Source organism: Microtus pennsylvanicus, chromosome 9, assembly GCF_037038515.1.
Source record: "Microtus pennsylvanicus isolate mMicPen1 chromosome 9, mMicPen1.hap1, whole genome shotgun sequence".
NCBI lineage: Eukaryota > Metazoa > Chordata > Mammalia > Rodentia > Cricetidae > Microtus > Microtus pennsylvanicus.
In genome coordinates this window covers 40,855,049-40,924,666 of record NC_134587.1, presented here as the reverse complement: position 1 = coordinate 40,924,666, position 69,618 = coordinate 40,855,049, and the positions used below count along the sequence as shown (strand labels likewise).

Here is a 69,618-nt window from a genome sequence, read left to right as displayed (position 1 = left end):
GTCTCCTGGAAGGCGATTTCCATTGTGTTCATGAGCCTTAAAAAATCTGTTAGCTCACCTGAGCTCGCAAGATAAACAGTTAGGGATCCTCCGTGGAACTGAACCTGGGCCCTCAGCATATGTGACAGTTGTGTATCTTGGTCTCTTTTGAAGGCTTTAGCAGTGAGATCATGACCTGTCGCTGGCGCTTGGTTGCTTTTGGAGAACCTGTTCCTTATGCTGGGTTACCTTGCCCAGCATTGACGCAAGGGGAAAAACTCGACCCTACCTCAACTTGATGTGCCGTGCTATTCTCATGCCCATGGGAGGCCTGACCCTCTCTGCATGGAGACAGAGGAAGAGTGGAAGGAGAGGGATGGGGAGAAGGGGGGTACTGGAAGGAGAGGAGGGAGGGGAAAACAGTCTGTATGTAAAATAAAATGAAAACAGCTCTCTGTTAACATTTCTGCCCCTTTGTCCTTGTGAACTAGTGGCCAACTCACCGGGAAGAAAAAGATGCCACCACAGCCCATCTCCAGGGCATTTCCTTGCCAGTGCATTCTAATGTCATGAGTGCACTTCCCCAAATCACCATGAGGGTCGCACTGAGTAGTATGAAAAGCCAGCTGTGATGGGTTCTTATCCCAGGAGGAGGCAAGAATCAACTGCACTTCATTGGGTACCAGGGTAACTCCATCCAGACCTTGAACTTCCTGGACCCACCGATATTGGCAGGATTTGGTTCAGAATGTCAGGCGTCCTTGGGACACAAGAGGTATCCCATGCAGATTTCTTGGAGCCATGTAATCTCTTCTCTGAGGAGGGTCCCGAAGCCTCCATGTGCATTGGGTTCCTACTGTGCCACGTGTTCTTGTCATTCCTGTGGAAGCCTCCCGTGCCTGGCCTTGGCTGGTGCTGGCGTTTTGTAGCAATTATTCTTCATCTCTTTCTATCTTTCCATCAATGTGGTCTTCCAGCAGGTGTAATCAGAGAGAAGTCACCCAGATTGCAGGCACCTGCTCTGGGCATCCTGGGCCCAGCATGGTTTGTCTATTGGTATCATCTTTCCTCTGAGCAGCAGGGCCTGTGATTGTCTATCTGTCCATCACCTGTAGACAATGGACTGTCCTGGGCAGAACTGAAGTCTGGGTCCATTATGAGGAAGGACACTGAGATGATGGATCTATGAATGGCTTGATTTAGAGGCTGGGTTGTTCCTGGGTTTCATGCCAGGCCCTCCAGAAGAGGTGACTGGAACCAACATTGACCTGGAAGGTGATGATATACAAGACATCATAGGTTTTTTTTTTTTTATATTTTTTGGTTTTTCGAAAAAGGCTTCCTCTGGCTGTCCCAGAACTTACTCTGTAGATTAGTGTCTGCTTACTATAGTATTCACCTGGACTCAGAGAAGCATCAGTCATGGCTCTGAATCTACCTTTACCTTCCTCTCCTCCTGGGAGGAGGCAAACATAACATAGTGTAATCTGTGAATGTAGCCACTGTTTCAGGCATTAGGTAGAAGGTTAAGCTCACCCTGTGTCAGGTCCTGTGGGTGGGAACAAGAAAAGATGGGACAGATGTCTAGGAGACTATCTTCCTCTTGCCCTGTGTTCTAGGAAATCTACTGGATATGTTGAGTTCCAGATGACCCTGGATGAATTTAAAGAACATCAGGGTGTCTTCTATAACAGAAGTGCTCAGGTGAAGGGTTTTCCTTTTAATCGAGATTTCAGGGAGACAGGGGACAACTATACAGCTCAGTTTCTGTCATTGCCTGGAGGGCTGAATGCTTTGACATCATCAAGTTCCTGTTTTGGGAGGCGGTCTCTGTTGATTGCACCATGATCAGGACAGACAGAACCACCATCGGGATGTTACTGCTCATGGGTGTGTCCTGCTCAGTCTGAGTTGTGAGAGCTGGGCATGGCATTCTTGGGCAGTGGGTACAGAGTGAGTGACTATTTCCTGCTCCCCTTGCTCTAGCTCCCAGCCCATGCCTGAGGATCCTGGGCTCTTTGAGAGAGGGGTTTGTAAGCTCTTGGGAGTCCTCAACCATGGTGTCCTGAAAGCCCGAGACTCACAACCACGTCTGACCCACCCATCCCCAGCCCTTTCCTCTTTTCCTTTCATCCTCTGTCATGGTCCTGCTCTGAGTAGACACCTGGTTGGGTACATCTGTGCTGCTGCCATGGCAGTAGGGTGGGATCCTGGTTTCTGGAGTGTGGAGGCCTGAGCACTACGCAGCACGTTGTCAAGTATAAGATGTTCCCTTCTGACCAGACAGGTCTGAGACCCTCATTAACCATCCTATCAAGAGAAAATGGGAAGGTTGGGGAGATGGCTCGGTCAGAGTAGCTGGCTCATCCAGCATGAGAGCCTGTGTTCAGTAAATTCACTAGTACAGCTGTAATCTGATCACTGGGGAGTCAGAAGCAGGAGGAGCCTGGGGTGTGGTGCACTGGACAGCTAGACTAGCTGAACCGAACTCCAGGCTTAATGAGAGACTAACAAATTAGAGGAAATTAGGAACTCATGTAATCTCGACCTCTTGCTTCCATGTACACAAGCACACCCATACATGATCTTATCACATACAAATGCATATGTCCACACAGATGCACACATCTGGCATGCATACAGACACAAAGTAGTCTTAAAACAAAGTTTAAAAGAAAGAGAGCTTGTGAGATGACTCAGTCGATAAAGGTATTTGATGCCAAATCTGAACAGAGTTCCCTGAACCCACATGGTGGAAGGAGAGAACTGTCTGTTACAAGATGTCCTCTGACCCTCACAGATACACACACAAGCTAGCAAAAGCTTGTGCATATTTAGTTATATGCAGACTGTCAATCACATTTTGAAAACAAGGGATGTCTCAGTCCAGTGTCCCGGACTGTCTCCATTCTCACAGGGCGGGTCTGGACCTGCCTGTCTCACAGGGACCCAAGGACAGAGCTCCAAAGCCTCCAGATGCTAACATCACCAGTCCCTGAGAGCCGTGTGTCCATCCTGAGCCCTGCAGCTCTCACGACACTTTTCCCCTTTGTCAGCATTCTCCAGCAGCTCTGCTCCCAGGTCTGGAACACAGCACTACAGACCCGTCTTCTCTGTGTATCTACACTTGGGGCAGGAGTGTCAGATACATCTACAAGCTGCAGGCGAAGGACCACGACATCTTCTACAGCGAATGGACTTTATTTGAGAGGTAAATCTATGTGGAAAGGGCCATAAGTGAGGGTACCAGGGACCCCTCTTCCTGCATGGTCTCCAGTACCAGACACCAGCGGAATGTGCAGCAGCTTTGACCTGGGGACTAGGAAGTTTCTTCTGCTGATCTTCTGGAACTCGGCACAGAGTTCTGTGCAGCATGCAAGATCTGAGGCTGGGAGGGATCGGCTGGGCCTGGACTTAGGCGGTGAGGCCTGATGTGACTCTCAGAGCCTTGACATCTTAGGCTGGAAATTCCAGACCCCCCCCCCAAAAAAATCATAAAATGTTACTTCCTGGATTCTCAGGTTGCATGACACTGCAGTTTGAGGGATTGTGTCCTGCCAGATGCCCTTGGTGGGTAAGATCCCTTAGGGTCAGGATACAGACCAGTATATCCAGGGGACGGGATTTTCTAGTTTATGTTGTCACACTGCATGGCTGCTTAGACGCTGTCACATCCATGTGACCAGTCAACGGAAAGATGTCCATTCCTCCTTTTGTATCCGCTTCTATTTTCACTCTAAGGTCTTGCCTCCCGTCCTGCTGCTACTGCTGTAGGGTGAAGCCCTGGTGCTGGACACTGTTCTTGTCCTTGTGTCACTGGCTCCCTGCAGGGTTATGCAGTCACACCTCCACTGCTCCTCTGACCTCTGACCACAGGAAGTATCTTAAGGAAAACCTGGAGGTCCTTGGAAGAGTGTTAAAAATCCCCACAGTGCAAAGGATTTCTGCAAGAATCAACACTTTCTTTATCTTTTCTAAGTATTGTTTTTCAGTGTCTGTTTCATTGATTTCAACATTGATCTTAACTGTTTATTGTTGTCTACCCATTTGGACTTGGGATACTGGGATTGATCACATGACAGCTGAGGATGAGACAGGCCAATTATAAACCCCTCTCCTATCTACAAACCAGCAATGCTAGGAGATGCTCCCTAGATGGAAGCCAGAGGGACCTGGGCAGTGAGGCAGAGCAGATCCCTATCCATCAGAGATCCTAAGGAATTTACATCTAAGCTCAACAAACCCCAAAGCACCAGAGTATCCTCATAAGCTTCATCACCTTGCAGCCATATTCTTGTCCTCGATGTAGACAATGGCAGAATTCCTCACAGACAGGAAGTTGATGTATATGATGTGCCCCCACCCTTCATGCAACACAAACCATGCAGCCCTCAAGTGTCTTTCTGAGCTTACAGGTAGAGAAGGTGCCATGTTAGACATCTTCATTCATGGGCAGCTTGAACTAAATGCATCCAGTTGTTTCCTGGAAACAGGATCCTAGCATGGTTCTCCTTCAGATACTGACAGACTCTTCCCTGCTCCCACTCAGAGCGTGGAAACATATTAACTCAGCAGTTAATGAAGACCCTTCAACTCTGCAGGCACAGACATCTGAACACCCACGCGCAGATTACTCACGGAATACCCAGTGATGGTCCCTATTACAGGCACACAGGGACACTGGAGCATCTGAGACTAGTGAAGATCAGTCAGGACAAAGCACAAACATGGACCCAAACAATGTCCCATCCAGCACAAGTTGGTTTTTCTGAAGCCTTCTGAAGACTACTATCCTAGTTCCAAGCACAAAGACAGGACTTTCTGGCCAATCCTTATTTACAGCAACAAGCAACAGCTCTGAGACATGGTTCACAGGGAACCCCATATTCTCTCCCTGCATACTCCAGGTGACACCATCAAGAAGACACCGGGTAGAGCTGATAACCAGCTCACACTCCAAGTTCAGGCTAGCCTGGCCCATAGTCCACCTGGGCATGTCCACTAAGGAGGCCACACTCTGCGTGGGTCTCCAAATGCATCTCCAAAGACATATCCCAGATGACAGGATTCTAGGCCTGCTCAAGCCCACCCGGCCCCTCACCCCCACCCCTGCTAGCCTCCTCACTGTGTGTTCTCCTTCTTCCCTGTGATGTGGGAGTGTCATATATCAATCTGTTGATTTCATTGGTTAAGCAATAAAGAAACTGCTTTGGCCTCATAGGTTAAAACATAGGTGGGTGGAGTAAACAGAACAGAATGCTGAGAGAAAGAAGCTGAGTGAGGGAGTCGCCATGATTCTCCCACTCCAGGCAGACACGGGTTAAGATCATTCCTGGTAAGCCAGCTCAGGGGCTACACAGATTATTAGAAATGGGCTAGTCCAGGTGCGAGAGTTAGCCGAGAAAAGGCTGGAACTAATGGGCCAAGCGGTGTTTAAAAGAATACAGTTTCCGTGTAATTATTTCGGGGCATAAGCTAGAGCTAGCCATGTGGGCGGCCGGGTGCTGGGGACGCAGCCCCGCCGCTCTTAATTCAACATCCCTGTGATCCACTGGCCTCCAGGCCACAAGGAGAAAAGGAACAGAAGCCGCCGGTAGGGCTTTGTACGGCCTGTGAGCACAGTGGAAATAGCCTTTCGGGAGACAGTGTCAGTGGTACAGCCCAGCTCTCCTTCAGAGTCAGAGAGACACATAGGATTAGAACAGCAGTGGGGACATCACCTAAATTGTGTTTAGCAGCATGTTCCTATCATAAAGATCCTAGCACAATGTCTGATTGCTGTGTGTGGCAGTAGGGGAAGAGATTTGCAGGGAACTCTGTCAAGGGTCACGCGTAAGATAAGTCAGGCATCCAGGCTCAGGGACAGTCTCCAAATAAGGTCAAGGAGAGAGAAGGAAATCACATTGTGGGGGAGGTGGGGGGATCCTTAATCTTGTGTCCAGCTCAGAGAGAGCTGTCCATACATGGTGGACTGCAACCTTTAACCAACAGGGCCTCCCAACACCTCACTGGTCACCAAATGCAACAGAATTTTGAAGAGCTGAAGGCTCTTGCACAGAAATGAGCCCCGTGCCAGGAAGTCCATGCCAGTGAGCACCAACCCAGAGTGTGGCCAGTGAGCATCAACCTAGAATGTGACAGGCGGCCCTCCTGTGCGGAGCTCAGTGTCTCTGTGAGCATCATTTCATGACTGCCAAGATACAAGCACAAGTTAAGTTTGTGGATCTGCAGGAGGTAAGAGAGCCTGAGAAACATGAAATTAAAAACAGAAACAGAGAGCTCACCTGAGGTTCATCCTGAATTCTAGAACCCTAAATTTGTTTCTGCAAAACATGAAAGGCAGCAGCAGACTGGACTTCTTCTTTGCAGAAACAGGCATGTTTCCTGCCCAGCGAGTTACGAGCAAGTTTCCAGGAGCTAGAGGGGAAGTCATACCTGGGCATCAGAGATAGGAAGAGCCAGGGAAAGGGGTCCCAGCCTGGAGCTAAAGTAGGGCTGGAGACAGAAGGGTCTTAGGTAGGGTCTCAGTGAAAGCTGAAGGTATCTGAAACAATGGATCAGGAGTCCGCCTCATGGCCAGCTCCTTGATAGCAGCAGAGAAAGCCAGGCAAATGGGAATAGGGGCCTGCTGAGCGGGACTCTAATGAAGATGCTATGAAAAATCAGCATCCTAAGCCACCCAGAGGAGAAAAGTCACCTGACGGACTGGGTCAGCCTTTTCTCTTTATAAGGCTAAGAAAGGACAGAAACTGGGGCAAAGGAGACAAAACTCTCCGGAAATGACCAGTCATGGGCAGATTGCCAGGGGCGGGGGAGGGGGGGCAATTGACTTCATGAGCTCGGCCCACCAGAATGCTGATGGGTAAATCTCAGATAGACAAGGCTCCAAGGGCTTTGGCTCCAGAATGTCTCTTACTACTGCTGTGCCTTTACATGTTTGCAGTTGCCATTTTTCTCTGCTATCTGGCATGGTGTGAATGGATGTCAGGAGATACCTACTGCCTTTAATATAGTGTGATTATCTCATGGAATTATCCTTTTTTACTAGGCATTTTTACCTATGGATTATTATGAAGATAATTTCCTCTGAAGCTGTACTGTTTAATTGAAGTAATAATCTTATATAACGATAGTGTTAGTTTAAATAGAATTGTGACGATTAAGGTTTTCCAAGGGATTATGATATAGATTAGTTTAGGGGGGAATCAATACAGATAAAGGTAGGATATAGTGTTACCTCCACCCCTGGTAGGTCGGGGACTGCAGAGGGTAGAAAATAAAAACAAGGAAGTGTCAGGCAGCTAGGACTTATGAGTTTCCCTTGAAGAACCATATAGACTGTGGCTTAGGTTAATGATGAGGGAAAACAATCCCAGAAGCTAGCCTAGCTCAGGTTCTTTACATCTTAATGTTGTAGTCACAGGTTTCGGTGTGCAGCAAAGCCAAAACAAAGCTTTCAATAGTGGCATTAGGTTAGGTTAAAATGTTTTCGCTAACGGCTTTGAGGTAGAAAATCTTGGGGAATGATTTAAAGTTTAGAAAAACACACTTATAATTGTTGAGCAAGTGGAGCCGGGCGGTGGTGGCGCATGCTTTTAATCCCAGCACTCGGGAGGTTGAGGCAGGCAGATCTCTGTGAGTTCGAGGCCAGCCTGGTCTACAAGAGCTAGTTCCGGGACAGGCACCAAAGCTACAGAGAAACCCTGTCTCGAAAAAAAAAAAAAAATAGTTGAGCAAGTGGACTCATTGAGGTCAGGGGACAAAAACAGTGGCAGCCTGGCTATTGCTGGCTGACATACCTCTCTTGCTGGGATGGGTTTGGTGATCAAAGGTGATGATTAATTCCTTGTCCCCTTTTCTACCCTCAGCCTCTGATATAAAGAGCTTTGATGATTGGGTATGCTCCCTGAGGATTTAAAGTAGAGCTGAATGATTGCTTTTTATATGTAAAAGTTTAGATTTGTAACTCTTTCAAAGATTTTTTATAAGATTATCTTTTGAGATAAATAAAAATTAATTGATCCTTTCTTTGTAGCTGCAAAACGCAACCCGCCAGTAAAAGAACTGACTGGGAAACATACCTTGCTTGCTTACACTCTGTTAACCTATAATAAGTTGCTTGGAGATGAATGTATGTGGGTTCGTGGGGCTAATTTGTTTTTTGCCCATAAAACATAAAATGTAATCATGTAAGGGTCATGGGAAACAGGCTGCTTTTCACCTGTATTCATTGTAATCATTTACCTGAAAAATAGAATGTTGTAATTTTTATGTTGCTTGAAAGATTTTGCTGGGATATATAAGATATAAAGGAAAAATAACGACAAAGAAATGATAGAGAGATCCTGAGTGTGTGTGTGTGTGTGTGTGTGTGTGTGTGTGTGTGTGTGTGTGTTTCCCTTTTCCACTGGCCCTAGAGAGTTAAGTTTCGCCCCACTCACTGTCCACAGAGAGTTAAAGTTTTACTCCCTCAGAGAGAAAAGGCAACCAACTCTGTGGCTTCCCTTCAATTCCTGAGCTGCTGAAGGCTGGTCCTTAGAGCAGCAATGAAGCCTAAGACAACTGACATCTATCTTTTTGTAAGAACACAGGGAAGATACAGTTCACGAGTTTGGGGTAGAAAAGGTAGAGAGGGAAGGTGGGGGAGCCCCAGAACTAAGTAGTCAAGAACATGACGAGCAACTGGACATTTTTCTGACAGAGGCATGGAGGATTTGGGGTCACCTTGAGATGGCTGAAGCTTTGAGATAGATGGTTCCAAAAACTGGAATTGTCACTAGAGGGAGCCAGGGTACCAAGAACACTGGACTTGTCTCTGGACCTGTTGGACCAGGTCAGCTTAACTTCCAGGATGGGACATCACAGATCAGGAGAAGTTCAACCAGCCTCTACTCTCCATCATGGATGGGTGCATGGACGGCTGGTCCTCCAGAGCCGTATGTCTCATCATGAAACACACTGCAATAAAGTCAAGTTAAAATTCTAGAAAATCCAGATTTATGTCACCAGTCAAGCATGACCCTTTTATGGGAAATAAAAATCCTGACTATGGGCTGCAGCGATTGCTCGGTGGTTAAGAAGACTTGTTACTCTTGAAAAGCACCCAGGTTCGATCCATAACACCCATTTGGTAACTACAACCATCTGTACCTCCAGTTCCAGGGGATCCAATGCCCTCTTCTGATCTCCGTGGCTACCAGGCACACATGTAGTACTCATACATACATGCAGGAGGAACACTCATACACATAAAATAACATAAATCTTTTTTAATTTAAGAAAAAAATTCTGAATATTACTCCTTTTGATGAACAGATAGAAGCTTGTCTGAAATTCAGAAGAAGAGAGTGAATCCCTGGCCCCAGGAGTAGAAAGACCCAGGTATTGTAGGAGGCTGCTTGTTCATTTCCAGGCCGCCCTTTTTTTTTTTTAATTAAATCACTGCTTGGCCAATCACTATAGCATATTCCTAGCAAGTCATTGCATATTAAATTAAGCTTTTTCTATTATTTTATATTTTATCATGAGGCTCAGGCCTACCAGAAAGGTTCCAACTAACAGTTTACGTGCTCTCCTCTGGCGGCTCCATGGCGGCTCCCTGACTCTGCCTTCTTCTCCAGCATTTAGTTTAGTTGTAAAAGCTTTATCACATTGAATATGATATGAGACCTTTGCATGTCGTAGTTGTCTCCAATTACTTTAAAGAACACATGCTGGAGAGAAACCCCATGAATGTAATCAATGCAGTCATGGTCACCTTCAAAAACATAAAATAACACATACTGGAGAGAAGCTCTTTGAATGTAATCAATGTGATAAAGCTTTTTCACAATGCTCCAAACTCCAAATACACGAAAGAGCACATACTGGAGAAAAGCCCTATGAATGTATGGAATGTGGTAATTTCCTGGCATATCATGATCATCTTCCAGAACATTGTTTGTCATAGCCAGAACCTGGAAACAACCTAAATGCCCCTCGACCAAAGAGTGGATAAGGAAAATGTGGTACATTTACACAATGGAGTACTACACAGCAGGAAAAAAAAGACATCTTGAATTTTGCAGGAAAATGGATGAAGCTAGAAAACATTATTTTGAGTGAGGTAACCCAGACCCAGAAAGACAATTATCACATGTACTCACTCATAGGTGGTTTTTAAACATAAAGCAAAGAAAGCCAGTCTACAAACTACAATCCCAGAGAACTTAGACAACAATGTGGACCCTAAGAGAGACTTACATAGATCTAATCTATATGGGAAGTAGAAAGTACAAAAAGACAAGATCTCCTGAGTAAATTGGGAGCATGGGGACCTTGGGGGAGGATTAAAGGGGGAGGAGAGAGGCAGGGAGGGGAGCAGAGAAAAATGTAGAACTCAATAAAAATCAATAAAAAAAAAGGAAACAGTCTTGTGCCTGTGCATGGCAGAATAGAGATAGGTGGGGAAAACTAAAGTAAATGCTGGGAGAAAGAAGGCGGAGTCAGGGAGCCGCCATGGAGCTACCAGAGGAGAAGATGTAAGCTGCCAGTTTGTACCTTTCCTGAGTAAAATATCACTCTGTGGGGCTGGAGAGATGGCTCAGTGGTTAAGAGCATTGCCTGCTCTTCCAAAGGTCCTGAGTTCAATTCCCGACAACCACATGGTGGCTCACAACCATCTGTAATGAAGTCTGGTGCCCTCTTCTGGCCTGCAGACATACACACAGACAGAATATTGTGTGCATAATAAATAAATAAAATATTAAAAAAACATCACTCTCTGTGTGTGTATCTTCATGTACATATGTATATGAGAGAGGGGGTGCACACGTGAGAGTGCATTTGGTGACCAGAGGTCATCAGGTGTTTTCCTCAGTTACTCACCACCTAATTTTTTTTCTTAAAATTTATTTATGATGCATACAATGTTCCTCCTACCTGCACACCTCCGTGCCACTGCCTGCACACCTCCGTGCCAGTAGAGGGCACCAGATCTCACTACCGATGATTGTGAGCCATCATGTGGTTGCTGGGAATTGAACTCAGGACCTCTGTAAGAGCAGTCAGTGCTCTTAACCTCTGAGCCATCTCTCTAAGCCCCCTCACCACCTTACTTTTTAAGACAAGGTTTTTCTAGCCGGGTGGTAATGGTGCACATCTTTAATCCCAGCAATCCCAGGCAAAGGCATTTGGATCTCTGTGAGTTCAAGGCCAACCTGGTCTACAGAGCAAGTTCCAGGACAAGCTCCAAAGCTACACAGAGAAATCCTGTCCCAAAAAACAAAAAAGCAAAGACAAACAAACAAACAACAACAAACACAGGGTTTCTCAATGACCCTAGAACTCACCAACTGGGCTAGACTGGCAGTCCAGCAAGTATCAGGGATCCACTTAGCTCCACCTCCCCCATACTGTGATGACAGGCCTGGGCCACTAAGTTCTAGTTTGCGTTTGGGGGAAGAGAGCAGAGGAGGAGGAGTGGAGGCAGCGGCAGTGGCGGTGGCAGCAGCACCAGCTGCGGCATTGGCCTTGGGGGTGGTGTGTGTATATATGAAAGCCAGATGTCCCCGTCAGGGATCTTCCTCAATCACTCCACTTCAGTTTTTGAGACAAGGCCTTCCAATGAACCTGGAGCTCACCTATGACACCTTTTAGTAGACTAGCCACTTAGTGAGCTCTTACCAGTCACCTCCACCCCCAAGTACTGGGGGAAGAGACATACACCGTCATGACCAGTTTTTTTTTATTAAATTTTTTTTAATTAAAAATTTCCACCTCCTCCCCGCCTCCCTTTTCCCTCCCCCTCCCCCCACTCCCCACACCTCACTCCCCTCCCCTTCCCTCTCCAGTCAAAGAGCAGTCAGGGTTCCCTGCCCTGTGGGCAGTCCAAGGTCCTCCCCTCTCCATCCAGGTCTAGGAAGGTGAGCATCCAAACTGGCTAGGCTCCCACAAAGCCAGTACATGCAGTAGGGTCAAAACTCAGTGCCATTGTCCTTGGCTTCTCAGCAGCCCTCATTGTCCACCATATTCAGTGAGTCCGGTTTTATTCCATGCATTTTCAGTCCCAGTCCAGCTGTATGCCCAGGTTTTTAAGTGGGTTTTGGGGACCTAAGTTCAGGTTCTCACGCTTGTCTGTCCATGGACCCATCAACTCTCCAACCCCAAAACAATGCTTCCAACGGCCAATGTGTCTATGACCCAAAGGTTAAGACAGCAGGTGTGAAAGATCCAGTGCGAAGTGGTTTTGGTTTTTGTTTTTCATCCTACATTAGGTCCTATCAGCCATCGGCAGGCCCCAGTAAAGTCTATGTTTTTACCAAAGCAGCCTTCAGTTACCTACAAACTAAACCTAGGAACTGTGCTCAGAACCCGCAAGGCAGAAGCACTATCTTACAGCCAGGCTGGTGGGAGACTAAGGGACACAGCCCGGCCAAGTGGCCTCCAGGATCAGTGATGTTGAAGTCTGCTAAAAGCACACGCTACCGCTCTGCTGAAAGACTGTGTGACAGACACGTGAGCTGACTCTGGGGTCTTAGTAAGGACATATTATGGGATGCAGCTTTTTTGCTCATTGATTCCCTCCTTTGTCTGTGTTTACTTTTTGATCTTGAGAGATTTTGGGCCCAATAGAAATTACAGGCCAGCCGTGGTGGTGCATGTCTGAAATCCCAGCATTCAGAATGAGGAGGCAAGAGGATCAGGATTCATTGTCAGCCTGGGCTACACAGAGATCACGTGTGTGGTCATTCCAAGCCCTGCTAGTTTTAGCCGGTCTAGTTAGAAGGGACTCCTGGTCTGTAAACAGTCTGGCCTATGGCCTGATCTTGTTTTTGTACTATAGCTGTTAAGGATTCAGGGCCACTACAAAGGGACAAAATTGAGGAAAGGGGAGGAGACAAGAGGAGAAAAACAAACCAACCCTAGAGGCGGTCAGGAGCAGGTGAGTGTACTCTGAGGCAAATAGCTGTGCTCTGAGAAAAGGCTTCAGAGAATGAAAGGTGTCTGCTCAGGACACCCAAGGCCAAGGTCTCAGCACAAGGAGATTTATTTGCCCCAGAGGGACAGAGGCATCGAATAAAAGACAAAGACAGGAGATAAAGGGTGCCAGAGAAGGGGAAGAAGGGATACTTGTCCAGGCGGGACAAAGGACTGCCACTGAATAGAGGGGAGACAGACGCCCACATTGGCAGATACCAGCTTATACAGATAAAATGGAAAACCCATGTTAGAATGAAATGTTTAATTTTAATTGGGCATGTTAATTAAGTAAACAAAAAGGGTCTATTGATTGCTGGACTTCAATACTTTGATAGGTGGACCTTGATGGTCAGTCTCAGGAGGAGGACGTGGCCAAATAAGGGAACAGACCTTGGTGGCTAGCTTTTGGAATGTAATTACCAGTTTTTAGCAAGGCAGAGGGAATGGGGGGAAAGGGCAAAAGCTGCCAGAGCCATGTTTGCCAGGCCCAGGCTGGCCAGAGTTCCTTTTATCAGTATATGGACCAACTGGACACCATTTATGGGACTTCTCTGTGGGAAAATGGGCTTTCTACCTCTTCCCCCTGAATCTGACTTCATAGTAGTTGGTCTTACGTTTTTTTCTTTGTTTGATTTTGGCTTATGTTTTTCTATTTCTTATACTTTTACAGTTCTGTGTATGTTTACATGTGTTTGTGTTTACTTATTGCTTTACATTTTGGTAATTCTAGTCTTTTGGTAACCTGTCCCCAGATGGCCACATCCTCCAAAGTTCACTCGTTCCTCGGCAAGCCCCGCCTTCATTGTGCACAGAGCCCACACCCACCCTCCTCCGTGGCCTCATATCTGGGCCGCCATTCCTCACCATGTGTCAGTCCAGTAGGGGCATCCCAAGAGCCCAAGCTTTGCAGTAACCCACACCAGCCACCTACACCTACCTCCCTGGGACACTGCTTACCCTTGGCTTCCCTCACCAGCCACCACACAGGCTCCAACCCCATCCTGATCTCCATCTTCCCAGGCTGAGCCCTGTGGCTTTGTGTGTTGTGGCATGCCACCTGTGTGAGGAGGACCAGAGAGCATGAAGGGAAGGCCTCCCTTCCTAGTCCATGGTCATGTTCACAGCCGGGTGTTTGTCTACACTTTTAAAAATGGAGTCAGGGAGGCTGAAGGAACGTCCCAGTAAAGGGCTCGCTCAGAAGCATGGGGAACTGGACTCCAGTCCCAGAATCCACATAAACCATCAGGCAAGGGAGCAGGCACACCTAGTCCAATGCTAGGGTGGCAGGGATGAAGGGTCCCTGAGGTATACTACCCAGAAAGCTTAGCCGAATTGGTGAGCTCCAGGCCAGTGAGAGACCCTATCTCAAAAATCAAAGTGGGGGCCGAAGAGACAGCTTGACTCAGCTCTGCTCTTCCAGAGAACACCAGTTTGGTTCCCGGCACCCATATCAGGCAGCTCACAACTGCCTGGAATCCAGTTCCAGGGAATCTAATAGTCTCTTCTGACCTCTGCGGGAACTGTATACATGTGCATGCATTCATACAGACACAGAAATACAGATAAGTAAAAATAAAACAGGTCATTTTTAAAGTGAACAGCACCTGAAAAACAGTACCTAAAGGTGACCTCTGGCCTCTTCATAGGCACACACACAAATCACACATGTACCCACATACAGGTATGCATCCACGTACATGAAATGCAAATAAATAAAAATTTTCAAGTTAAAAAATTAAGCTTGGGCCCATCCGATGTTATGGCCAGGGGACACTGACCAGCTTTATTTAAAACCAAGGCCTGTTGGGAAGAGATGTAGGCTCTGGGTCCTCCCTTTTCCTTTCTTGACACTAAGCAGTCTGGCCAAGATGAAGAGAGCAGTGAGGATCCCCACTCCTGCATCTGCGCAGTCTCAGTCTGGCCAAGATGAAGAGAGCGGTAAGGATCTCCACTCCTGCATCTGCGCAGTCTCAGTCTGGCCAAGATGAAGAGAGCGGTAAGGATCTCCACTCCTGCATCTGCGCAGTCTCTGTAGCGCGCAACTCCTGCGCTAGGAATCTTTGGGCAACTCACAGGCTTCTATAGACCCAGAAGGAGATGAGGGTTAGATAGGCTTTGTGTAGTCACCGCCATACAGAGAACCTGTGAGCTCGGGATGGAAATAAGGGACAACTCATTACCAGCATGGGGAGGCTTCTTCGTCTTCGCTGTTTGCCCCATTTTACTCCTCACGAACTCCTTGAAGATCCTCAGAGACTCTATGTTTGGATTCAGGGTGCGGCCTGCAGGGCAGATGGGGTTCCCGTGAGTTAGAAAGGCAGGGCCCCAAACCCACACGGAGAAGAGGGGAGGAGCCTCGCTCCAGGCTGGAAGCAGGTAGTTCCTCCCAAGAACTACTCTCCCAAGGGTATCCAGGGGTGGGGTCTCCTCAATCCAGACCTAAGGGGCAGCCTTCAGGCACAATCGCCCTGCTTCTTACTGGGGATGCCAGTCACTAGCCTGAAGGAACAGCTGGGGCACTGAAACCCCCAAGAGAGCGCCCGTCTAAGGCTCCATAGGACAGGCCTGCCACACTCCCAACACCTGGTGAGCAGGGGACAGATGTAGGATTCTCTGCACAGCCACTCTTTCTGGGTTTAGAGATGCCCTCCCCCACCCAGCTCCCACAACTCCAGGAGAGAAGGCCTAAACTCCAGAACTGAAGGTGTACCAGGTGAGACGAGAAAGAGCCAAGGCATCTGTGACTCCTTTCCTCAAATCAGGCCATAACCCCTTCTAGTGGAACCCCCATCTTCTGGGCCATGGGAGCCCATCCCCCATCCAAGAAAGGCTCATCTTTCAGAGTGATATCTTCCGCTCCCCCAGGGTCCCCTGGCAGATCCCTGGTCTCTCTCCCCTGGAATACTGAGTCTCAGAGGATGTACCCTGAGCTGTCCAGACCTATCTGCATCACCCCCAAATCCAACCCACGGTTCTTTTCATAATCTTAAGGCAATGCAAGTGGGCATGTGTTTCTGTCCTTATCCCCCTGATCCATATCAAGACCCAGCATTGCTCCTTATTGGGACCTGTGGACCCAAAGCCTCCATGAGGGTAAAGACAAGAAGTAGCTCGGGGACATGAACAAAGACTGCTGGTCAGAGCCAGGGAGGCAGCCTTGTGAAATTATACATCATGAAGGTCCAGGGCCCAGCACTGGAGAACACGGACCGAAGCTAAAAGTCTGGTGAGAGTTGTGAGACTCAGGACAGACATGTGACTCTCCCAGATTAGCCCTATCAACCTTTGGAAAAGAGTGCTCTCCCTGGGAGCAGCCTGTGTCAAGCAAGGCATTGGACAATGTGCCAAGATCCACCGTCTGGATGCCTTATCTCCTCCCCTTCCACCATGGCAACTGCGCATGGCTTCAGATGTCTAGATGGATGTTCAAATGTCCCAGTGTCCCTGGGGCCAAATGAGCCTCAACCAGATCCCTGCAGGACCATACCAAAAACTGAGTGGGTCAGGGGTGTAGGAGGCGATGAGACGCTGATGGATCAAAACAGACCTAAGACAACAGTCACAGTGACGGATCATGGGAGAGCTGAAAATGAGGTGACCGAGGACTTACAACCCACCACACCAAATCCGGGAAGTACAGGAGTGGCTCCGGGGGAGGGAGCAGGGAATGAGGCAAGTGAGACAGAAAGAAATGGACCCGGTACATGCTTGTGCCCGGGAGTCTATGCTCAAACACAGAAGCATCTGGAACGCACCCATGAGCATCATGATCTGGTAGTACTGATAGTTCATTTTGCCCCTGAAGTAGGCGATGGCGAAGTTCTTCCCCGGCAGGAAGTGGATGTAGATGAGGTGCCTCCACCCTGTGGGCAACACAGCCATGTGACCAGCAGGTCTCCCTTTGGGCCTTTACTGAAATAAGAATTGGACCCTAGCTACTTACAGGTGAAGAATGTGCCCAGGTCCTCTCCCTCATACAGAACCAGCTTGAACTGAATGCAGCCAATGGGTTTCCTAGAGTGCAGGGGACAAGTGTGGCTTTCCCCAGGGCATCCTCAGTCCTTCCTTACTCCTAATTGTGGAGAAGCAAGCAATGCTGTGCTGGAAACTCCTCTCCTCTTATCCTATTGAGCACTGGCACAGAATGCAGTAGGTGAGCCCCTGACCCAATGTCCTGAGAGCATCCTTCCCATGGTTACTGAGATCAACTGATGTGTTGTCAAGGCAACACAAAAGAACGCCATAGTCCCTGAGTGACTAGCTGAGGTCAGACAGTATGTGCGTAGCAAGGGTTGGAGTTGTTTAGCAGCAGCCAAAAGGGTTGGCTCCACAGAGACTACTCACGTCAGGTTCATCCTGAACTCCAGCTCCTCGAAATTGTTTCTTTCAAAAGTGAAGGGAGGCAGCGGGTCTCTCCATTTCCTTTCGGGAATAGGCATGTCACCTGCCCAGCGCTTTAGGTACCACTTCCCTAAAAGCTGGAGTAGGAGGCCACAAGGACACACGATTGCAGGGAGAGAGGGAGTCAGGAAAAGTGTCAGAGGCAGGAGGAGAATGTGGTCGGGTCTCAGTGCAGGATGGAGGGGTCTGAGATGCTGGGATGGCCATGGCTGTCCCTCTCCATCATCAGTACCTAGAACCAGGCAGGCAGGACAGAGGCCTCCTGGGAGGAAACACTTCCTGGAGAGAGTTTTGACCATGGTCCCTGCACAGCCACTCAGAGGGGTTTGCAGAATGTCATCTGGAGGACAGGGTTGACCTTTAATTTCAGAGTGCTGAGCAGGACAACAGGGCAGAGTGGACGGCGCTGAGGAGGTGACCAGAGATAAATGTGACTCCACCAACTGAGTCAAATTGCTAAGGTGTGACAAGCCCCAAGACTCCTGCCCCTGCTTCCTTCCCCAGTTTGTGCGGCCTCCTCTAAGGAATGAACTCATCAATGTTCACCTGAACTAACCAGCAGTTAGTGCTAGCTCCACAGATACACAACAGTCGCAGGGACCTTGAAATGGATGAGACTCTGGAATCAGCTTGTTGGAAGAATATGAAGAAGTTTCTCTAAAGTCCACAAACTGAGAGGAAGGAAGCCTGTTCTTGGAAATCAGTGTTGGCTACAGCCAAGACAGGGACCATTCTAGCAAGACCCCCTAAACAGTCTCTTAGCTTCTAAGTTCCCATAGTAAGAAGAAAGGAATGACTGTGACCTTGGATGCACGCTCAAGCCCCACTCCTACCCCAAAATATCCCATCAAGGCCATAAGAGAGCGTACCTTTTCAATATCACCTGTGGCTCCCATCAATAAGCCTGAGACTCACACCCAGGCCACAGTCTGACATCAGAAGCCAGTTCATACCCTCAGTCCTCCCTCCCCAGGGCCATCACCTGCTCAGCGCGGGCAGAAGTCAGAAGAGGCATCCTGGCCCCAACCACAGACAGCAAAGCCAGCCCCATGGTGAATGTCAGCAGCTGCATGGTCCCAGCTCAGATCTATGCTCCTAGCCTTGCTGGGGCTGCGGCTGCTGCTGCGGCTGCTGCTGCGGCTGCTGCTGCTGCTGCCACTGCTCCAGCTGCTAGTCAGTGCAGAGTGGCTTGCTCTGGAAGCAGAATTCTGCCCTCCCACACACACACCAAACTCATTGTCCACCCCACTGTTATCCAGGAGATTGCAGTTTTCTTTGGATGGATGTGAATGAAGGAACTAACTTGTGGGGTTAACCTGATGACTGCCTTTGGCACTTCTAAGGATCCTTGTCTGCTGAGAATGTTCTCAGAGTAGGAAGTGCCCCACCTAGGAATCTGGAGCCAGGAGAATGCATAACACAAGGGCCCCTTGTGCTCTCATTCTCCCCAGGAGCCAGGATCAGCCCTGGTGCTGAAGGACACCCCAGAGCTGCCTTTCTATGTCCAGACCTCAGCTCTCACCTGAGTGAAATCTCCATGCCTCCTGCGTCCTCCTGAGGCAGGACAGAAACAGAAGGAGAATGAAGAGACTATAGGAAGAGAAAGGAGCCGCTCTGCAGGGACCTGGTCTGAGTCTGCACAGGGCTAGAGCCTCACAGACAAGGTTATGAACCTTGCTTATATGTGAATGCATCATCATGAAAGATTAGCTGAAGTTCCTAGATGGGATGTGATGGTTCATCTCCACTGTTAGCCTGATGAGATCGAGGGTCACCTGGGAGACAGGCTGCTAGGTGAGACTTTTCTCTGTTCACCCCAAATCAGGAACCAACAACGGACCAAAGAATAATCCCAGCAGAGTCCAGGCAAGTTTACATGTTAGCAATTTTCTACTCTAAACATAGAGTTGGGTGTGTTGGGGTAGCTTGCCAGATCTGGGGAGAGAGGTAGCTAGACTAGCCTGCATTCGCAGGGGTCTGGTGTTTTCTGTTCATTTGTAGTTGGATCTAAACCGACTCAAGGCATCTTTGAATATAGTCAGGTTTCCCTTCCTTCCTTTCTCCTTTCCTTTCCTTTCCTTTTTTTTCCCAGTTTTTTTGAGACAGGGTTTCTCTGTGTAGCTCTGGCTGTCCTGGAACTCACTTTGTAGACCAGGCTGGCCTCGAACTCACAGAGATCCACCTGCCTCTGCCTCCCAAGTGCTGGGATTAAAGTCAAGGCGTGTGCCACCACTGCCTGGCCAGGTTTTTTTTTTTCTAACACATTGGAGAAGGTAGAAATAACTGAACCAGAGACAATTCTACACTGGGTGAAGGGAATGACAGGGTGAAGGGAATGTAGTAGTGACACTTGCCCTCCAGAATCCACAGGACAAAAAAAAAAAAAAGGCGAGAAGCAGAGTCCCTGCAGCGCTCCAGCGCCACCTACTGTCAACATCTTGCCCTTGCCCCAGCAGCTAAGTGGAAAACAACAGGTTTCAAACCTGAAAAAAAATTTTAATTACATTTATTTGTTTTTTACTTTATGTGCATTGGTGTTTTGCCTGTATGTATGTTTGTGAGAGGGTGTCAGATCTTGGACTTACAGACAGTTGTGAGCTGTATGTGGGTGCTGGGACTTGAACCCGGATCCTCTGGGAAAGCAGCATGTGCTCTTAATCATTGAGCCATCTCTCCAACCCCCCAAGCCTGGAAATTTTATTTCTAGGGTGGAGATTTGTATCTGTGTCAAGGCAAGGGTGCAGAATTCACTACACGGATCCATCTTGGACTCGAGGACATCCTGACTCACAGTTCCGCTGGCGCTTCTGGACTCGAGGACATCCTGACCCACAGTTCCGCTGGCGCTTCTGGACTCAAGGACATCCTGACCCACAGTTCCGCTGGCGCTTCAGGACCAACAGCGGGAGGAGGAGGCTCCTCTCTCTGAGTCTAGTCCCTCTCGACAGAGCCACTTTCCAGATTGGCCCATGGACTATAGCATAATTAATAAAAACCCAGAGACAGGGGTTCTACCTGAAGGTCAGAAAAGCAAAACAGCTCTTACCTCAACTTCAGCCCGAAATGGCGATCCTGCCTCCGGGAATCCTTTGAATGAGCCTGTGTCTGTGAGCTGTCTCCTCCTTCTTATAATCCTCTCTGGGGCTCGGGTTAAAGGCATGCACTACTACCGCCTGGCTTCTACAGCTAACTAGTGTGGCTACTGGGATTAAAACTGTGTGTCACCACTGCCTGGCCTGACCAGTGGGGCTGTTTTACTCTCTGATCTTCAGGCAAGCTTTATTTACTTAATACCACTACAATGGATATGCTCACCCACGGTCCGTCCTGGTCCTCTGAGGTCCTCCCTCCTCTACTCAGCAAGTTCACTGCAGCTGCTTCTTAAATGGCCCCAACTGTACAAGGCGCTGACCCCAAAGGAACCTCATTCCCAGGTCAAGCAAAGCTAGTCCAGGGTCCTTCTGTCTTACTCCTTTCCCTGGTGCTGGGCAGACATTCTCAGGGGTTCTGGGTATCCTCTGAATGTAGCCTGACTGTGCCCAGGAGAAAGGCTACAACGTGAAAACACAGGGCATATTTGTGGGAACGTCTGTGAAGATGTCAATCTGTTTCTCATCTTGTATAACCAGAACCGAGCCGTGTGTGTGTGTGTGTGTGTGTGTGTGTGTGTGTGTGTGTGTGTGTATGTTTTCTATTTTCTGAATTTTTGGAGCTCTTGTCTCTGGGATCTCTGGGTCTCTCTGACCATAGAGGGTCTCACGCCCATACAGTTAATTTCTAGAGCCCGTGAGTCCCTCGCCTGCAAGGCCTGCCATCCCTGTGCACAGAACCCACATCCGCCTTGCTCCATCCTTCACCAGTGCCCAACCACTAGGGACATCCTGAGGTCCCAGCTCTGCAGTGCCCTCCATTAGCCAACCTACCTCTGCCTCCCTGTACCCTGCCACCCCTCCCTCAGCAGCCAAACACCATGCAGGCTCCGCCACCACTCCTCTCTCCATCTGCCCAGTTTGTCCCCTGCTGTGGCCATATGTGCTGAGACATGGCACCTGTTTGGGGACCTGTGAGTGTAAATCAAAGTCCTTCCTTCCTGATGATCACAGTCACGGCTGAGCATCTACCCACACCTGATGAACACAAAACTGGGGCCCACTGTACCCCACCCCCGGGAGACACATGAACAGTGGACATCCACCAACTTTATTGAATGAAGATTCTTGGAGATGTAGATGCTGGGCTCTGGGCTCTTTGGCACTGTGAGTTCTGCCTGCAGGAGCAGAGGTCAGCCAGGATCCCACCTCCCACTTCCTGCGTGGACTTCGCAGCATGCTATCTGTGCACTAGGAATCTTGGGCCAACTCACAGGCTTCTGTAGAACCAAGTAGGACAAAGGGCAGAGCAAACTTGAGTGAGCCATGAGGAAAAACATATGGTCACCATTTTACAGAAGAAATATCAGAGCACAAGCCTGGGGGGGGGGGGGCGAATGGAGAAGAGGGGACGTGAGGAACCCTTTTCTTACCGACGTGGGGAGGGGTAATGATCTTTCCTGTCTTTGGGAGTTTACTCTCCACAAACTCCTTGAAGATCCTCACAGCATCTAGATCTGCTTCCAGGGTGCGGCCTGCAGGACACATGGGGTTCCCCTGAGTGCTAGACCCACATGGAGAAGAGGGGAAGAGCCTCGCTCCAGGCTGGAATCAGGTAGTTCTTCCCAAGAACTATTCTCCCAAGGGTATCCAGGGTGGGATCTCCTCAACCCAGACATAAGGGGAAGCCTTCAGGCACAATCATCTGCCCCTTGCTGGGGACGCCAGCCACTAGGCTGAAGGAACAGCTGGGGAACTGAAAGCCCCAAGAGAGCGCCCGTCTAAGGCTCCATAGGACAGGCCTGTCACACCCCAAGACCTGGTGAGCAGGGGACAGATGTAGGATTCTCTGCACAGCCACTCTTCCCAGGTTCAGGGATGCCCTGCCCCACATTGTCCCAGTCCCTCAAGGACATAGCCCTGAGCGCCATAACTGAAAGAACAGCAGGTGAGAAGACAAAGAAATGGTTTAGTGTTCAGATTGTCCTCCATCAAAACCAGGCCCCAGCCCCTCCTAGTGGAACCCCATCTTCCAGCCTAGGCCATAAAAGTCTGTCCCCACCTATTAAAGGCTTATCCTGCAGCAGAAGGGTCCCTGTATGCCCTGATCTCCTCTAGGGCCCCTAGGGGGTCCTTGGTTCAGGCCTCTCCTCTGGGGTACTGGATCTCAGATGTCCCTCCTGACAGGACACAAGCACATCACTTCAAAATTCAACCCAAAGCCAGATGCTGGTGGCACCTTCAATTCCAGTGCTTGGGAGGCAAAGACATGCAGAGCTCTGTGAGTTCAAGGCTAGCCTGGGCTACAGAGCGCATTCCAGCACAGGCTCCAAAGCTACATAGAGAAACCCAGTCTCAAAAAAAAAAAAAATTCCAGCTCAAGGCACTTTCCCATGGTACAGCTTTACGAGAAAACCTTGTGCCTCCAGTGATATCATGATGGCCAGAAAGAGGAAAGAACATGAGAAGTTCTGTCTACTGGGGTAGTAAGCAGTGACCTCAGGATACCAAGGAGAATTAAGGCAGCTCCACGAGCCTCTGAAGTTCTTATCTGTGAGCAAAAGGGCAGGGTGATTCAGCCCCTGCTGTAGCCTAAGACCCTGCACAGGGCACTTTGAGGGACGTTTATGCCCAGAGCCTCCAATTGGTGTGTTCAATGGGGCCAGCATGGGAGGATAAGAGCCAGGTGAAAGAGAAGGGGGCAGCCCAGCGCCACCCCGTGGGAGAAAGGACCACGAGTGCAGGGCTGGAGAATGCTGGCAGAGGTGACATGTGTGGTGAGAACTACAGGATAGACATGTTGCTCTCTGGGTTGAGAGTGTTGGCACGTGGAGGTCACGGCTCCACCTGGCAGGGGTGGGAGGCATCCTATACCCAGCAGGATTATCCTGTAGTATTCTCTGAATACTGCAATCCCTCCAGCCGTGGCAAGTGCACACATGGCCGGATGTCCCCAGTGACAAACAGGCTCCAATTAGAACCCTGTTTAGAGCAGAGCCTTTGCAAAGGCTGACCCATGGGAGAAGGGAGTAACCAGAGACTAGCTGGGTCAGCAGTAGACGTGAATTCTGATACTAGGATCGGTTGTATGAGAAATTAAGATTTAAAAAGGTCAAGTGCTTACAAATTCCCCTGCTAGAGAGTCCAGGAAGCTCATGAATGTTCCCCAGGAGAAGAATGGAGCAAGCAAGGCAGGAAGACATAGACCTGGTTCATGCCTATGCTCAGGAGTCCATGCTCAAACACAGAAGGATCTGGAACGTACCCATGAGCATCATGATCTGGTAGTACTGATAGTTCATTTTGCCCCTGAAGTAGGCGATGGCGAAGTTCTTCCCGGGCAGGAAGTGGATATGGATGGTGTGTCTCCACCCTGTGGGCAATACAGCCATGTGACCAGCAGGTCTCCCTTTGGGCCTTTACTGAAATAAGAACTGGACCCTAGCTACTTACAGGTAAAGAACATGCCAAGGTCCTCTCCCTCATATAATGGCAGCTTGAATGGGATGCAGCCAATGGGTTTCCTAGAATGCAAGGTCCAAGTATGGCTTTCCCCAGGGCGTCCATAGCTCTTCCCTACTTGCAGTTATGGTGCCAGAGCCATGAGGTCACCTCCTACTACCTCCTGATGCATGAAACCTCCAACAAGCCAGGACTCTTCAGCTCTGTGGCAGAGGGCCCAGGAGATGCACTCTCAGGTGCCCAAAGCCTGGAGCCTACAGCTACCAAGGGATGCTGAGGACGGCAACAGAGGGTCCCTGTGACAGGCACAGATGGCTGGAGCCAGTCAGCAAAGCACCTAACAGAAGCACAGGCACCAGCAAGAACCCATGCAGCCCATGGTGGCCTCTCTGGAGCCATCCAGCAGTGGCTACCTCATTCCAATGGGCAAAGCCTAGAACACAGCAAGTTGGCTCCATGAGCCTTCTGGTTTCAGCATCATGTCAACGTGAGAATCATTCTCTTGGTTATGGGGGTCGTCTGTCAGCTTGCTAAGATAATACAAGAGGATTCCACATGGTTGTGTAGAGACTGGCTTTAGACAGGGAGCATGTGGAAAGGGGGGGTTGGGGTCAGACAACACCACAGCAGAGAGGGGAATCTGCAGCCAAGCTACTTACGTGAGGTTCATCCTGAACTCCAATTCACCAAGATGGTTTCTTTCAAATGAGAAAGGAGGCAGCGGGTCACTCCACTTCCACGAAGGAATAGGCATGTTTCCCGCCCAGCTCCTTATATGCCACTTTCCTAAAATCTGAAGAAGAGAGCTGTCCCTGAGAGGGTAGCGGTGACAGAACCAGGGAAAGGGGCCCAAGTCTGGAGCTAACGTGAAAACAGAGATAGGGGGCATGGATAGGGTCTCAGTGCAGGCTGGAAGGGCCTGAGACACCTGATGATCAGGAGGACCAGTCCTTCTCCATCAAAATAAAGCCAGGCAGGCCTGGTGCGGGTGGTGGGGAGGGGCTTCTAGGAGAGACCCTGATCAGACCTCATACAACTGCCCAGGGGATGCTGAGGAGAATCCTCAGAAGGAGCAGGTCAACCTTTCCAAATAAGTGGATGAGATAGGAGGGCAGAGCAGGGGCCAGAGAGGACTGAGCTCCAGAATTGCCCAGTTACAGGTGACAGCACAAGAGAGCTCTCACTGTGTGTGCGCAGCTGCAGTGTCCAGTCACCCTGCCAGGGCGCGGCCAGCCCCAAAGTGCAGGGCCTCTCTTTTTCCCCTATGGTTGCCAGTTTTCTAAGGACTGAACTCATCAAGGCAATGGCCCTATCAACACTGGCACGGAGGCCACGCCAGCCTCAGCACCAGCTACCACCGTGTTTCTAGCTCATGGGACCCGTCCACGTCATTGTTTTGCATCATTTGTGACCTGTGTCCAGAGCTTCAGGGACTGAGTGAGGCCTGGGGTGACTCGGTCTTGTTCCTTTGTGAGGGAATAGGAAGGATCCAAGCAGGAATTTGGAGAGGAAATGACAAAGAAGAGGACTGGGTACAGGAAACCAGGAGGCAAAGAGTGGGACCAACAATTGAGCAGCTCCTGATGCTGAGAGAACTTGATGTCATTGTGAGAGAGCCATGAGGTGAGGACAGAGGACCCTATGGCTGGACCAGTCACTAGAGGGAGCCAGGTAGACTGGATACTAGCCTGAGCCCTGAGACCTCTTCAGAGCCAAATCAGCTTCACCTTCAGCGTGTAGATATGAAAGATCAGGGAAGCTGCAGCCAGGCTCGCCATCCCTCAGTCACAGGGCCTGGAAGGGTGGTTGGTCATCTCCAAGGCGTGGTCTTCTCATAAAACGCTCCAACATTTTACAGTCAAACGCTTTGAAAACTAGCCAGGTGTGGTAGCACATGCCTTTAATCCCAGCACTTGGGAGGCAGAGACAGGCTGATTTTTTGAGTCCATGGCCAACCTGATTTACATAGTGAATTCCAGGACAGCCAGGACTGTTACACAGTAAAATCTTGTTTCAAAAAGCAAAACAACAGCCGGGCGGTGGTGTCGCACGCCTTTAATCCCAGCACTTGGGAGGCAGAAGCAGGCGGATCTCTGTGAGTTCGAGGCCAGCCTGGTCTACAAGAGCTAGTTCCAGGACAGCCTCCAAAACCACAGAGAAACTCTGTCTCGAAAAAAAAAAAAGCAAAACAACAACAACAACAAAATCTTGGAAAATCTCTGGTGTGTATGCAGTTGACCAAGCATGAGCCTGTCCTTTGAAAACAGAAATTCTGAATTAAACCTATCTGGCAGAAAGGAGGAAGCCTTTCTCCAGCCCACAAATTGAGAGGAAAAAAATGTATCTGTGGATGTCTGTGTGGTTCACACTGGCCAGGATTGTCTGGCAAAACCTCTGTAAGCCTTCCCTCAGCTTCTGTGTGTTCTTCAAGTGAAACAGAGAAAGATGCTGGCTACTCTGCTTTCCCAAGCCCCCACTCCCCATGCCACTGACAAACTCCACCAAACACAGAACGCGGGGCTCTACTTTGGCAGACACTTGTGGCTCCCATCAGTAAACCTGAGACTCACCCAGGTTCCTATCCTCAGTCCCCCTGTCCCTCCCCCCCACCCGCCATCACCTGCTCAGCACGGGCAGGAGTCAGCGGAGGCATCATGGCTCCAACCACAGACAGCAGAGCCAGCCCCATGGTGAATGTCAGCAGCTGCATGGTCCCAGCTCAGATCTATGTTCCTAGCCTTGCTGGGGCGGCTGCTGCTGCTGCTGCTGCTGCTGCTGCTGCTGCTGCTGCTGCTGCTGCTGCTGCGGCCACCACCACTGCTCCTGCTGCTCCAGCTGATTGTCATGCAGTGGCTTGGTCTGGAAGCAGAATTCTGCCCTCCCCCACACACACCAAACTCGTTGTCCACCCCACTGTGTCCAGGAGATTGCAGTTTTCTTTGGATGGATGTGAATGAAGGAACTAATTTGGGGGGTTAACCTGATGACTGCCTTTGGCACTTCTGAGGATCCTTGTCTGCTGAGAATGTTCTCAGAGTAGGAAGTGCCCCACCTAGGGATCTGGAGCCAGGAGAATGCATAACACAAGGGCCCCTTGTGCTCTCATTCTCCCCAGGAGCCAGGATCAGCCCTGGTGCTGAAAGACACCCCAGAGCTGCCTTTCTATGTCCAGACCTCAGCTCTCACCTGAGTGAAATCTCCATGCCTCCTGCGTCCTCCTGAGGCAGGACAGAAACAGAAGGAGAATAAAGAGACTACAGGAAGAGAAAGGAGCCGCTCTGCAGGGACCTGGTCTGAGTCTGCACAGGGCTAGAGCCTCACACACAAGGTTATGAACCATGCTTACAGCCAAAATACACCCTCATCTCCTGTGGCTATGGAAAGCATTCCTTTGGCCTTTTTGACAGCTGTTTTCTATCATCATCATGTAAATCCATAGGGTACACTTAATGTCACCTATATACTCAGTCACTATGGAGTTATTTGTATAAACACAAATATCTATTGCCGTGCACAAAATTCAAGTCCAAATGAATCTAAGACCTCAACATAAAGCCAGCCACGCTGACGAGAAAGTGGAAGTACACTTGAATGTATTGGCACTGGAGTCCACTTCCTAAATAGAACCCCAGCAGCACGGACACTGAGAGAGTCAATAATAAATGGGACCTCCTGAAACTGAAAAACTTCTGTAAAGCAAAGGACACAGTCAACAAGACAAAATGACAGCCTACAGAATGGGAACAAAACCACATCAGACAGAGGTCTGATCTCCAAAATATACAAAGAACTCAAGAAATTGGCCATCAAAAGAACAAATAATCCAATAAAAAAATGGAATACAGACCTAAACAGACAGCTCTCAACAGAAGAATCTAAAAATGGCTGAAAAACACTTAAGGAAATGTTCAACATCCTTAGTCAACAGAGACATGCAAATCAAAACAATTCTGAGATTCTATCTTACACCTGTAAGAATGGCCAAAATCAAAAACACTGATGACAATTTATGCTGGAGAGGCTGTGGGGTAAAGGAAACACTTCTGCATTGCTGGAGGAAGTGCAGGCTTATACAGCCCCTTTGGATATTAGTGTGGTGATTTCTCAGAAAATTAGGAAACAGCCTTCCTCAAGACCCAGCAATACCACTTTTGGTTATATACCCAAAGGATGCTCAATCATGCCACAAGGACATGTACTCAACTATGCTCATAGCAGCATTGTTTATCATAGCCAGAACCTGGAAACAACCTAAATGCTCCTCGACCAAAGAATGGATAAGGAAAATGTGGTACATTTATACAATGGACTACTTACTACACAGCAGAAAAAAATAACGACAGCTTGAAATTTTCAGGCAAATGGATGGAGCTAGAAAACATCATATTGAGTGAGGTAACCCAGACCCAGAAAGACAGTTATCATAAGTACTCACTCATAAGTGGTTTTTAAACATAAAGCAAAAAAAAAGCTTACAAATCATAATCACAAAGAACCTAGACAACAGTGAGGACCCTAAGAGAGACATACATAGATCTAATCTACATGGGAAGTAAAAAAAGACAAGATCTCCTTAGTAAATTGGGGACCGTGGGAGAGGATTGAAGGGAAGGGGAGAGGCAGGGAGGGGAGCAGAGAAAACTGTAGAGCTCAATAAAATAAACTTGTTTGCAGCAAGAATGTGTCAAAGTTTGGAACCTTGGATCTGAAAAAGCTTTAAATACTGGAAGCAGAGTTTAATGGGTGAATCTGATGGGCACTTAGAGTATAAGAAGTCTGAGAGAAAATTAGAGTAGACAGTAGAAGCCCCAACTCAGGAGGTTTCAGAGGGAAGCAGGGGCCGGTTATGGTGGTGCACGCCAGTAGGATTTGCTGAAGGAGACAGAGGTAGGAGGATCACGAATTCGAGGCCAGCCTGGGCTACACATTTGAAGCCCGGCAGTGGTGGCGCACACCTTTCATCCCAGCACTCGGGAGGCAGAGGCAGCAGATCTCTGTGAATTCTAGGCCAGACTGGGCTATTAGAGCTAGTTGCAGGACAGGCTACAGAGAAACCCTGTCTCGAAAACCAAAAAAAAAAAAACAAAAAAACAAAAAAAGAGGGGGCTGGAGAGATGTCTCCACTGTTAAGAGCATTGCCTGCTCTTCCAAAGGTCCTGAGTTCAATTCCCGGCAACCACATGGTGGCTCACAACCATCTGTAATGAGGTCTGGTGCCCTCTTCTGGCCTGCAGGCATACATGTAGAAAGAATATTGTATACATAATAAATAAAGAAAGAAAGAAAAGAAAAAGAAAAAACTAGTACTCCACAAGGAACTGGATTTCTGTCCTGCAGAGTGGCAGAGCCAGGATTTCAACCTAGATCCTATGAAACCCACGAGGCCCACTAAAGGAGGCTGCATCCAGATGCTTCAAGAGGGACCCTGAGTGTTGCAGTCTGTGAGCCCAGAGAGACAGGTCCCAGAACATGGAGAGGCCATGGCCCAGGACCACCTCCCTCACTTCCATCCCAGCCTAGGCAAAAAGGGTGTCAGGCCTGAGGGTGCAGTCCCTAAGGTACAGGATCCAGGACCCCAACTACAGAGAGAACTCAGTGGACACAGAGGTTAGCAAGGAGCCCTGAAGCCAACTACAGACACAGGGCCCTGGTCCTGCTCAGTTCTGAGCATTGGTGTAATCATCTGTTAAATGGCTATTTGTTGCCAAGCCAGCCTGATGGATTGTGAGAATCCCTGAGAAACGGCTTGTGGGACCCTTTGTGTAGCACAGGATGCATGTTTTATGGTGGCCAGGAAGTGGGGGGAGGGTAATCTAGAGCCAAGATATACCTTTCAAGGTCATGCCCTCTTAGCGGCCCAGTTCCTCCAACAAAGCCCTACCCCGCAGCTGGACGTCTCCCAATAGTCTCTCCAAATTTCGAATCCATTAATGGATTAAAACATTGATCGGGTGAGGGTCCTCGTGATCTGATCCTCTTAGGAAACACCCTTGCGAACATACTCGGAGAAGTATTATATTACTCTCCTAAATTTCTTCCACCAGCCAAGCTGACAGTCGAGATTATCTGTCACTGGGGGCTAAAGAGAGATGGCTCCATGGTTCAAAGCACTGGCTGCTCTTGCAAAGGACCTGGATCCTGGTCCAAGTATCCACAGAGCAGTTCCTAACCACCTATGACTCCAGTTCCAGAGGATCTGATGCCCTCTTCTGACCTCCATGGGCCCTGCACACACATGGTGCACAGACATACATGCAGGCTAAACATGCATACACATAAAATAAAAATAAATAAACCTTTGAAAAGGTTAGCCATTATGTACTTTAAGAGCCATTTCTTTGAAATAAGTCCCTCTCAATGCTTCATCTATATAAATCTATTTGTATAATAGATAGATGATATTTACCCACCAAGTATTTTGTGTCGACATCTTGTGGTTCCTTGTCATGGAGAAATATGTCCTGAACAATATGTCTTATAACAAGGAAAGAGTTTCGTAACTCAAAAGTCTTCAATAAATAAAAGCCTAAGCCAGCTGGCCAAAACAGCTTATTCTTAGCAAACACTTGAAGCAGGAACATGGATGATTTGTCAAACACCTCAAGAAACGGGAAGGAACCAGTTCTTTAGACTGTGGTGTAGGGCGGGACTCTGCTCAGATGTGGAGGCTGATCTGGCTTTAGCCTGCCACAGGCCCTTGACTGGAACTGGCTCTGTGCAGACAACACTGGCTCCTGAGAGGCTCCCAGAGCTGTGTCTAGCTCTGGAACCAGAACTAGAAGTGCTTCTGCAGCTCCTGGTAGCTCGGAGTCTCACGTGGGGTATCTCTCTGGAGCTCTGAGGCGGTTCTGCACCTAAGGGCGGTGCTGGATGATGGAAGAGCTTTCTTTAAAAGGAGTCTGTGATAAAGCTGGATTTGCAGGCAGAGGTGGCGGTCCAGACCCTTCTAGTACTGGCTTTAGAGACCTTGTTGCGGTTGAGATTGACCCCTGACCTAGCACAGCGCCATGGCTGTAGCTGGCTAAGGAACTGGCTCTCGATGCAGAGTTAACAGCCAGCCTTGAGCTGTGGTCGGCCTGGGCAATGCTACTGTCTGAATCTGGAGTTGGTGTTGGGGTTGGTTCTGGACTGGCTGGCTGCACCTCTGCGGATGGGGCTCCAGCAGTTTCTCCTTCTGGTTCTGTCATCTGGAGACAGCTCCAGACATGTTCACAGCTCTGGACCAAGGCAGGAGCCTCTGCTGGCACGGGACCTAGCTCAACCACAAACACTAGAACAAACGATATACTGGGCACCCGGATCTTTTGGGCCTTAGAGCAGGAGTGACTCAAGAAGCGACATCACCTCTTGTTCCTTCCAGACCTGTTGTGAAAACAGTTCTCACTGATGAACGTGGCCAATGCTCAGCAGGTCAAGAGAGCTTCTTCAGACCTCTGCTGCCCAGACGTACCTCCAAGGCCCCTTCATAGGCCCGCCATTGCAGTCATGTGACTAGGGAACATTTTCTAACTTCTGATGTCTCAATTCCCCTCTGGACAGTGGAGATGGGCCCATACTCACACATACTGTGAAGATTCAAGGATTTGGACCATGCCTGATTGTACATGCCTCTAATCCTAGCATTTGGAAGGTAGAGGCTGAAAGATTAGAAGTTCAAGTCATCATCAACCACATAGCAAATTTAAAGGTAGTCTGGGTTATGTGAGACATTGTATCAAAAACAGGAAGGAGCCTGGTGTGATGGTGCACTCCTTTAATCCCAGCACTTAGGAGGCAGAGGCAGGTGGATCTCTGTGAGTTTAAGGTCAGCCTGGTCTACAGAGTGAGTTCCAGGACACCCAAGACTGTTTCACAGAGCAACCCTGTGGGGGTATGGGGTGGAGTCAGGTGGTGGTGGTGCATGCTTTTAATCCCAGGGACAGAAGCAGGCAAATCTCAGTGAATTTGAGGCCAGCCTGGTCTACAAAGCAAGTTCCAGAACAACCTGAAAAACCCTGTCTCCGGAGGAGTGGGTGACAGGAAGGAAAAGAAGGCGGGAGGGATGGAGAGAGGAGGGCAGTCAGGCAAGAAGTAATGGAGGAAGGCAGGGAAAGGAAGGAAGGATTCAAGAATTTAGGACCATCAGCAAGTGTGGCTGGCCAGGCCCATGGGTAGCAGAGCAGGGCTCACTGATGTGTCCCCAGGCCCACAATTCACACCCATCACCCAAGAGTCCTCACGAGTTTCCTGACTCATTAGATGTGTGCTGTGTACTTGTGCAGGGCACAACCCAGATCCCAGCAGTTAGCTGGTCTTCTGAGTGTATTCTGTGTCTTTGAGTGCCATCCTGAAGTAGAGGACAGTCAACCTTCAAGAGACTGTCCTGCAACTCGGAGCCACACACAGTCCCCCTGGTGGGGCTAGTCAGAAGCATCTCAGACCCGTGAACACCCTGTGGCTCCTTCCTGATCCATCCCCAAAGCTTCTTGTAAAAGAGGAAGCAAAGCGTCACCCCTAGGCCCATGAATACTGGTAAATCAGAGCTGGCCCTTCCTCTGCGTGCAAGCTTTGGCATTACCAAGAACCAGGGAAGCAGGGAGCTTCTTGGGAAGGCGCAGGACTCTATGGATGGTTTGAAAAAGTCCTGCGAACTTGGCAACACGCAAAATTAGTCGCTGAGATCCACTTGGCAAGGCAAGATCTAGATAGACTCGGGGCTGGGGCTACAAAGAGCCCTGACGAGGAGCGTTTGGTCCACTAGATGGCGCTGCAGCAGGAGGACAGGGGAAGTCCCTCGCGGGCTGCCGTAGGCACTACTATAAAAGACGTGGTGCGGTCCCGTTCAGCCTCTTGGCGGCCATGGCGGCATGCAGGTTCTTGTCGTCTTCGCTTCTGTGGTTGACCTGGGACGCCGCGGAAGACCCTCCATAGCTCTCGGCCTGTTGGCGGGATGACTGCGTCTCGTACTGTCGGTTGTTAAAAAATGTTGCTTGCTTTCCTGCCGAGGGCTCAGTCGCCCTAATGGGTGCCGCAGACTAACGCTGTGGTAAGAGGAAGAGCAGTTCAAGATGTGCCCGAGGGCCTCACTCCCCACCCCGGACCTCCGGCCCAGGTAAGAGAACCGAGGCTCGCATCTGGGCTAGTACAATGCAGGGAGCTTCCTAGGTATTCCTCTGTGATCATCCGTGAGTGGGGCTCGACCCCAGTCTCCCCTTCCTAGGGAAAGTGCCTGTCTGCATTTGCTGCTTGCCGATGTAGGAGATGGAGAGGTCTTTACTGGAAGGACAGCTATTCAGAACCAATATGAATAGACCCTGGTTAGCGCAGTGCCACTGAGTTTGGGAGAAAGAGCAAGGAGTGGTTACGTTTTTTTCCAATTGTTACTTTACAGAAATCTTTAGCAAGGAGACCAAACCATGTGGACCTACTGGGATTGGAATAAAATACAAGTCTGATGCAGTCCCCCGCTGTGATCTTGCCAAGAATGTGTGCTGCGTGATTGCTTTCCTTCTCTAGGGCGTTTGCCTTCTGGAAATTGGGCTGAGAGGACATGTTGGGGTCTGCGGTAAGTTGACTCAAAAGTTTGCAAGATTCAGTCGAGGTTCCAGATACTTGGCTCATCAACAGCCTGCCCCTAGAGGCGTTGCAGGTGTGGCTGCTGTGCCACATGTGCGTCAGTAGGTGGCAGAGAGGAGAGAGGCTATGTCTACGCTCAGTGTTCTGACCTGTGAACATCTGAATGATTAGTAGCCTAACACTCCCTGAAGCTACAGCGGGACCCCCTTCCTAGTTGATGGACAGGTTTAGGTAATTCGATGGCCCTGCACAAACCAATAGCGGGGGTCAGTCTGGAAAGAGGACGTTTCAGATAAATTGACTTGTTGGAAATCATAAAGCCAGTAACCTTCAAAAGGTCCCGGGAAGCAGGGGATTGTGGCACATACTTGTGTAATCCTGAATGCTCACCCAGCCTGGGCTGGAGGACTGCTTCAGTAAACTACAGTGGATGGAAAGAGCAGTGGCATCAAAGCTATCCTTTGAGATGAGTGGAGTTTCTTGGCCAGATGTCTTGATTTCAAACTGGCTGTCTGCAGCACTGGTTGCTGCCTGATGCCAGAGAGGCAGGCTCCATTTTCTGTAGCCCGCACTTGCCAAGGCTTTTTAACTAGCAGAGCTAGTACAGCTCGGTGGTGAGGTGCAGGCCTGGGTCTCCGACCCTGGCACCGCCAAGAGTGGTGTCTGGTAGTGGGTTCGTGCAGCGCGGGTTGAGGGGAATGAGTTGAGATATGGGGGTGTGATGGCACAGCTAACGGTGGCGGTGATGACTGCCCTCTCGTGAGGTGCCACTGTGCACTAGTTACCTGTGTTTGGCAATAATACCCGTGAGTTCTTAGGTTGTCCCACCCTAGGCAAAAACCACCCTTTGCCCAGTCTCCCCATGGCGCCCTTCCCTGCTCGTCGTATTAATCAGAATAACTTACAAGCACATTGCTGCAGCCCTTGTTTAGTGGGGTGAAGCTGGCGATGTTGAGATGCATAAAAGGACACAGGCCTCTGGGGGCTCAGGATTAGGAGGGAGCTACGCTGATTGTTCTTTTTTTGGTACAGGAAAGCTGGCTGCTAAGCTCTGCTTGTGGTGTGAACTTCATGTTGAATGCCCAGCAGTGGCCCAGTTGAGGTAAGAGGTGGGCTGGACACACTGGAGCATGTTAGGGTGGGATGCGTGCAGCTGCCCTGACGATGCTGTCCTAGATCTGTCAGCACTACAGGCATAGCACAGCTACTCAGCTGTGCCTGTGACATCAGGGCAAAGAGCAAGTGGCTATTTCTACGCTCAGTGTTCAGAAGCCAGTGAGCACTAAGAATGGTTTATAGCCTGACATTTTGCAGAGCCGTGGTGAGGTGGTACTGGGGTGTAGCTTTGCTGTTGGCCAGACACCGATATCAGAAACCTCAAGGGCTCCCCCAAAAGGTTGCATGGTCAGCATTTTAGCAAGATAGAACTCTAGAGTTGGGATTTAAACTGGTTTTGGGGGGTAGGGTATTCAGGGGTCAGGAAATACAAGAAACTATCCATCCTTTATCATTTTTCAGATCCAGAAGCCAGGAAGAAGAAAGCCTACCTCTTGGTCACGTGGCTGAGCAGGACAGGTGCAGATATGAGCATAGACCTCTGTGGCCTCCGACCTCCCAAGGGACCTGCAGAGCCGCCCACATCCTAAATTACTGACCACATTTGTGTTGGCCTGAACTGCTGCTTCAAGACTGGTGGGATTAGCTCTATGCAGTTGGCAGTAGGGGTGGCCGCACCCTCTAAGACTCAGCATTTCCATCTAACCAACTGCACATTGCCCCACATTGGTGGGAGGGGCTGTAGGTACTGTGGCACAAATAAACTTGTTACTTCTTGAAATTTGCGGTCTTTGTTATCAATCAGCTTTCTCCCATCTTAGGGTGAACAGCACATTTGAGTTACCCGCGACTCCCCTGGAAAATGAAACCCGCCAGAGTGAATGATAAGGCTTGAGGTTTAAGGGTTTGGGCTGGAACTGACTGACCAAAAACATTGACAGGAGCTAAGTTGGCTGGTGTACTGTAGGCAAGCTGATACCATGGGAGAAAATGTGACTTCCCTGAGGCGTGCAGCACAGAGACACCACCTTTCCTTGTCGGAGAGCTGAACTGTAGCAGTGCTGTGGACAGGATAGGCTTGGCCGTATTGGTTGAGTGGAGTGGTAGGAATGCCTTGGGGCTGTGTAAAAAGAGCCCAAGATGCTCTCAGGCCCATAACACATCTCTCATGTCCTCCATTGTGCCTGGACAAGAGCCCTAGAATAGGCTTGCCAGGAGGCTGCTTCATATTTAACAAGGGATACAAATGCTCAAGGTCACATAAAAGCATTTATTTACAGAGGAACGGCCCCACCTGCTGGATTGCTGGAGAGGGGTAGGGAGACTTCCCAAGTGGGTGCCCCACCCATGGCTGGACGATAATGGCTGGAGCCTGCAACACTAGGAGTAGTTGGTGTTGGAGATCTCCCTCCAGAGCAAGGTCTTGAGGTGGCTAAGCACCAGTGAGTGGTGGGCTTCCACCTGACTGGCCAGTCCACTCAGTGTCGTGCATGTGCGCAGCTGTTTGCCCAGTTCCTCACGGAGGTCTGCAGGAGCACCAGGCAGCAGGTAATCCCTCAGTAGTTCACATACCTTGGCCAGGTTGGGCTGGATGAGGTCACCCTTACACTGCCTCATGAGCCTGTCACAAGGGGCCCTGCAGTCTCGTCCATAGATGCAGTCAGAACTCTGCTCACAGTGGCGGCCCTGAAGGAAGCGGCGCACCGTAGCCTCCGGTGCTACCTGCTGCAGGTCAGCCATCTTGAAGTCATAGGTAGCCGTGTATCCCACATTGGCCAGTGTGGTCTCACACATGTAGAAGGTACCATAGGAACCATGGAAGAGCTCCTCTACGAACTCCAGCAGTCCAATGGCAATCTTGGCACGCCAGGGCCATGCAGGTCCAAACCACTGCTGGAGAGCCCTATGCAGCACAGACGGCAGAAGGGGGCGCAAGGCAGGCAACAGCACTGCCCCATGCCAGGCATACGGGGTGCCCTCAGTGAGGTAGAGGTCCCCGCAGTAGCCCAGCAGCCGTGAAGCATGCTCCTTCTCCTGAAGGGACAGCAGCAGTAGGAACTCGTTGCGCTGCAGCAGGGCCCACACAGACTTGGCCTCCGCCAGGGACACCCTGCTATCCTTGTTGAAGTCCGCCATGAGAAGGATCTGGTCAACCAGCGCTGGCAGGGAGGGCAGGTCTCCCAGGTTCGCCTGGAAGGCAGAGAAGCACGCCCTGTGCCCGCCTCAGCTGGCAGACCACTGACCTAGTCTCTAGACATTAGAATGTCCTCAAGGCCTGCTGCCCATGCCACACACTCACTCCCCTCTCCTGCTTCTGTCACTGAGGGATGAGGAGAGGCCACCGCGATGTACTGAACCTTTGAGATCTAATCACTTGACCCTGGATCCCTGTTTACATCTCCCACCAGTCTCTACTGTTACCACACTGGGTGCAGAGTCCTCAGTCTCCTGAGCCCTCACCACACCTCAGACTCTGCCAGTCTATCCTCCCACAAGCCCTGGAAAGATGCTTACTTGCCTGCCTCCTACTCGGGTCCTTGTAGACATCCCAACTGTGGTGAAGGTCTGAGTACCTGTAGTAGAGCAGACTAACCTTGAGGAAGCTGAGGATCATCTCCCGGAACTCCTTGATGGAGGTGCCCCGTGTGGGCTTGTCAAACAGCACCAGCTCCCGCCGCAGGACTGCATCTGGCCAGTCCTTGGAGTTCAGGGCCTCCTCAATGCCACATTTGATGGTCACCTCCTTGTCCTGCCAGAGCCCACTGTATACCTAGACAAGGCCACAGGTTTGTTCCCTATAGAAGTCCAGCTTGCCACCAGCTGCAGCCCACACCCAGCCCAGCTGCACACCTGCTGGCCTGGAGCTGAAGACAGGCAGGTCCTCCACTCCACCTTCTGCAGCTCACACAGGTCCTGGCAGACGGAGCCGGAGATAATGCCCTTGCGGTACTGGTCACACTGAGGAGACAGGCACCAGGGTATGGGGCTTGGTGGTCACAGCCCCACACCCCTCCAGGAACCCCCAGGAGAAAAGGAAAAGGCACCAGCAGCATGGGCATGGGGGCAGGCTTGTAGCCAGGAGCAACCCTTCTGTCCCCTCCTCTCGCTGACTTGACTCCTGAGAGAAGGATACCACAAGTCTACTGCCAGACCCTGCAACTAGAACACACAGGTGGCCAGGGCCACAGGCAGGCCCCCATTGATAGGTTCCACTGCTGGGCCCTCAGCAACAGAGCTATGGCCAGAAAGACAGCCTGGACCAGGGTGAGATGAAAGTCACAAGACCCATGAGAGGGTCCTGGTCACGGGCGATAACTAAGCCTCAGGAACTTTCAAGGCAGCTCAGGACACTCCTCTAAGCAGGTGTCCACATTCCCCTACCATCCAGCGTTTCCAGTGACCGTTGTTCTGACAGCCTGCCCAGTAGGCTGAGGCAGGAGGAGCCCAATGGTAGGGCCTCTCCTTGATGTCTACCTCTAGAGCCAGCTGGACTCAGAGCCACCAACCCCTAAGGTGCTCCCTGGGGGTCCTCAAATGCTCCAGTACTTGAGTTACTGGTCACTGTCAGGCTTATCTGACCATCCCTAAAGAAATGGCATCCTGGGGCCCCACAATTGCTGACCTTTCTTCCTGCCAGGCTTGCCCCAGGCCACCTTATCAGCGGGAGAGCCTCTCCCCACATAATCAAAATCGGCACTACCCAGCCCCTAGTTTCGGGGTAAAGGGCCTGCTGGCTCTCATTGGGCAAATCACTGGTTGCCATGGAGCCTGGCACTGGTCAGAGCCAGGCTTGGAGGAAATGGGGGAAGGGAGGTTTCCAGCACCCCACCATCCAAGAAGCTGAGACAATCTGAAGCACTGACTCAGTCATGTGAGCCACAAAGATAGAGTGGCCACATGAAACAGGCTCGTCAACTAGAGATGGGACGTTAAGGCTGTGCTAGTCACCCCACCACCCTGGAGTCCTTCACCGCAGGATCTGCTGATAACCCATCAACCCCAGTCACAGGACTTCAAGAGGGAGTTGGGATGGCTCTGCAGGAGCCAGCAGGAGCCTACTGGCCCTGTTCAGCATTCCAAGATGGCAGAAGGAATGACAGTTTGAGAGGAAATTCAACAGAAACCAAGGTAGGATCCAGCAAGATGGATCAGCAGGTAAAGATGCTTACTACCAAGTCTCATGGCCTGAGTTCAAACCCCAGAAGCCAAGTAAAGGTGGAAAGAGAGAACCAACTCCCACAAGTTGTCCTCTGACCTCCACACAGGTCATGGCACATGTGTGCGCGCACACACACACACACATATATATATAAATGAATATTAGCCAGGTGGTGGTGGCACACGCCTTTAACCCCAGCACTCGGGAGGAAGAGGCAGGCGGATCTCTGTGAGTTTGAGGCCAACCTGGTCTTCAAGAGCTAGCTCCAGGACAGGTTCCAAAGCTACAGAGAAACTCTGTCTTGGAAAAAGAAAAGAAAAAATTAAAAAGAAACTAAGGTGGGCAGCATGTTCAGCCTTCCTCAGGACTCTTGCCGCCCCTAGGTCTCCAAGCCTCAGTTTCTCCATCTAGAGTGGCCCAAGGTAGGGATCCACTGAGTAGCTCCCTCCACGCTGAGAGTCTGGCTAGAAGCGAAGATTGTATGACCAGAGGGTGGAAAAAGATGGCCTCTGGAAAAGAAGCAATGTCCCCTATCTGGGGACATTATGTCCCTGTCACCAGTCACAAGGAACAGAGAACTGAGATACCAGCTTCATGAGGCTCATGGGCACACTCACACAGGCACTGGCATGCAAGCATGCCCGCTCACACGTGCACCCCAGGGACATCCTCACTCAACAGCAGCAATGGCTCCCTGGAGAGAAAGGCATAGAAGACTCCACCCCATGGCCTGCTTTCAGGACTGGCCAGGGCAGCCCCCTCCAGGCCATTCCTGGAGTGCACCCCAAACACACGCAGCAGCTGTAATTTCTCCACTGTCTCCCCCAGACCCCCAGTCCTCTACTGGTCCACCTCCAAGCCCACCTCCCGTCATAGTTCTAAGGGCTTCACATGGGTCGGGCCCCGGGGCCCAGGCAGACTTACGATCACCACTTGGCAGATGTGCCCACGGCAGAGCTCCGAATAGGATGAGTAGTGCGCATAGACCATCCAGCTGCCCACGAAGATGCCCAGCCAGACCAGCAAGACATACTTGACCCTGAGGCTTGGGAGCCGGCCCTGCTGAGGGAGGGATCAGGTGAGGAGGTGCCCATCATCACCACGGGCAGTTTCCACTTCTTTGGACCTTTCACGGCCTTCCAACCCAGCTGGCACTCACCACCTCCAGCAATGAGAAGCACCTAGCTCAGCACCCCACCATTCTCGGGCATATGCCAGGATCTGCATCCAGGGGCTCTCCACCAGAGACAAGACATTCAAAATAAGGAAAAGATGAAGTCTAATGAAGATACTTTTTACAACCCGCTCCCCTAAAATGCCCTCATTTCCTAACATTCCTGCCTCCAAATAAGGTCAGCTGAGCCATTGGCCTGGGGCGAGTTCAGTTACCCTCATTTTTCCCACTGGTCCCCTTGATCAGGGCCAGCAGGAAAAGGGGTATGGAGGAGGGCAAGGGCCCAACAAGCCAACTCTATTACACCCTGAGAGGCAATGAGAAGACACAGGTTCATGCACACACATTCCCAGTGGCAGGATCACCTACAGCAAGGGTGGACAGCAGTATCCATCCACAAGACAGAAATACCACTCGGCCTCAGCAGGATGGAAGTTTGGTACCTGCCACCACCGGGATAGATGTCACAGAAGGACACCTCTTGTGGGACTCAAAGAGTCCCCAGAGTCTTCAAATGCATAGGAAGAAAGTGAGTGCCAGGGGCAGGGTAGGCTGTGGGAACACAGGGTCGGGGAGGGAAGTGAGCTTTCTGTGGATGGGCCACACCAGGGGCTGCACAGCAGTTCTCAATGCACCATTCACCACTGTACAAAGGAGAGGTGAGCAGGATAGGATAGTTCATGCTGTGGGGGTTCTTGGTTTGGGAGTTTTGCTGGGCTTGTGGGGGGCGGTTGTTGGTTTGGTTTGTTTTTTTTTTTGTTTTTTTTTTTTTTTTGAGACAGGGTTTCTCTGTGTGTAACAGCTGTCCTGGAACTTGCTTTGTAGACCAGGCTGGCCTCAAACTCATAGAGATCCCCCTGCCTCTGCCTCCTGAGTGCTAGCATTAAAGGAATGCACAATCACTGCCTGATGTATTTTGCCACAATGTATTTCTTTTAAACATGAAGACTGAGAAACAACAGGGGACACTGTTGCTATAAGACAAGACAGAAAGACTTCGAGAGCAAAAGGCCAGGCCCAGAGCCAGCCACTATGTGTTTCTTTTAAAAAACTGTGTGTGTGATGGACACATTCCTGTAGACCTAGCGGTACTGTTACAGAAGAAACCAGTCCGGTTCCCAGCACCCACTCACAACCATGGTAACTCCAGTTCCATGGCATCCAGCACCTCCTTTGACCTGCTCTGGCACCAGACACACACGCAAGTGTATATATACACTCAGGCAAAACATTCATACACATAAACTAATTCTTTAAAAAATGTTTCAAGACAGAAACGGGGGGGGGGGGGGAGTCCTGGTCACAACCCAAAACAAGGATGGGCCTACGACCTTCGCTTCTGCAGAGGCTCCAGGCCATAGTCATCCTCACCCCTCTGCCCTCTCTGCCAGCTGACAGGTGAGAGCACTGGAGAGTGAGGAGGTGCTGAACACACTGGCCTCCACTGAGTACCCCAAGCAGGGTCCAAAGTTGACAATCAGAGACAGCTGGATGCCAAATGGCATCTCTGGGAGAAGGGACTGGATTTCCAGACAGCCTGTGCCACATAGGGCCAAATGTCCCAATTGGATCTGCTCAGCGGGGAGGGTGAGAGGACCAGACTGATTGATATCAAGGGATTCCTGTGGCCTCTTGACTACCAGCTGCCAGAGAGTCTGAGAAGGGAACCAGCCGACACCCCACTTTTGGATCTGGGAGTGGTGCTGAACTCAAATCTACATTCTGCCCTAGTTCCCTCAGTGCTGGCGCAGAAAGGAACCTCCTTCACAAGAACAACGCCCAGCTCTTCTTAAGGTTCTTCCCATAGATGATCCCTCTTCTGGGCCATGGCTCTGTGGACCTCTCCTCCTGGGGCTCGCCTGGCCCTGGCAATCAGCTGCTTCCTTCAGACTTGTCCAAAATGCAAACATGAAGACTGAGAAACAACAGGGGACACCTTTGCTATGAGACAAGACCGTAAGACTTCAAGCTACACCAAGAGCAAAGGACCAGGACCAGAGCCAGCAGCTGACCTAGGCTGGCCCAAGTGACACAGAGCTAAACCTGCCAGCCAGGGCCCACTCCAGGCAAGCCCTTCCCAGGGCACTGGGCCCTGGCGCAGGGGGCTCCACTGAACCCCTTTGGCTATCATTACCTGGTTTAGTTCTGATGGTCTACCTAGCCTTTGACAGACCCATCCCTTTCCCAGGGTCCCTGAGCCATTGCATATCCCCACCCTGGGGCAGGTCTCACCACAGTGGCTACTGGAAGCTCATGTAGTCTTCTGCCGCTCGGTGGTGAACAGACTGGCAAGCCCTGGGCCCATATTTTGCAGGGATAAATAGTCCAGCACCAGAGAAGTCACTCGAGAAGTCATTTCAGGGATGGTAGCTACACAGTGTCCTCCTTGCCCAGGAAGCCCAGGCCATGTGCCAGGAACCCTGGTGTTTCATGGGCTCAGAGGAGGTGAGGCTCAGTCAGTACTGTCCCTGAACCAGTCCCACTGGGAACTAGCCAAAACCCCTCTCCTGCCATTCCTAGGCCCACCCACTGCTGAGTCAGGCCTGTCCTTCTGAGCTAGGGATAGGGACCATCTCCTGGCACAAGGAAGTTCCCCAAACTCCTCAGTTCATATCCAGCCAGGGGCTAAACATGGACCGCGGCACACGCTAAAGCCCCTGGCAGAGGAGAGCAGACAAGGGCATCTGGGCCTGGAAGAGCTCTGCATCCAGTAGGTTTCAGTCTTCATTCTTTAAAATCTAAGGCAGGCCAGGCCCTGGGCCAAATGCGCAGCCCACAGGGCAGCATCCTCCAGCATCCTCAGGACCTGCCCTGCAGAGAGGCCAGGAAGATCTGGGCAGGGCTGGCAAGAGCTGGCACCTTCCTGCAGGTTCTGAGAACCCTGGCAACCAGAGGCTGGAGTCCAGAGGCCTGACCCCATCATCCCAAAGAACGGGCAGAGGAGCCTCTTCTGCAGACAGGAGCTGGCCCTCAATGGCCCAAGGTCACCACAGTCCCAGGTTTCAGCTGGCTCATGGGATGGCCATGGGCAGGATATGCCCCAAGTTTGTTACCCCAGAAAAACAAGCCTAATTTTGAAGTAGCAAAAGAAAGGAAGGACTTGGGTGGGCAACGCGCCCATCGACCCTCGCCATCCCACGCCCAGCCCCTCCCCGTGTGGCCGCACATGGCCTGCCACCGCTTACCTGCAGGCCCTTGGAGAAGGGACAGAGGAGCACCAGGTGCACCAGGCGCCGCAGCCGCCGCATGATGGGCGCCGTCCGGGGTGCGGAACCCCGCGGCTGGCTCGGCCTCAGCCCAGGCCCGGCCAGGCCCACACCGGCCGCGGCTCGCAAGCCATACGGGCGGCGCGCCTTCGGCCCGCGTTAAAGGCGAGGCGCGTGCCTTTCTGACGGCCGACCGGGACGCACGCGCGGGGAGACGGCGGAGAGGAAGGGCGTGCACGCGCCGGGAGACAGACGAGAAGGGGCGTGCACGCGCGCGGAGACAAATGGGAAGAGCGTGCGCGCGCAGGGGGTGCTGGCGCGCGACCCCACGTCCAGGCTCGCCCTCCCTCTGGGGACCTCGCCCCTGCGGGCTCCGCGACCCGCTAAGGCGACCGGGACTGAGCGTGGAGCGCAGGGGCAGGGCTGGCGCCTTAGACCTGCGGGGCCCCGGCCTGCGCTTGCGCGTTTCCTACACCTTTTCAAGGGTAAAAGACAGGGCACTGCCCCCAGCCCTTCCGTGTTTGCATGTGTGATCAGTAGTGAGGCCACCACCGCTGTCTGGCACCGAGCGTCTGCAGCCCTGTCTGCACCGGGGCGTGGGGAAGGACCAACAGCCCCCGCGGTCAAAAACTGCTCCTGCGAGTCCTGATTTCTGCCCACCAACAGATGCGCCCCTCTCATGTGACTCCCATTTAGGGTGATTAGGAAGGCTGACCCCAGGGTAAGAGGCTTGTTGAACTTAACAATGGCCAGAATGTCTGCTACTTCCATCTCCTCCCTCCCCCGAAGAGCACGAGCTGCCCTGAATGCCCACCCACACCTTTGGTAGGGGTTCTGTGGCGTTCTCGTTTGCACTCTAGGGAATACGGAGGCTGAACGACTTCCCCTGTGCTTCAGGGCTGCCCATATACATGCTTTGCAAAATGGTGTTAGAAGACAGTTTTAGTTTAAGGATGCTAATTACTTCGCAATTACTGGACCAAGCCAATTTTCTTTTCATAAAGTGGAGCAAGTGTCCCATGAGCCCTGCAGAAGAGGTTGGATTTATAGGCAAGAAAGACCAAAGAGAGCTGGAGCCAAGAGCAGGTCACAAAACAATAGGAAAATAACATCAGATCTGTATCCCAGAACCCAAGAAGCAGAAACAGAGGGATCAATGTAAGTTCAAGACCAGTCTGGTCTATGTTTCAAGTTCCAGGCTAGTCAGAACTACAAAGGGAGACCCTGCCTCAAGGAAGGGAATGAGGGAAGGAAGGAGAGAGAGAAAGAAGTGAAACAGAAGGATTATTTCATTACTGCACTAATTACACTCTCCCTGTCTGGGACGTTTGCCTATTATGTCTCTAATCTTAACTTCTCAGGTCAAATAAACAGTGTAGTTTAAGTTTGGTAGCAGGGAGGCCGGAGAAATGATTCAGCAGCTAAAATCACTTATTGTGAAATCGTAAGATTGAAGTTCCAATCCCAGCACCCAGGTAGCGAGTCAGGCATCCTGTTCACACCTGTAACCCCAGCTTAATGGGAGCAGGTCCAGGATAGTTGCTGGGACTTGCTGGCTTCCAGTCTAGCAGGGAAAACACAGCCCTAGGTCAAGAGGAAACCCTGCCTCAAAGGAAAAGATGGAGCCAGATAGAAGAAAATGCCCAACACACCCTTCTGGCCTCCATGTGCAAACAAACATTCATGATGCTGCCCCCCCACACACACACATAAATGTATAATTTTTTTTTAAGTAAAACATTAAGCTTGGTGACATGAACTTGTGTCATGGGGTTAACTCTATTTTTATTTCTCAGTCTGGTCTTCTGAGGTACAATGGCCACCTGTAATGTCTGTGATATGCATGTATACATACGTGTTCATGTGTGCATGCATATGTGTGTGTGTGTGTGTGTGTGTGTGTGTGGAAGCCAAAGGTCTGTGTTATGTGTTTCCCCCTCTCCATCTTATTTTTATAAGGTTTTTTATTTCGTTTTTATTTCATGCATCTGAGAGTTTTGCCTGCACTTATGTGTACCCCACATGTGCCTGGTGGCCTCAGGCTCATTGTGTACCACACGTGTGCCTGGTGGCCTCGGGCTCAGAAGAAGGCATTGGATCTCCTGGAATGGAGTTATGGATGGATGTGAATTGCCACATGAGTTCTGGGAATTGAACCTAGGCCCTCTACAAGAACAAAGTGCTCTTAACCACTGAGTCATTTCCCCAGGCTCTGCCCCCGCATCCCACCCTTGAGGGAAGATTGCTTTCCAGTCTCTCAAGGTACCAGTCCTTTAGTAAACTCTACCTCCTGCCCACCAGCTCGTGGTTCCTGGGAATTGGCATTTAAGTGATGATCAGATAGAATGGGATGCAATACCAAGTGTGCCTTTTACTGTGTTGTTGTTGTTGTTGTTGTTGTGAGACAGGATCTTACGTAGCTCGGGCTGGCCTTCAACTCCCTATGTAGCCAAGGATGAATTTGAACTCCTGATCATCTTGCCTCCACCCCTCCAGTTGCTGGGATTCCAAACCTGTCTACGGCACAAGTGTGCCTGTCTGGCAGAAAGTTCGGAGAATACGAAGTGAAAGGGCTGGGAATGTCATTCGGTGGGTAGAGTGCTTGCCTGGAACAGAGCCACCATATAAAATGAGCATTGTAGTATATACCTGTAATCCCAATATCCCAGAGGTAGAGGCAGTAGGATCAGGTGTTCAAGAACATCTTCAACCACAAGGGGAGCTCAAAGGCAGCCGCGGCTACATGAGATCTGAAAGGAGGAGAGAGTACTCAGTGCAGAGTAGAGACATCTGGTTTGGCCATCACTCACTCTTTTGTTCCTTGGGCGAGGGCTGTCAGGTCTTCCAACCATGAAGTCACTGTGCTTCCTTCTGTAATTGATATGGATCTCAGAAGTGACATCGTGGTCATGGGTATGCCATGTTCCTTGACCTCTGTTTACCTTCTCACAAGGCATCCACTGGATTCTTGCTTGAAACTGCTGATTGCACAGTGTGGTCTTTAAATACAAGAAAGTCTGTTTTTCTTTTTCTATTATGATAAGTGTACACAGCAGACAATACTCACATCCCCGTGGTTACCAACATCCTCATCTCCTACTGAGACTATTCCTTACCTCTTGCCTGCCTCATTCCCTGTCCCTGACACCCACTCCACTACTTTTTCTCAGTTGCTGATACCTCTAAGGACTGTAGACATAGTTTTTCATTGGGGACCATTGGTCATCTCTGTCCTGCCAGCCTGCTCCCCAAATAACCACACAGAGACTTAATATTAATTATAAACGCTCAGCCAATAGCTTATGTTTGTTACTAACTGGCTCTTTCAACAGAAATTATATTTCTTATCTACATTTTACCATGTGGCAGTCCCTTTTTCCAGCATGGTATATTCATCTTGTTTCTCTCCCAGTCTCCTGGTGACTTCTGTGACTCCACACTTCTCCCCTCCCCTTTTGTCTGTAAATCCTGCCAAACCTCTCCCTGCCCAGCTATTGGCCACTCAGTCCTTTATTAGCTACTGTGTAGATATTCATAGTATACAAAAAGATTGTTCCACAGCAAAGGACCTCCCAGAAGGAGAGTGTTGAGAGAGGTTTCTGTCCTGCCCAGTCCCACAGTCGTTCAGTCCCAAAGAAACACACAGAGATCTATATTAATTATAAACTGGTTGGCCGGAGAGATGGCTCAGCAGTTAAGAGCATTGCCTGCTCTTCCAAAGGTCCTGAATTCAATTCCCAGCAACGACATGGTGGCTCACGACCATCTGGAATGAGGTCTGGTGCCCTCTTCTGACCTGTAGACATACACACAGACAGAATATTGTATACATAATAAATAAACAAATATTTTAAAAAAAACTGGTTGGCCTATTAGCTCAGGCTTCTTATAACTCTTATAATTTATATAATTCTTGTGAAGAAGGTCGTGCAAAAGAAATCCCACACTAGCTCAGAATTGAGAATAATAGTGTTATTTATTTAGGGGTAGACTCACAAATCAATATCCTCTGCTGGAATGGAGAACAGCAACCAAATCCCACAGCCAGATGCAATTTACATCGGCATAAATGGTATAAGGGGCCACATCCAAGTGGGCGGGTAACTTAAAGGCTACTGGCTGTAGGATTTCTTACAATACCTCCCCCTTTTGTTTAAATAAGAGAGTTTTAAGCCTAATACAAAATTATATAAAATAGGGCCGGGCGATGGTGGCGCACGCCTTTAATCCCAGCACTCAGGAGGCAGAGGCAGGCGGATCTCTGTGAGTTCGAGACCAGCCTGGTCTACAGAGCTAGTTCCAGGACAGGCTCCAAAGCCACAGAGAAACCCTGTCTCGAAAAACCAAAAAAAAAATTATATACAATAAGAACAAATATATTCCATAATTATCCTACCCTAATGAGTTTAAGTCTTGTATAATAAATAACTTGGCCAAGTCATAAGAGGAAAGTAACTACAACTATCTAGTCTTCAACCCCATCAGTGATCCGAGAAGGAAAATAATATTACTTGAGTAATCAGGAAGTGCAATCAAGCAACTTCCAAAATATGCCACAAATGATAGAGACAACTGATTACCTGGGCAATTACCCAAAATCTCATTTGCAACGTTGAAGCCACCAACTTTGGCTAAGGCCTAGAGTAACTGACAGAATACTTTCAGAAGCAGGAAATTTTTCAAAACCATCTTACCCTGTCTTGGCAAGATTTGACAGTTTTTTTCCTTGTGTCCTGCATATCCATTTCCAGATACCATGGACCTTATCAGTGGTTGAGGCATGAGCAGGTCCTTGCCCAAAGGCCAATTTTGCCAAGAAGAAAACAAACTCTGAGTGGAGTGTCTTCGGTTCTCAACATTCTCTTGGGAATAGATTGGTGCTACCAGGAGCAATCGTGTCTCACTTCAACAGAACCCTAAGTTATTTAAATGCCATACTCTACAGCTCTTTGAAGTGGTTGAAGATTACCTATCTATGCAGAATACAATCTCTATGTATCTAAAGAACCTGACTAGCCTAACTATATGTATGAAAAGCATAGATGACTATTGATCTATAATTCTTAATACCTAAATAACTTAAAGACTAAGACTTCATATTAGAATATTATACAATAAACAACTGTGCAACAAATGAGGACAATGACCTCAAAATGTAAACAATGTGTAAGTATCTTGATCAGAGGTAGAAATGTGCATTGCAATATGATAAATATATCCTAAAATTGTATCAATATACAAAAATGTTTTAAACAGAGGTAGAAGCATGCATGTATACAACCTCTAACCTTATATCAATTATAATCAACTCCTAAATGATGTCCCTAACCCTAAGGACAAACTTTGTTGGGAGAGAGGACATCATCTTAGAATTACTTTCAGCTGTCATGGGGGTGATGCTCTTTCTATGAGATCTTGTGAAAGTAAAATGATGGTTAAGTTCCAAGCTTACTGTCTGGTATAATTGCAAATAGTCTTTGAGTATTCAGTAGGGTTTTTCTGAGGTTCCTATTTGGAGTTCTGGCCAGAACATTGTAAAAATAGCGCACCATTTTAGCTAACCAAGTTGGAACCATCTTGAGTAGCTAGTACCCAGGTGCTTATAGTAGCACTATCAGCATCATGACATCATATCAACCAGGTGGAGTTGTTGTTGTGGGGCCCCATCTTCTTCCTGGAGACTTCAAAGATTACTGCAGGAAAATTCATTGTTCATTGTGGAAAACTTAAACATTATTTATATAGACGTATACAAACATGTATATTCAATGAAATGAAGCTGCAAAACAATCACACACCAGTTAAGAATTATGGATAATAAAAAGGGTTATTTATTTAAGGGGAAAAACTTACAGATCACCGTCCCAAACAATAGTCCTCTTGGTGCAAACAGGAAACAGAGAGTCTAGCAGCCAGAATGGGAGCCCGAAGCAAGAGAGAGAGCTCCCAGTTCCCGCTGCTTTTTAAGGTATAAGAGACCATGCCCCAGTGGGCTGGTATCTTAAAGGCTATTGGTTGAAGGAACAGAATGTGCTCCTGCAGCACCTCCCCTTTTTGTTTAAATAAGAGAGTTTCAAACCCAATACAAAACTATATACATTAGAGATATCAAGTATAATTAGAATTACATCAGGCATAAACAATATTAAGCAAGGAACATATGCTAAATATTTTAATAAACATTCTATCCTCTGAAGTCTAAGTCTTGTATAGGAAATGGCTTGGCTAATTCATAAGAGTACAGTAACTACAACTACCTAATCTTCAACCCCATCAAAGGCCTAAGAAGGGAGATAATATTACTTGAGCAGGCAGGAAGTACAATCAAGTTGCTTCCAAAGCGAGCAATATATGAAGGAGACAATTAGCTACCTGAGCAATCACTCAAAGTCTCATTTTGCAATGTTGAAGCAACCAACTTTGGCTAAGGCCTAGTGTAACTGACAGACCATTTTCAGAGGCAGGAAAATTTTTCAAAGCCATTTTACCCTGTCTTGGCAAGATTTGACAGTCCTGCTTATCCATTTCCGGGTACTATGTTACTTGTCAGTGGTTGAGGCATTGTCAGTTCCTTGCTCAAAGGCCAGTTTTGCCAAGAAGAAAACAAACTCCAAGTGGAGTGTCTTCAGTGCTCAACATTCTCTCAGTAATAGATTGGTGCTGTCAGAAGCAATCATGTCTCATGTCAACAGAACCCTCAGTTATTTAAACGCCATGTTCCACAGATCCTTGAAGTGGTTGAAGATTACCTATCTAGACAGAATACAATCTCTATGTATCTAAAAAACCTAATTGATCTAACTGTATGTACAACAAACATGAACAACTATTGACCTATAATATGAAAATATACCCTAAAAGTTGTATCAATATACAAAATGTCCTAAACCAAGGTAGAAACATGCATATATACAATCTGACAAAGTAACTTTGTATATATGTACAAATAATATAAACAAAAGTAACAAATATAATTTGAACTTGTATCAATGTACAAAAACTATACCAATGTAAATTATCCATAAATAATAGCTTACAAGTATTCACTCTATTACCCAATATTACTATATCCCCCCTTTTTTTTGAACGAACATAGTTTTCACCACAACTCTCTATTTAGTACAGTTAATAATCAACAACCCCTAAACAGTGTTCCCAACCCTATGGACAAACTTTTTTGGGATGGGGGTGTCGTCTTCTAGAATTGCTTCCCGCTGTCATGGGGCGATGTTCTCCTAATAGGACCCTGCAAAAATTAAGTGGTGGTTAAGTTCCAAAATTACTGTTTAGTATAGTTGCAAACAATTTCCAATCAGTCAATAGGTTTTTTTAGATTTATTTATTTATTAAGTATACAGTGTTCTGTCTGTCTGTATGTTTGCAGGCCCGAAGAGGATACCAGATCTCATTATAGATGGTTGTGAGCCACCATGTGGTTGCTGGGAATTGAACTGGGACCTCAGGAAGAGCAGTCAATGCTTTTAACCTCTGAGCCATCTCTCCAGCCCAATAGGTTTTGTTTTCAAAGTTCTCATTTGGCCGGGCGATGGTGGCGCACGCCTTTAATCCCAGCACTCGGGAGGCAGAGGTAGGCGGATCTCTGTGAGTTCGAGACCAGCCTGGTCTACAGAGCTAGTTCCAGGACAGGCTCCAAAGCCACAAAGAAACCCTGTCTCGAAAAACCAAAAAAAAAAAAAAAAAAAAAAAAAATCAAAGTTCTCATTTGGAGTTCTGGCCAGAATATGAGAAGGTGCACCATTTCAGCATCTGGTACCCAAAAAAGTGGTCTTATATTAGCATTCTCTGCATCACGATGTCATCTCAATTAGGTGGAGTGGTTGCTGTGGGGCCCCATCTTCTTCCTGAAAACTTCAAAGATTACTGCAGGAGCAGGATCTGCAGGAAAATCTATTATTCATCATGGAAACTTAAACATCATTCATATAAACATACATACAATGAAGAATATGATATAGGCAAAATAGGCATGGAGAAGATAAAGCTTTTCCTAAAGTCTCCCTTCTGTCCCTTACCAGATGGCTCCTGATATGAGACAGAAACTCTGAATGTTCCTTTTGGCAACAAGCTTGGATTTAGAGAAGTACAGAGCCATTGTCCAACTCCAAAATCAGCTGAATATATATATATATATATATATATATATATATATATATATATATGAAGGAATGTTGTACATGCCTTCATCATGTACAATTCAGGGAAGAATCCCAGAAGTTCTCTTTATAAGGTTAAGTCTATCACTTTTGGGATAATTGCTATTAATTTCTCCAAAAAAATTAGCACAAGCCCTTTGCCAGGGTTCATCGTCTTCCCATAACTTTTTAATTTCATGAGCAGTAAAAGGCACTATAATCTCTGCTGGGTCTATACCTGCTAATTGACTAAGTCTCAATTTACCTTTTATAATTAATTCAGAGACTGTTTTCACATAATTTTTTAATTTTTTATTTGATGTATGTGGTAAAAAAAAAGATCCATTCTAAGATAATATTGTCCCTCTGCATTAAAATTCCTGTAGGAGAGATTCTGGAAGGCACTATGACTAGAGTACAACTAAGATTTGGGTTCACCGTATCCATATGTGCCTCCTGTAATTTCTCCTCAACAATCATCAATTTCTTTTCTGCTTCAGCTGTTAATTCTCTGGGACTATTTAAGTCTTTATTACCATCTAAGGTTTTGTATAAATGAATTATTAGATCAGGTGTTACCCCAACAGCCAATCGTAGACTCGAAATGTCCCCTAACAGTCTTTGAAAGTCATTAAGAGGGACCTGAAGAGATGGCTCAGAGGATAAGAGCACTAGCTGCTCTTCCAGAGGTCATGAGTTCAATTCCCAGCAACCATATGGTGGCTCACAACCATCTGTAATGAGATTTGGTATATATATATATATATATATATATATATATATATATATATATGTGTGTGTGTGTGTGTGTGTGTGTGTGTGTGTGTGTGTATACATACATATACATATATGTGTGTATTGTATATATTATATATATTATTTTATATGTGTGTATATATGTATATAATTTAAAAAAGAAAGTCATTAAGAGTCTGCAACGGGGCTTGTACCTTTTGTGTTCTAATTTTCTGTAAATCTATATCCTAGGTTATTGACAGAGTCTCCATTCTGTATTTTTTCAGGAACAATTTGTAATCCCAATCTTAGCAAAACTTTCTTTACTTTTTCAAACATTCTTTCTAAAGTATCTGTGTTTGAATCAGATAGCAAAATGTCATCCAGGTATTGGTAAATTACAGACTCAGGAAATTGCTTATGTTTTATTTCCAATGGCTGACTGACAAAGTATTGACACAAGGTGGGGCTATTGAGCATTCCCTGTGGGAGGACAGTCCATTGATATTTCCTAGTAGGCTGAAAATTATTATAAGTAGGCACTGTGAAGGCAAATTTTTCTCTGTCCTTTTTTTGTAAAGGTATAGTGAAGAAACAGTCTTTTAAATCAATAACTATAAGAAGTCATCCTTTTGGTAATAGAAAAGGCAGAGGAATTCCAGATTGTAGAGGGCCCATAGGTTAAATTACCTTGTTGACAGCTCTAGATCTGTCACCATTCTCCACTTATCAGATTTCTTTTTAACAACAAATACAGGAGAATTCCAAGGGTTGGTTGATTCTTCAATATGGTGAGCATTTAGTTGCTCTTGTACCAGCCGTTCTAAGGCCTGAAGCTTTTCTTCAGTTAGTAGCCATTGCTAAGCCCAGATTGGTTTCTCAGTTAACCGTTTTAAAGGTAGGGCTGTTGGTACCTCTAAAGGTTTACTTGTTGCTTTATGTTCTTGTACAGCCTGAATGGCTGGTGACCTTTGTGTATAGTACCTTATAATATCCTTCCCAGAATTCTGAGTTCCTGGAACTTCAGGAATGTTAATCTTGGTATTCCATTGCTGCAGCAGGTCATAGACCCAAAAAATTATTGCAATATTAGCCACATATGGCCTCAGCTTCCCTCTGTGACCTTCTGGCCCTAGGCAGTCAACCCAACTTGTGCTTTGTTTAACTTGAGATATGTTTCCAATGCCTAGTAATTGAACATCTGCCTCTTGAAGAAGTCAATTTGGATGCCAAGATTCTGGAGTAATGATACTCACATCCACACCTGTGCCTATCAAACCAACAATTACGATGCTGTTTATATGCACGCTTAGCTTTCATCTTTGATCATTTATAGAAGTCTACCAGAACATATGTTTCCTATTTCCTATTGGAAATTTTGATTTATCCTTCATGCTTATGCCATCATTTAGAACAGTATGGTCTTTTACAGAAGGCTCTGGATTTTTTAAATTTTCTGGTGAGATATGTCCTCCACAATGACTGGGAATGACTGGGCCACTTTTCGCTTGGGGGCCTGTGAGAGGCTCCTTAAGAAGTTTCCTGATGGTATCAGGTTGCCTTGTCTATCTTTTGTTGATCTATAGTCATTGGTCCAATGCCGGCCTTTGCCACACCTTCTACATCTACCTGAAGGCTGAGTCCTCCTATTCTTGCCATTCCCAGGGGAGATTTTTTTTCTTGGTTTTTCAAGACAGTGTTTCTCTGTGTCTTTGGAGCCTGTCCTGGAACTAGCTCTTGTAGACCAGGCTGGCCTTGAACTCTCAGAGATCCACCTGCCTCTGCCTCCCGAGTGCTGGGATTAAAGGTGTGCACCACCACTGCCCAGCTCCCAGGGGAAATATTATTTCTAGGAATTCCTTGTCTACAATTCCTTCTCAGATGTCCTATTCTACCACAATTAAAACATTTGACATTTTGATGTCTCCTCATTCCTTTGGAAATTGCTTCTCCTACCCAAGACTCAGTATTATAGTCAAATGTCACAATGTTCATTGTATGCAGGATCCATTCATCCATTGGTGCTGATCTGACCTTTAAAGACCCAAGTATCTTTTTGCATTCTAAGTTGGCATTTTCAAAAGCCAGAGACTCAATAAGTATTCATCTAGCATCTGGGTCTGTTACTCCTATTTGTATAGCCTTAGTTAATCTTTGTAAAAAGTCACTAAAGTGTTCTCTCTGGCCCTGTTTAGCTCTGGTGTATGATTCAATTAATTTTCCTAGTTCTTGAATCCTGTCTCAAGCATTTAAGGCTGATTTGTGGCATAGGGACAAGATTTGTTCATCGTAAAGAGCTTGAACTTATGGGTTAGCATAAATGCATTCACCAAGAATTTGATCTTGGGAAGTCAAGTCCTTTTGCTTTTCCCTGTTGTTCTAGGATTTTAGCATCTTCCTTGAAATAACATCTAAACATCAACTGGGGCCCATCATCTAGGACTGCTGAAACTAACTGAAGCCAGTCATGTGGTGTTACTTTAGTGCTAGAAGCCCAAGTCTTTATCATCTCCCTAACAAATGTGGAGTGCAAGCCGTAAGTTACGACAGCTTGTTTAATTTCTTTTAGATCATTCATTCCTATAGGTATTCATTCACCTTCTTTGGATCCTTTTGGGCCTTTAGAAATTGATGCTTTGTCAGAGTAGATTACAGGGTAGGAAGCTAAAATCCTGGGTAAGTCATCTCTGACAGCTACTGGCAATGTTGAATCCTGCCCTTGTGCCTTCTTTCCCTGTTCATCAGCTCCAATAATTTACTCAGTCATTTCAAATCTTTTTACTATTGTCTTTTGTAAAGCCTGAATCTCCTGGCCTGTATATATTTCTAGTGCTTTCACTGAGGCCCCTAGCCTCTGGTCCTCATCCTGCACATGTGATTCCAAGGTCTGAAGTTTCTCCTTTAAAGATAACACCTCATCCTTGGACATTATTTGGATAGCGTGAAGATTGCCATCCTGGAGAGACACTCTATCTGCTAGCCTATTATAACTTTTTAACAAATTTTGGTTACCAAATTCAACAGTATGAATTCTTTCAAAAAATTTCTCAGCCTTAGATATGGATTCAATTTTGTCTGTCAAATTAACATTACCCTTTTCAATACTATTAATTTTTTCAGGTAACTTTTGATTTTCGATGGTATTAATCCTGTCAACTAGCTGTTCATTATTAGTCTGTAAAGACTGTATCATTCCTAAAAGTGCCACATTCTTTCTTAATGACATAATATGAAGAAAAAAAGGATTCCCAATATCGAATAAATTGATGTATCGCCATAACCATGTAAGCCTCGCAGAATACAATCTATAGTATTAGCAAAAAAAAGTTACTAAAAGTTTCAATATTAATGTAGTCTACCTATTAATTTACTAATTACCTGTTATTAATTGTTTAATAACAATCTGGTAAATTGTTTAGGTGTAATAATCTTTATTGTCCAGCAGGTGTCGTGGTTGCAGAGTCATGACTAGCAACAATGCAATTGGTGGTGACAGGAACGGTCCTGAGCCGCTTTAGTTTTCCGCCTTGGTTAAACACTGAGAAATATGCATTGCCTGACAAATTAAAAGCAATTAAATCAATTCCATACATGGAGTAAGAAACCCAGAACTCACGGTCAGGGAGCACAAACCGGAAGCTGCACAAAAGACACCAAGCGGCAAGGAATTGCACCAGGGAAAGAGTGCACTTGGGAAATTTCCAAGTTACCACACACAGTAAGCTCCTCTGTGGCGAGCTTTCTATGAAGAAAAAAAAAGCGCTTAGGTAAAAGCAAGCCAAGCTGGCAGGGTTGGGAGACTTTCTGGGCCATGGACCAGTTAGGCCTGTAGGCCGTCCACCCGGTTAGTGTGGAGTCCGAATCCACATGGGCGCCAGAAGAAGAAGGATGCTTAAAAGAAACCCCACACTAGCTCAGAATTGAAAATAATAGAGGGTTACTTATTTAGGGGCAGACTCACAAATCAATATCCTCTGCTGGAATAGAGAACAGCAACCAAATCCCACAGCCAGAAAAGAGGCCAAACAAGCTTTATATCCGCATAAATAGTATAAGAGGCCACGCCCAAGTGGGCAGGTAACTTAAAGGCTACTGGCTGTAGGATTTCCTACAGCACTTTTGTCTGTGTTAGCCATGTGGCTTGGTACCTTTCATGAGTGAGACATTCTCATCTTGCTTCCTCTGTGTCTGGGTGACGACTGCAGACTGAATCTGTCCTCTTCCCAGAATTCTCTTGTTCTCATTGCCCTGCCTCTACTTCCTGCCTGGTCGCCCTACCTATATTTCCTGCCTGACTACTAGTCAATCAGCATTTTATTAAACAAGTACAAGAAACAAATCTTTACAGGGTAAAACCATTGTCCCACACAGCAGGAGAGCCTACAGCACTGATTCTTTTACTGAGCATCTGAATCCTGGTGTTTAGATTGTAGTATGTGTTAGAGATTCCTTTTTAAAAAAATTATTAGATTTATTTCCTGTGTGAGTTTTGTCTGTTTGCACATATGATTGGTTTCCACAGATGTCAGAAGGCAACAGATCCCCTGGAACTAGAGTTTCAGATGGTTGTGAACCATTATGAGGGTGCTGGGAATTGAACCCGGATCCTCCTGAAGAGCAATAAGTGCTCTTTTTGGGAGAGGGGGGTTCAAGACAGAGTTTCTCTATCTAGTCCTGGCTTCCCTGGCACTCAACTCCATAGACCAGGCTGGCCTTGAACTCAGAGATGCACCTGCCTCTGCCTCCCGAGTGCTGGGATTACAGGTGTGCGCCACCACTGCCTGTTACGTCCTTTTCACTCCATACCCGGATTGTGACGTGTAAATTGTTGGTAAGTCTGTTTGGTTTTGAGGAATGGACACTCTGCCTGGCTTTCACACCAGAGCAGGACTTGGAGACATCTGCTTATCTGGACTTTTATATTTCACTGATGTTGGATAGCATTTGGCCAGATTGATGACCCATAATCTGTAATCCCAGGAGGCTGCAAGTCCAAAGCCACCTGGGCTAAAAATGAGCCCTTGGAACTGAAGACACAACTCAGCATTTAAGAGCACTTGCTGCCCTTCCAGAGAACCTGGGCTTGGTTCCCAGGACCCACAAGGTGGCTCACAGCCACCCCTTTACTCCCGCACCAAGGGATCCAACACCACTTGCTGACCTCTGGCAGAGCTACACACACAGTACATTTCCATTACAAGCAGGTGAAACACCCACACTCATAAAATAAAAGTTAATCTTTTTTTTAATGAGACCTTGCCTTAAACAAAATATATGTCCTTTGCCTTGCTCTCTTCCTGGGTTCATCACACTGTGAGAAACACCTTTCAGGGAGGTGGAAGTCTGAAACAGGGCTTCACCAAATCCAGTCTGGGCTCAAATTTGGGATGTAGCTAAGGCTGCCCTTGACTCCTGATCCCCCTGCCTCTACCTCCCAAGAGCTAAGAGGTGTGGACCACTGCATCCTGCACTCCAGGCCTGACTCTGGGATGACGGACCATCTGTAGATTTCCTAACTGATGAGCCTCCAGCCTCCTCCACAAAATGAAAATACTTCCTCCCAAAACTAGGAAATAACTTACCTCCAAGAGCTTCCAATTAAAGAAATAACAGACTGATTTAGAATCAGACTTCTCCCTTCCCCAGCCAAGTGTCTGTGCTGCTCCTGTTCCAACTGTACAGCCTCTGTCCAAAGTCCGCAGGCTTTTGAAGATGACAGCGCCGTGGGCGGGTCTCCTGAAGGGCCTCACCCGGGCTGTTGTACTTAAGTTGTAGTTGTTATGGTAACTGCATGGTTCCACTAACTGTCATGGGCATTGATAATAAATATCTCCTCATATATTGGGAAGGAATTTGGTTGAAACCAAGTGGAATCCCACCATAGCCCAAGAATTGGCTGTCAAGACAGCCAATGGGCTTTCAGTCTGCAAGCCCCCTTCAGCCGGGGGGAGGTGGCAGCTCAACATCATGATTGAAATATGGACTATGGTTCTAGATGGCATGTCCACATTAGCAGGACCTTTGCATGGGTAACCACTGCATGTCAAGCGCTTGTGTGTGCTGTGTGCTTGCCCTTCTATTATTCCCTGCCTGCAATGAGCTTTCATGAATATCTGGTTCATCCCAGCTATGCGGTTTATGCAGGTGTGTGTATGGATATGTGTGTTTGTGTGTACATGTGTGTGCATGTACATATATGCATGTATGTGTGTTTACACATGTACATGTGTGGTGCTGAGGATGGGATCCATTATCCTGTGCATACTAGACAAATGCTCTGCCCCGAGCCATACCCTAGCCCCTTAGGCAGATGGAATGATCCAATAGCCACCCTTCCGAAAGTCTCTCCTGTACCCTAATCCCTAGGACCTGAGCTGCGACTTCATTTGGGAAAAGGGTCCATGCCAGAAGTCGGAGGTAAGATGTGTTCAGGACCATATTCACACTGGTGCTCTAGAAGAGGACCCTTCCTACTTATTCAGGGCCTAGTGGCTTCTAGTGTCCCCTGCCACAGCTCCCCAGTATCTGCCTCTGTCTTCTCTCCTCAAGGACATTGGATTTGGGGTGGAATTCTCCCTGTCTGAGCCCATCCATCTCAAAACCCTCTCCTTGACCTGGGAAATGGCTCAGTTTCTTGATTGGTAAAATACTTGCCACAAAAGTATGAGTTTGATCCCTAGAACCCTTGTAGAAAAACTAGACATGGAGGTGGAGGCAGGAGGATTCCTAGGAATTGCTGGTCACCCAGCCTAATCAGTGAGCTTCCAGTGAGACACCTTGTGTTCAGGATGCATGTGAGGCAGCCCTGAGGGTGTGAGAGTAACAGAACTGACCCCACCCCCTCGTCTGCTATGTGGTGGCATAGGTGAGGAAAAGCTGCCATCCTCATTCCACCCCTTGCTACCTACAGCAGGCAAGAGAGCTGGCCCTGGGGTCAGGGGAGTGGGAAAACTAGCCCTGCTCCTCATCACCTGCAGCATACAGGAGAGTGGGCCCTGCACCCAGGCTGGACAGCACACTAGAGCTGACCTTGTTGTCAGCTGCACAGGTGAGCCAGGAGAGTTGATCCCTCCCCTCATCTGCCCCGCCCCCAGCAATCTGGAGAGAGGGATGGCTACCTCACCCGGGCAAAACTGTAGAGCCGAGCCCTGGTGGGGTGAGTTTGGAATCTGCGGACCTGAGAGCAGAATTGGCCCCACTGGTTGCTGCAGGCTGCATTGGGGGAGCTAGTTGGGGGCAGTGCTGGAGAGCTCGAAGCTGGCAGACTGACCAACACAGATACCAACCAGGCCCAGAACCAGGGCTATAAGTTGACCCACCTGACCATCCACTTCATCTAGGAACTGCTAGAGCAGGTAAAGGGGACCAACCTGTTTGGTTGGAAGTGTCGCCCCAGCCCCTGGCCTCCATATACCCAAAAAGTCTGGAATGTTTGGGTTAAGGCTTCACCTCAGCCCCTGGCATTCCTATATCCAAAGAGTCTGGGATATTTGGTTGGGAGTGTCACCCTAGCCGCTGACATCCATATACCCAAAGAGTCTGGAATGTTTGAGTTAAGGCTTCACCTTAGCTCCTAGCATCCATATATCAAAAAAAGTCTGGAATATTGGGTGAAAAGTTCCACCCTAAACCCCTCCTCTGGGAGTTGTCTCAGTCCAGACTCCACCTCCAAGAAAGCCCTCCCCAGAGATGCTCAAGACCACTCCCACGGGGTATTTAAACTGCACCCCAGAAAACAAACGTGTGGTTTTCCGGGTCTTCCTTTTCCATCTCCTCTCTGAGGGCCTGGAAGGCCACCCAGGAGCGCTGGTATCCGTTAAACATGGCCTTTTTCTAGTCCGGTTTGACTTGGTCTGATTTGGATTATTGCGGCAGCAGGGAGGTTTATTGGGACGTAAAAACTTTTCAGAACCTAGAGATTCAAGACAGCAGGATCTCCATGACACAGGACAACAACAAGACAGCCAAGAGGAGCCCCAGTGAGAGCCCAGTATCGGTGGAGGCGGTGTAGCAGAAGCCAGAGGCCTCAAGTTAGACCAATGACTCATAGCAATAAACACTTGCAAGAAAAGATGAATGGACCAAAGGGTAGACTGTGTGACTCAATGGGCCACACTACAGCTTCCACAGGATTCTCTTTTTGTTTTGTTTGGATTCTTGAGTTTTCTTTTAAATTTGGTTTTGTTTTGGGGGAGGTTGCAGGGGCAGAGGGTGAATGCAAGGGGACAGGGAGATAAACGGGATCAGGTTGCATGTTCTGAAATCCACAGAGAATCGATAAAAGTAAAAAAAAGAAAAAAAAAGATTGAGTTAAATGGTTCTGCATATTTACTATTGTCCAAAGTTTTGTCTTTTCCTTAAATTTATGATTCTGAGGCCACTGTCAGGTGCACACCCGTAATCTCAGCACTCGGTAGGTGGGAGCAGGAAGACCCAAAGTCTGCAGGGCATGGTGGAACACACCTTTAATTCCAGCACTTGGGGGGTGGGTAGGTAGGTAGATATCTGAGTTCCAGGCCAGCCTGAACTATATACAAACTTGTCTCAAAAAAGGGGGGCGAGGGGGGGAATCCTGTCTCAGTTCACTGAAAGAACCATGGGTGGTAAATGAAGAGGGTTGTGAGGTGGCCCCACCTATGGTGACTCAGGCCCTGGCTTAGAGCCCTTCCTCCTGCTAAATTAAAACAAGGCCATTGTTTGGGTCTAGGATCCTGCACTGAGCCCTGCAGGCCAGGCTAAAAGCCAAAATGGAATGTCTACTCCAACACTCCCGGCCAACAAGGAAACTCCGGAGGTGTTTGTCTCAGCTGGAAATCAAGATTATAGTGATATAACTTATGTTATATCCACATATTTCCCAAACAACCCTTCCTGAATAAAAAGTTCCTTCTGCTTTTATGCAAGGAGGCAGCCTGGGGTAATCAGGTGTCCCTGTCTCCTGACCATGAAGAGCTCCATCTGGGTCTGGGGTGGAGCTCAGTGGTAGAGCACTTGCCCGGCAGGCATCAGACCCACGGTTCCCTCTAAACATTGCTTATAGAACTGAAGGTGGAGACAGGAGCAGTGACATACCCTTTAATCCCAGCACTTGGGAATAAGACAGACGCGGGTGATCTCAGTGGGTTTGAGACCAGCCTGGTCTCTGTAGTGAGTTCCAGGACAGCCATAGCTACACAGTGAAACTGTCTCAAAAAACAAACATAAAAAAAAAAACAATCAAACAAATCAGGAGTGGACTGAAGGGGCACTCAGTGGTTAAGAGCATTTGCTGTCCTTGCAGAGGACCTGAGTTTGGTTCTCAACATCATATCAGGAGTTCACAACCATCCATAACTCCAGTTCCAGGAATTTGTTGCATATACATGTATATATGTTTTATATATATGTATATATATATCTTCTGTATATATATATCACATACATATATAATAAACTAAATCTTTTGGGGGGTGTTTTTAGAGTTTGTTTTTTGTGTGGGTTTTTTGTTGTTGTTGTTGTGTTTGGTTGGTTGGTTGGTTTTTTTGAGACAGGGTTTCTCTGTGTAGCTCTGGCTGTCCCGGAACTCGCTCTATAGACCAGGCTGGCCTCAAACTCACAGAGATCCACCTGTCTCTGCCTCCTGAGTGGTGGGATTAAAGGTGTGCGCCACCACTGCTGCCACCACCGCCACCCGGCCCAGTGCAGTTTTAGCCTCTGACTTTCTCGCAAATTCTAGTGCCTTTGGTGGGATGATGCTGATGAGGGGCAAGTGGAGGTGATGGGAGCCGGAGCTGAGGGTGGAAGACTTGGACCGGCGGCCTTCCTCAACTCCCCGCCACTTCCTCCCACTGTGAAATGAGGCTCGTTGTCCACCAAGCGTCATGTGACGAATAAGGAGTGCTCTGTCTGTACCTGCAGTGGAATGTGGTTCAGCCACGGAAAGGTTGGCACACTGGCACGCGTCACACACCAGTGGGCCGCACAAAGGCCACTTTGAAGGAAAGAAGCTCGACATAAAAGGTCAGGTGCTGTGGGATTCCATTGCTGTGAAATGTCCAGGATGGGCAGAACCAGATACAAGACAGGCTGGCAGGCACCAGGCACTGGGACAATGTCAGGAAGAGGGGTGCCTAGTGGGTGCAGACTGCGGTGTGTCGCGTGAACTTTTCCTGCGGACATGAGCAATCAGCATCAGGACAGACCAAAGTAGCTGCTGCACCCAAGCCTGGCTTGGTGAACCACTGAGTTTATTAGGCATGCTCATAGACTCGCAGGTGACACACCCCCAAGCAGTCACATGACTGGCTAGAAAGACTCCAGGATAATGATACATCTGCATAGCTGCATAGATGGAATGTTACCTCTTTGGTTAACTTTCCTCAGTCCACAGGTTCTAGCACCGCCCCATACCACATGCAGCTGGGGCAGAATTACACAGCTGGCAGGGAGACGCAGGAGGGAGGGACCCTCTCTGCTCCCTCCTTCCATGAGGGAAGGTCAACAAGCCTGATGCCAGGGGCTCTTGCAAGTGACTACAGCCGCTGTGATGAGGATGACAATGGCCATCATTCGATAGGACAGCGCTCAGCAGCAAAGCGATGTCAGTTCTTGATCTCCACCGAGTGACACTCCAAAGTGTCACTTTTATGAAAATTGGACTGGTGGGTGAGGTGAACTTCATCCCTAGAACCCACAGAAGGCAAGAACACTGGCAAGTTGCCTTCTCACTTCCACAGGGTGCTGTCACATGTATGCCCACACATATATACATTCACACATACACACATTCACACACATACACATTCACACACATACACATTCACACACATACACATTCACACACATACACATTCACACATATACACATTCACACATATACACATTCACACACATACGCATTCACACATATACACATTCACACACATACACATTCACACACATACACATTCACACACATACGCATTCACATATATACGCATTCACAAGCAAATAAATAAGTGTAATAGGATTCTAATGTCACTTATATTTTTGCGAATTGAACCTCAATTTTTTTTTATGACACACGTCTTCAAACCCAGCACTCGAGAGGCAGAGGCAGGAGGATCTCTGTAAGTTCGAAGCCAGTCTGGTCTACAGAGTGAGTTCCAGGACACAGAGAAACCCTGTCTGGAAACAAAAAAAAAAGGATCAAGTCACCTGTAATTCCACAATCTGACAAGTGGTGTCGCAGTGGCCCCAGGCCCAGGACATTGCAGACAGTTTACTATGGATGTGCAACTGCACAGAGTGGACCCTACTCTCCCTTCCCCCAGGGCTGCACTTGAGATGCGCTCTCCTTCTGTAGATGGCCTCAAAGTCGCCATCTTCCTGTCTCAGACTCCTGGATGCAGGAGTTAGAGCTGGCTTCCCCTTTCTTTGACTTCGGTTTTGTAGGTGTTGTTTGTGTGTTTGTAACAGAACAGGGGGGCCATAACCTTATTGTTGGAGAGCCACAAATTCTAAAGCAAGGATTACAAGCTGTGTTTTGAGCTGGGCATGCTGACACACACCTGTAATCTCAGAACTCAAGAGCCTGGGGCAGGAGAACTGTTGACAGTTTGAAGCTACACAATTGGGCTTTGTCTCAAAAAACTATTTGACTCCAGGCAACCCTGTCCAGTCCATCAAGATCACAGCTGACTTTGGAGCACGGTCCAGGAGCTGCTCGGCTCACACCCACTAGGACCGTGTTCTGGAGCTCTGACCACAGGCTCAGAGCACACCACCTCTCCCCAACCTGTATGTAAGGCATGGTCTCACCTGCCTCAGATACTACCTTTAGACACTGTTGGGGCCACTTCACCCACGAATATCTCTGCCCCTAGAAGTCCTAGCTGGGACCTCTCACTTGGAGGCCTTCCATCCAACAGGGCACGCAAGATATCCCAATTCTGGCCTTCCCAATGGACCTGGAGCCTCCAGTTTCCTTCCTCATCACCTGGGCTCCAGTGCTACACATAACACACACACACAGACACACACACACACACACACACACACACGAAGAGGAACTGAGGAGCTGGCTCAGTTGAAAAGGTAAAAAGCACCAGGCAGTGGTGGCTTGTGCCTTTAGTCCTAGCACTCAGGAGGCAAAGGCAGGTGGATCTCTGTGAATTCAAGGTCAGACTGGTCTGCAGAGCAAGTTCCAGGACAGCCAGGGCTGTTATACAGATAAACCTTATCTTGAAAAAAAATAAAAAGAAAGGAGGGGGAGAGAGAGAGAGAGAGAGAGAGAGAGAGAGAGAGAGAGAGAGAGAGAGAGAAAGTGTTAAAAACTGCTTGCCACCCAGGTTAGAAGACCTGAGCCTAGATCTCCAGCACCCAGGGAAATAACCAGGAGTGGGGCACATGCCTTTAATGCCAGCTCTGGGGAAGAAGAGACAGGAGGATCCCTGGGACTCTCTAGCCAGCCAAGTTTGCCAAATTGCCGAACTTGAGGTTCAGTAGGAGACTGTGCCAAAAAAAAAAAGGTAGAGAGAGCTTCTAGAGCTCCACCCCTCCATGAGAATTTACGTGCAGGTATGAATGCAGAAGTGAGTCTGCTTGGGAAGAGAAAAAGGATGCAACAGGAAAGAGAGTGGGGACCAGGGAGGGTAATGGGGAGTGTTTCTGTTGCTGTGACAGAACACCACAACCAAAGGCAACCTGGGGAGGAAAGGTGCTATTTCATCTCACAGCTTACAGCCCGTCAGAAAGGGAAGTCGAGGCAGGAACTAAAGGCAAGAACCTGGAGGAAGAAGCTAAAGCAGAAGTCATGGAGGAAAGCTGCTTACTGACTTGCTCTCCGCAGCTTGCTCAGCCTGTTTTGTTTTTGTTTTTATATAAACCAGGACCTCCTGTCCAGGGGTTGCCCCACCCATAGTGGGGCTGGGCCCTCCTACCTCAATCATTAATTAAGAAAATGCTGCACAAGCCAAGTGGTGGTGGCGCACACCTTTAATCCCAGCATTCAGGAGGCAGAGGCAGGCGGACCTCTGTGAGTTCGAGGCCAGCCTGGTTTACAAGAGTTCCAGGACAGGCTCCAAACTACAGAGAAATCCTGTCTCAAAAAACCAAAAAGAAAAAAGAAAAGAAAATGCTACACAAACTTGTCTACAGGCCATCCTGATGGAGGAATTTTCTCAGTTGAGAGTCCCTCTTCCCAGATGTCCCTGGCTTGTGCCAAATTGAACTAAACCAGCACAGCAATTTCATAATGAAACCCATTATTATCTATAATTTACTTATGTTAACATCTTTCTTGGTCTCTGTATGTGCACACACATGCATGCACTCATACATGTACACGGGCACACACACACAGGGAGAAGAGAAGACTCTGTTGAAGTTCGTGACTGTGGAGAGCTGGAACGTGCCAGACTGAGAAGCCAAATCACCTCGGGCTGTCTTTAGCCACTTCCAATAGCCACTTAAAACAGCCACTTTCTTCTATTCTGCAACAACAAATGTGACATTTCCTCCTCCATGCCGAAATGCTCAGAGCAATCTGAATCCATGTTAGGGGTCATAGTCATTCATAAGTGACCTCTGTCCCTTTGGAACAGAGTTGTGTGTTGCGTGGACAGGGGCATGTGCTGGTCCTGAGTGGCAGCAGCCTCTCCGTGTGTTTAATCAGAGCATGCTGCCCTGGCAAGGAAACAGTTGGGTGGCAACATGGGCTTGGTGAGTGACCTTGGAAGATCCTCTGACCTTCTAGTCCCGGAAGCATCAGCACTGTTCCTTGGCTTCCCTCATCTGTTCACTCATTCATTCATTCACTCACTCACTCATTCATTCATTCACTCACTCACTCACTCATTCACTCACTCACTCATTCATTCACTCACTCATTCATTCACTCACTCATTCATTCATTCACTCACTCTTTCTATAACTCAGCAGCTGGGCCAGGAAGATGAGCAGGCAGAACCTCACAGGGTAGCAAGGAGATCAGGTCAGATGGCTTCACTGTAGCACAGAGAGACAAGAACTCTGCAATGGATGGCAGACACACATTGTCAACTTACTAGGTGTCCCTGCCTGATCAAGGTGAGAGTCTCCCTGCCAAGAAGGCAGCTGAGGACTAGCCCATGATCAGTCACCCCAGGCCAGAATACAGGGTGTGGAGGCAACAGGGGTGCATTGGTGATAAGGCACTGGCAGGTGATCAGAACCCTGAACACCCAAGTCTAGAAGATAAGGGATCTGGATTTTGTCTCTGGGGGCAGAAGTCATGGAGCATAAGAATGCAGGGGTGGGGAGGAAAAGATGAGGGGGGAAGAGAGGGAGGGGGCAGAAGCAGAGGAGAGGAAAGGGAAGTAGGCAGGAGAGGAGGGATCAGATAACCCAGCTCTCCAGGCCCTTAGGTACCTCTGCAGGGCCTGGGTTTCTGGTGATGGGCTGTATGCAGCAGTTGCCAGCTGGCCTGTCTCCATTCCTTGAGACAAACCATTCCAGTCCTCTGTACCCCAGCATCCTTCAAAACAGGGTACCTTCTGCAGAGATGTACTGGTCTCTTAGCCCTGGCAGGAGCTGGAAATCAGGGGTCCACCTTTTCCCAGCAGGCAGTGGGAGTGTCTAGGGAGGCTAGGAATGGCTGAGGACCACAAGACCAGCCTGTGGAAGGGTTATGAAGAACAGGGAGAAGAGTAGCTCTAGTCTGGCCTGCTCCTGAGTCCCAGCAGCAAACAGGAATTTTTTCTTGTTCTCGGAATTCTAATCAGTAAGTCATGGAGAAGCCACAGGAGACAATGGGTAGGTATGGGTGGTGGTTTGGGGAGGGGGATTGGGGGAGGAAGGCAACCAAGTTGAGGTCCTCAGCAGAAAGATGTCATTTCAGTCCTAGGAGTGATCAGCAAGTGTCCTGAGACACAGGGGGTGTAGTAATAGGGAGCGGCGGCGGAGCTGTGTCCCCAACACCCCAGCCGCCTGCTCCGGCTAGCTTATGCCCCAAAATAATTACACAGACACTGTATTCTTTTAAACACTGCTTTGGCCCATTTCTATCTAGCCTCTTCTAGGCTAATTCTCACATATTAATTTAGCCCATTTCTAATCATCTGTGTAGCGCCCCTAGGTGCGCTTACCGGGAAGATTCTAGCCTATGTCCATCCTGGGTCGGAGCTTCATAGCGTGCATCTTCCCTGGAGCGGGCAGCATGGTGTCTCTCTGAAGGCCTCTCCTCTGGAGAGGAGAGCTGTCGAGTCTGACCTCACTTCCTCTTCCTCCCGGCATTCTGTTCTGTTTACTCCACCCACCTAAGGGTGGGCCTATCCAATGGGCCTAGCAGTTTCTTTATTGCTTAGCCAATGAAATCAACAGATTGATATATGACACTCCCACATCACTTCCCCTTTTTCTGTTTAAACAAAAAAAGGAAGGCTTTAACCTTAACATAGCAAAATTACATATAACAAAACAGTTATCAAGTAAAAGTTACATCAGAAACATTTATACATATAACAAAATTGACCGTAAATCTCTATCAATAAAGCAAAATCTATACTAATGCAAATTATTCATGTCTATATCATATCCCCCTTTAAATGTAAAAACGTTTTATAAACCATATTTGGGAACATGGGCGCAGTTTTTTCTCTCCAAACTGCTTCCTGCTGAATGGGGGCGTCGTTAATTAGGTCTTTCATGGTATAACCTGTGTGCTAGTTTCATCTCAGTTGGCAGTTGAGCAAAGCAATTTTCTGAAGATGTTCACAGCAACCCTTCAGGAGGACGTGGTCCATCATACCAAATTGGAATTGAAGAAATGAACAGGGTCTCATCCTCTGTGAAAACAAAATAAGAAACTCCTTTCCAAAGCATCATGTCCTTAGATCCAAATTTCGAAATCGTAATACCCTTATATCCATTCTGGTGTAGCTTGGCAGCCCATATAATGAAATGTCTGTCTGTACTTAGCTCCTTTACAGTCAAAAATTTTAAAGAAAACACAATGTACATAATCCAGACTCTCTGTGGATTTTCCATTTTTACGTAGCTTATTTTTACTCTATCACTTTACTTTATTCTGTCTTTTTAAAGACTTTACCTTTTTTTTTTTAACATTAACTTTATTTTCTATATTCTTTTTCTTCTCTCTCCCAAGCCTACGTACATTCATCCAACAGTGTGACTCATTTAGTGGTCTGAATCTGTCCTATTGTGAATCTGCAATTTTTTACTATCCAGGAGCACTTTTGATTTGCACCTTTAAATCACTAGGCGCTTAAGAATCTAAGCTGTGACATTCCTAAGTTAACTTTTTGCTTTTTGAGCATATATCTTTGACCTGGAATAACCCTGTAGCCCAGGCTCTCTTTGAACTCTCAGAGATCCGCCTGTCTCTGCCTCCCAGGCATTGGGATTAAAGGTGTTTGCTACTACACCTTGAACTCACAGAGATCTGTTCGTCTCTGCCTTCTAGGCACTGGGATTAAAGGCGTGTGCTACCACACCTTGAAGTCACAGAGGTTTACTTTAAGAATTTTAACTTTTAGTCTGCATATATTTTTAACACACTTTAAATCATTTAAAAATTTTCTCTGTCTTTGAATCTCTCTTTACTGTATATCTCTCTTTTTCTGACCACATGAGTCTTTAATTTACCAAGCAATCTCAGTAGGACTAAAGGCGTGGCTTTGCAGGCTAGATGTAGCCCATTCCTTAGCTTTCCAGCCTCATGGCTGAGGTACTGGCTGCAAGGTCCCTGCCAGCCAGCTAGCTACAACAGACAACACTCAAATCCTCTCTCGGTAGCCGGCCCTCCTGCCTCAAACAGTCAGAGTTTGCCCTGGCAGGATGGCCCAGAAAGCCGGCATTTTTAAATGCGCAGCTTTTTTCCTGCTACGGCTGAAAACCGAAAAGCATGCCTTCAGCTTTTCATCAACACCGTTTAAGTGTTTCGTGGCAGGACCTCTTAATGAGCTGCAGGGTTTTGCAGCTAAAGCTGAGTCAGGAAGCTTCTCTTAGATGAGAGCGCTTACTTGCCTCTAGCAAGCAGAGTGGACCCAAGAAATTGCCATAAGAAACATGCTTTACTCTATTCTTTTCCAAGCTTTCTCAGGCTTTCTGTGGACTCAGTTAGCCACACGTCTGGGCGTCATTTGTAGTAATAGGGAGCGGCGGCGGAGCTGTGTCCCCAACACCCCAGCCGCCTGCTCCGGCTAGCTTATGCCCCAAAATAATTACACAGACACTGTATTCTTTTAAACACTGCTTTGGCCCATTTCTATCTAGCCTCTTCTAGGCTAATTCTCACATATTAATTTAGCCCATTTCTAATCATCTGTGTAGCGCCCCTAGGTGCGCTTACCGGGAAGAAGGGGGTCTCAGTATCTCTCCTGTCTCTTTCCCCAACCCCTCTTCTTTGTCTCTCGGCACCAAAATGATGTCCTGGCCCAGATGGAGGAATAATAGAAGGGACCCTTGGTGCCTGGCCCAGACCATCACACTGGGGGCAGTCCTTAGCACCGTGAGGGACAAGCCTCTGCTAAATGACAGTATTTCTTAAAGGTCAATCATGGAGCTGGGCAGTGGTGGCACACGCCTTTATTCCCAGCACTTGGGAGGCAGAGGCAGGCAGATCTCCATGAGTTCGAGGCCAGCCTGGTCTACAAGAGCTAGTTCCAGGACAGGCTCCAAAGCTACAGAGAACCCTTGTCTTAAACCCCCTCCCCCCAAAAAAGTCAATCAT

At 48.2% G+C, this 69,618-nt stretch overlaps 3 protein-coding genes, 1 long non-coding RNA gene and 2 other non-coding genes across 7 annotated transcripts; 3 read left to right on the top strand and 3 right to left on the bottom strand.

The window, feature by feature from the left end:
• Positions 1–14,887: 14,887 nt before the first annotated feature.
• LOC142856790 (major allergen Can f 1-like) lies at positions 14,888–18,412 on the bottom strand. Its single transcript, XM_075984442.1, has 6 exons — positions 18,323–18,412; positions 17,284–17,417; positions 16,883–16,953; positions 16,695–16,802; positions 15,120–15,221; positions 14,888–15,018 (listed from the first exon to the last, which is right to left on the bottom strand). Exons 1-6 carry the CDS (start codon positions 18,410–18,412, stop codon positions 14,990–14,992), a joined length of 534 nt encoding a protein of 177 aa, XP_075840557.1. The 3' UTR covers positions 14,888–14,989.
• Positions 18,413–21,581: 3,169 nt separating this feature from the next.
• LOC142856789 (von Ebner gland protein 1-like) lies at positions 21,582–26,601 on the bottom strand. The gene is made up of 6 exons (XM_075984441.1): positions 26,512–26,601; positions 24,551–24,684; positions 23,883–23,953; positions 23,695–23,802; positions 21,863–21,964; positions 21,582–21,709 (listed from the first exon to the last, which is right to left on the bottom strand). The coding sequence occupies exons 1-6, from the start codon at positions 26,599–26,601 to the stop codon at positions 21,681–21,683; spliced, it is 534 nt and encodes a 177-aa protein (XP_075840556.1). The 3' UTR covers positions 21,582–21,680.
• A 6,128-nt stretch (positions 26,602–32,729) lies between these two features.
• LOC142857379 (uncharacterized) lies at positions 32,730–35,283 on the top strand. The gene is made up of 4 exons (XR_012911804.1): positions 32,730–32,982; positions 33,262–33,435; positions 34,479–34,548; positions 34,965–35,283. It is a non-coding gene; the product is annotated as an uncharacterized LOC142857379 (long non-coding RNA).
• On the top strand, positions 33,498–33,629 carry LOC142858036 (small nucleolar RNA SNORA17). Its single transcript, XR_012911930.1, has one exon. It is a non-coding gene; the product is annotated as a small nucleolar RNA SNORA17 (small nucleolar RNA).
• On the top strand, positions 34,613–34,755 carry LOC142858032 (small nucleolar RNA SNORA43). The gene has a single exon (XR_012911926.1). It is a non-coding gene; the product is annotated as a small nucleolar RNA SNORA43 (small nucleolar RNA).
• A 469-nt stretch (positions 35,284–35,752) lies between the features above and the next one.
• On the bottom strand, positions 35,753–43,228 carry Dipk1b (divergent protein kinase domain 1B). Of its 2 annotated transcripts, none has more exons than XM_075985515.1 (5): positions 43,021–43,228; positions 39,586–39,720; positions 37,353–37,460; positions 37,096–37,272; positions 35,753–36,692 (listed from the first exon to the last, which is right to left on the bottom strand). In XM_075985515.1, exons 1-5 carry the CDS (start codon positions 43,081–43,083, stop codon positions 35,883–35,885), a joined length of 1,293 nt encoding a protein of 430 aa, XP_075841630.1. In that variant the 5' UTR covers positions 43,084–43,228; the 3' UTR covers positions 35,753–35,882. The 2 variants fall into 2 exon arrangements, with proteins under 2 accessions (XP_075841630.1, XP_075841628.1); XM_075985513.1 differs by having other exon boundaries at positions 39,586–39,723; positions 43,021–43,222.
• Between the last annotated feature and the right edge of the window lie 26,390 nt (positions 43,229–69,618).

Excerpts from the sequence above, each read along its gene's own strand:
- LOC142856790 (XM_075984442.1), bottom strand. The coding sequence starts at position 18,412 with ATGCAGCTGCTGACATTCACCATGGGGCTGGCTTTGCTGTCTGTGGTT. Across the intron at positions 16,954-17,283 it reads GAGTTCAGGATGAACCTGAC|GAAACCCATTGGCTGCATTC; the intron begins GTGAGTAGTCTC and ends CCTGCACTCTAG. Across the intron at positions 15,222-16,694 it reads CCAGATCATGATGCTCATGG|GCCGCACCCTGAATCCAAAC; the intron begins GTGCGTTCCAGA and ends TCTGCCCTGCAG.
- LOC142856789 (XM_075984441.1), bottom strand. The coding sequence starts at position 26,601 with ATGCAGCTGCTGACATTCACCATGGGGCTGGCTCTGCTGTCTGTGGTT. Across the intron at positions 24,685-26,511 it reads CTCCTGCCCGTGCTGAGCAG|ATTTTAGGAAAGTGGCATAT; the intron begins GTGATGGCGGGT and ends TCTCTTCTTCAG. Across the intron at positions 21,710-21,862 it reads CATTACCCCTCCCCACGTCG|AAGCCTGTGAGTTGGCCCAA; the intron begins GTAAGAAAAGGG and ends TTGGTTCTACAG.
- Dipk1b (XM_075985513.1), bottom strand. The coding sequence starts at position 43,083 with ATGCGGCGGCTGCGGCGCCTGGTGCACCTGGTGCTCCTCTGTCCCTTC. Across the intron at positions 37,461-39,585 it reads ACATCTGCCAAGTGGTGATC|TGTGACCAGTACCGCAAGGG; the intron begins GTAAGTCTGCCT and ends CTGTCTCCTCAG. Across the intron at positions 37,273-37,352 it reads CTTCAGCTCCAGGCCAGCAG|GTATACAGTGGGCTCTGGCA; the intron begins GTGTGCAGCTGG and ends GGCCTTGTCTAG.